Raw genomic sequence first — 72089 nt, 5'->3', positions numbered from 1 at the left:
CCTATTCTCTATCCTATCCAATCCCCTATCCTATCGTCTATCCGTTCCTATCCTTTATACTATCCTATCCTCTATCCTATAGTATCATCTATCCTATCCAATCCTCTATCCTATCCTCAATCCTATCCTATACTCCATCCTACCCTTTCCGCTATCCTATCCTATCCTCAATCCTATCCAATCCCCTATCCTATCCTCTATCCGATCCTATCCTCTATCCTATCCTATCCTCTATAATATTGTATCCTCTATCCTATCCTATCCTCTATCCTATACTATCCTCTATCCGATCCTATCCTCTATCCTACCCTATCCTCAATCCTATCCTATCCTCTACCCTATCCTATCCTCTATCCTATACTATCCTATCCTCTACACTATCCTATCCTCTATCCTATCCTATCCTCTATCCTATCCGATCCCCTATCCTATACTCTATCCTATCCAATCACATATCCTATCCTCTATAATATCCTATCCTCTATCCTATCCAATCCCCTATTATATCCTCTATCCGATCCTATCCTCTATCCTATCCTATCCTCTATAATATCGTATCCTCTATCCTATCTAATCCTCTATCGTATAATATCCTCTATCCTATCCTATCCTCTACCCTTGCCAATCCCCTATCCTATCCTCTATCCGATCCTATCCTCTATCCTCTATCCTATACTATTCTCTACCCTATCCTATCCTCTATCCTATCATATCCTCTATCCTATCCAATCCCCTATCCTATCCTGTATCCTATCCTATCATCTATCCTATCCTATCCTGTATCCTATAATATCCTCTATCCTATCCAATCCTCTATCCTATCCTCTACCCTATCCTATCCTCTATAATATCGTATCCTCTATCCTATCCTCTATCCTATACTACCATCGAAACTCTCCTATTCTCTATACAATCCTCTATCGTCAGTTCTATCCTATTCCATCCACTATCCTATCCTATCCTCAATCCTCTCCTATCCCCCCTCCTATCCTATCCTGTATCCTATCCTATCCTCTATCCTGTAATATCCTCTATCGTATCCAATACTCTTTCCTATCCCCTATCCTATCCTCTATCGTATCCTATCCTCTATCCGATCCTATCCTCTATACTATCCTATCCTCAATCCTATCCTATTCTCTATCCTATCCTCTACCCTATCCTATCCTCTATCCTATAATATCATCTATCATGTACTATTCTCTATCCTATCCTATCCTCTATCCTATACTATCCTCTATCGTATCCTATCCTCTATCCGATCCTGTCCTCTATCCTATCCTATCCTCTATCCTATCCTATCCTCTATTCTATCCTATCCTGTATCCTATCCTATATTCTATCCTATCCTGTGTCCTTTCCTCTTCCCTATCCTATTATCTATCCTATCCTATCCTCTATCCTATCCAATCCCCTATCCTATCCTCTATCCGATCCTATCCTCTATCCTATAATATCATCTATCCTATACTATTCTATACCCTATCCTATCCTCTATACTATACTATCCTCTATCGTCTCCTATCCTCACTCCTATCCAATCCCCTATCCTATCCTATCCTCTTTCCTATCCTATTCTCTATCCTATCCTCTACCCTATCCTATCCTCTATCCTATCCTATCCTGTATCCTATCCTATCCTATATCCTATAATATCCTCTATCCGATCCTATCCTTTATCCTATCCTATCCTCTATCCTATAGTATCATCTATCCTATACTATTCTCTATCCTATCCAATCTTCTATCCTATCCTCTATCGTATCCTCTATCCTATCCTCTATCCTATCCTCTATCCTATCCTCTATCCTATCCTATCCTGTGTCCTATCCTCTATCCTCTATCCGCTATCCTGTACTCTGTCCAATCCTATCCTATATCCTATCCTATCCACTATAATATCGTATCCTCTATCCTATAATATCCTCTATTCTATCCAATCCTCTATCCTATCCTCTATCCGATCCTATCCTTTATCCTATCCTATCCTCTATCCTATAGTATCATCTATCCTATACTATTCTCTATCCTATCCAATCTTCTATCCTATCCTCTATCGTATCCTCTATCCTATCCTCTATCCTATCCTATTCTCTATCCTATCCTCTACCCTATCCTATCCTCTATCCTATAATATCCTCTATCCTATCCAATCCTCTATCGTATCCTATTCTCTATCCTATCCTCTACCCTAATCCTATCCTCTATCCTATAATAACATCTATCCTATACTATTCTCTATCCTATCCAATCTTCTATCCTATCCTCTATCGTATCCTCTATCCTATCCTCTATCCTATCCTATTCTCTATCCTATCCTCTACCCTATCCTATCCTCTATCCTATAATATCCTCTATCCTATCCAATCCTCTATCGTATCCTATTCTCTATCCTATCCTCTACCCTAATCCTATCCTCTATCCTATAATAACATCTATCCTATACTATTCTCTATCCTATCCTATCCTCTATCCTATACTATCCTCTATCCTATCCTATCCTCAATCCTATCCTATTCTCTATCCTATCCTCTACCCTATCCTATCCTCTATCCTATAATATCATCTATTATGTACTATTCTCTATCCTATCCTATCCTCTATCCTATACTATCCTCTATCGTATCCTATCCTCTATCCGATCCTGTCCTCTATCCTATCCTATCCTCTATTCTATCCTATCCTGTATCCTATCCTCTATTCTATCCTATCCTGTGTCCTTTCCTCTTCCCTATCCTATTATCTATCCTATCCTATCCTCTATCCTATCCAATCCCCTATCCTATCCTCTATACTATACTATCCTCTATCGTCTCCTATCCTCACTCCTATCCAATCCCCTATCCTATCCTATCCTCTTTCCTATCCTATTCTCTATCCTATCCTCTACCCTATCCTATCCTCTATCCTATCCTATCCTCTATCGTCTCCTCTATTCTATCCTATCCTCTATCGTCTCCTCTATCCTATCCTATCCTCTATCCTATAATATCATCTACCCTATACTATTCTCTATCCTATCCTATTCTCTATCCTATCCTCTATCCTATCTTATCCTCTATCCTATCCTATTCTGTATCCTATACTCTACCCTATCCTATCCTCTATCCTATCCTATCCACTATCCTATCATATCCTCAATCCTATCCTATCATCTATCCAATCCAATCACCTATCCTATCCTCTATCCTATCCAATCCCCTATCCAATCCTCTATCCGATCCAATCCTCTATCCTATCCTATCCTCTATACTATCCTATTCTCTATCCTATCGTCTATCCGATCCTATCCTCTATCCTATCCTATCCTCAATCCTATCCTATCCTCTATCCTATCCAATCACCTGTCCAATCCTATATACGATCCTATCCTCTATCCTATCCTATCCTCTATCCGATCCTATCCTCTATCCGATCCACTACCCTATCCTATCCTCTATCCTATCCAATCCCCTATCCTATCCTCTATCCGATCCTATCCTCTACCCTATCCTATCCTCTATCCTATCCAATCCCCTATCCTATCCTCTATCCGATCCTATCCTCTACCCTATCCTATCCTCTATCCTATCCTATCCTATCCTATCCTCTACCCTATCCTATCCTCTATCCTCTATCCTATCCTATCCTCTTTCCTATCCTATCCTCTATCCTATCCAATCCCCTATCCTATCCTCTATCTGATCCTATCCTCTATCGTATCCTATCCTCTATCCTATCCTATCCTGAACCCTATCGTATCCTCAATCCTATCCTATACTCCATCCTATCCTATCCGCCATCCTATCCTATCCTCTATCCTATCCAATCTTCTATCCTATCCTCTATCCTATCCTCTATCCTATCCTCTATCCTATCCAATCTTCTATCCTATCCTCTATCCTATCCTCTATCCTATCCTCTATCCTATCCTCTATCCTATCCTCTATCCTATCCAATCCCCTATCCTATCCTCTATCCGATCCTATCCTCTATCCTATCCTATCCTCTATAATGTCGTATCCTCTATCCTATCCAATCCTCTATCCTATAATATCCTCTATCCTATCCTATCCTCTAACCTATCCAATCCCCTATCCTATCCTCTATCCGATCCTATCCTCTATCCTATCCTGTCGTCAATCCTATCCTATCCTCTACCCTATCCTATCCTCTATCCTATCCTATCCTATCCTCTACCCTATCCTATCTTCTATTCTATCATATCCTCTATCCTATCAAATCCCCTATCCTATCCTCTATCCTATGCTATCCTCTATCCTATCCTATCCTCTATCCTATCCGATCCTCTATCCTATCCTATCCTCTATCCTATGCTATCCTCTATACTATCCAATCCCCTATCCTATCCTCTATCCGATCCTATCCTCTATCCTATCCTATCCTCTATCCTGTCCTATTCTCTATCCTATCATCTACCCTATCCTATCATCTACCCTATCCTATACTCTATCCTATCCAATCACCTATCCTATCCTCTATACGATCCTAGCCTCTACCCTATCCTATCCTCTATCCTATCCTATCCTCTTTCCTATCCTCTATCCTATCCTATCCTCTATCCTATCCTATTCTCTATCCTATCATCTACCCTATCCTATCCTCTACCCTATCCTATCCTCTATCCTATCCTATCCTCTATCCTATCCAATCCCCTATCCTATCCACTATCCGATCCTATCCTCTATCCTATCCTATCCTCTATCCTATCCTATCCTATATCCTATCCTATCCTCTATCCTATCCGATCATTTATCCTATCCTATCCTCTATCCTATCCAATCACCTATCCTATCCTCTATACGATCCTATCCTCTATCCTATAATATCATCTATCATATACTATTCTCTATCCTATCCTATCCTATTCTGTATCCTATACTCTACTCTATCCTATCCTCTATCCTATCCTATCCTCTATCCTATCCTATCCTCTACCCTATCCTATCCTCTATCCTATCCAATCCCCTATCCTGTCCACTATCCGATCCTATCCTCTATCCTATCCTATCCTCTATCCTAACCTATTCTCTATCCTATCCTCTACCCTATCCTATCCTCTATCCTATCCTATCCTCTATCCTATCCTATTCTCTATCCTATCCTCAACCCTATCCTATCCTCTATTATATCCAATCACCTATCCTATCCTCTATCCTATCCTATCCTCTATCCTATCCAATCCTCTATCCTATCCTCTATCCTATCCTCTATCCTATCCTATCCTGTCTCCTATCCTATCCTCTATCCTATCCAATCCCCTATTATATCCTCTATCCGATCCTATCCTCTATCCTATCCTATCCTCTATAATATCGTATCCTCTATCCTATCCAATCCTCTATCCAATAATGTCCTCTATCCTATCCTATCCTCTACACTATCCAATCGCCTATCCTATCCTCTATCCAATCCTATCCTCTATCCTATAATATCATCTATACTATACGATTCTCTATCCTATCCTATCCTCTATCTTATACTATCCTCTATTATCTCCTATCCTCTACCCTATCCAATCGCCTATCCTATCCTCTATCCGATCCTATCCTCTATCCTATCCTATCCTCTATCCTATCCTATTCTCTATCCTATCATCTACCCTATCCTATCTTCTATCCTATCCAATCACCTATCCCATCCTCTATACGATCCTATCCTCTATCCTATCCTATCATCTATCCTATAATATCATCTATCCTATACTATTCTCTATCCTATCCTATCCTCTATCCTATACTATCCTCTATCGTATCCAATCCCCTATCCAATCCTCTATGTTATCCTATCCTCTATAATATCGTATCCTCTATCCTATCTTCTATCCTATACAATCATCTAACCTATCCTATTCTGTATCCTATCCTCTATCGTCTGTTCTATCCTATCCTATCCACTATCCTATCCTATCCTCAATCCTCTCATATCCTCCATCCTAACCTATCCTATCCTCTATCCTATACTATTCTCTATCCTATCCTCTACCCTATCCTATCCTCTATACTATCCTATCCTCAATACTACCCAATCCCCTATCCTATATTCTATCCGATTATAGCCTCTATCCTATCCAATCCTCTATCCTATCCTCTATCCTATCCAATCACCTATCCTATCCTCTATCCTATCCTATCCTCTATCCTATCCAATCCCCTATCCTATCCTGTATCCTATCCTATCATCTATCCTATCCTATCCTCTATCCTATCCTATCCTCTATCCTATCCAATCCTCTATCCTATCCTCTACCCTATCCTATCCTCTATAATATCGTATCCTCTATCCTATCCTCTATCCTATACTATCATCGAACCTCTCCTATTCTCTATCCAATCCTCTATCGTCAGTTCTATCCTATTCCATCCTCTATCCTATCCTATCCTCAATCCTCTCCTATCCTCTATCCTATCCTATCCTGTATCCTATCCTATCCTCTATCCTATAATATCCTCTATCCTATCCAATCCTCTATCGTATCCTATTCTCTATCCTATCCTCTACCCTATCCTATCCTCTATCCTATAATAACATCTATCCTATACTATTCTCTATCCTATCCTATCCTCTATCCTATACTATCCTCTATCGTATCCTATCCTCTATCCGATCCTATCCTTTATCCTATCCTATCCTCTATCCTATAATATCATCTATCCTATACTATTCTCTATCCTATCTTATCCTCTATCCTATACTATCCTCTATCCTATCCAATCCTGTACCCTATCCTCTATCCTATCCTATCCTCAATCCTATCCTATCCTCTATCCTATCCTATCCTCTATCCTATCCAATCCCCTATCCTATCCTCTATCCGATCGTATCCTCTATCCTATCCTATACCCTATCCTATCCTATTCTCTATCCTATCCTCTACCCTATCCTATCCTCCATCCTATACTATCATCTATCGTATCCTATTCTCTATCCTATCCTGTATCGTCTGCTCTATCCTATCCTATCCACTATCCTATTCTATCCTCAATCCTATCCTATCCTCTATCCTATACTATCATCTATCCTATCCTATCCTCTCCTCTATCCTATCCAATCCCCTATCCAATCCTCTATCCTATCCTATCCTCTATAATATCGTGTCCTCTATCCTATCCTCTATCCTACACTATCATCTAACCTATCCTATTCTCTATCCTATCCTCTATTGTCTGTTCTATCCTATCCTATCCACTATCCTATCCTATCCTCAATCCTCTCCTATCCTCTATTCTATCCTATCCTGTATCCTATCCTATCCTCTATCCTGTAATATCCTCTATCGTATCCAATACTCTTTCCTATCCCCTGTCCTATCCTCTATCGTATCCTATCCTCTATCCGATCCTATCCTCTATACTATCCTATCCTCAATCCTATCCTATTCTCTATCCTATCCTCTACCCTATCCTATCCTCTATCCTATAATATCATCTATCATGTACTATTCTCTATCCTATCCTATCCTCTATCCTATACTATCCTCTATCGTATCCTATCCTCTATCCTATACTATCCTCTATCGTATCCTATCCTCTATCCCATCCTATCCTCTATCGTATCCTATCCACTATCCGATCCTATCCTCTATCCTATCCTATCCTCTATCCTATCCTATCCTATATCCTATCCTATCCTCTATCCTATCCGATCATTTATCCTATCCTATCCTCTATCCTATCCAATCACCTATCCTATCCTCTATACGATCCTATCCTCTATCCTATAATATCATCTATCATATACTATTCTCTATCCTATCCTATCCTATTCTGTATCCTATACTCTACTCTATCCTATCCTCTATCCTATCCTATCCTCTATCCTATCCTATCCTCTACCCTATCCTATCCTCTATCCTATCCAATCCCCTATCCTATCCACTATCCGATCCTATCCTCTATCCTATCCTATCCTCTATCCTAACCTATTCTCTATCCTATCCTCTACCCTATCCTATCCTCTATCCTATCCTATCCTCTATCCTATCCTATTCTCTATCCTATCCTCAACCCTATCCTATCCTCTATTATATCCAATCACCTATCCTATCCTCTATCCTATCCTATCCTCTATCCTATCCAATCCTCTATCCTATCCTCTATCCTATCCTCTATCCTATCCTATCCTGTCTCCTATCCTATCCTCTATCCTATCCAATCCCCTATTATATCCTCTATCCGATCCTATCCTCTATCCTATCCTATCCTCTATAATATCGTATCCTCTATCCTATCCAATCCTCTATCCAATAATGTCCTCTATCCTATCCTATCCTCTACCCTATCCAATCGCCTATCCTATCCTCTATCCAATCCTATCCTCTATCCTATAATATCATCTATACTATACGATTCTCTATCCTATCCTATCCTCTATCTTATACTATCCTCTATTATCTCCTATCCTCTACCCTATCCAATCGCCTATCCTATCCTCTATCCGATCCTATCCTCTATCCTATCCTATCCTCTATCCTATCCTATTCTCTATCCTATCATCTACCCTATCCTATCTTCTATCCTATCCAATCACCTATCCCATCCTCTATACGATCCTATCCTCTATCCTATCCTATCATCTATCCTATAATATCATCTATCCTATACTATTCTCTATCCTATCCTATCCTCTATCCTATACTATCCTCTATCGTATCCAATCCCCTATCCAATCCTCTATGTTATCCTATCCTCTATAATATCGTATCCTCTATCCTATCTTCTATCCTATACAATCATCTAACCTATCCTATTCTGTATCCTATCCTCTATCGTCTGTTCTATCCTATCCTATCCACTATCCTATCCTATCCTCAATCCTCTCATATCCTCCATCCTAACCTATCCTATCCTCTATCCTATACTATTCTCTATCCTATCCTCTACCCTATCCTATCCTCTATACTATCCTATCCTCAATACTACCCAATCCCCTATCCTATATTCTATCCGATTATAGCCTCTATCCTATCCAATCCTCTATCCTATCCTCTATCCTATCCTCTATCCTATCCTATCCAGTGTCCTATCCTATCCTCTATCCTATCCAATCCCTTATCCTATCCTCTAAACGATCCTATCCTCTATCCTATCCTATCCTCTATAATGTCGTATCCTCTATCCTATCCAATCCTCTATCCTATAATATCCTCTATCCTATCCTATCCACTACCCTATCCAATCCCCTATCCTATCCTCTATCCGATCCTATCCACTATCCTATCCTATCCTCAATCCTGTCCTATCCTCTACCCTATCCTATCCTCTATCCTATCGTATCCGATCCTCTATCCTATCCTATCCTCTATCCTATCCTATCCTCTATACTATCCAATCCCCTATCGTATCCTCTATCCTATCCTATCCTCTACCCTATCCTATCTTCTATCCTATCATGTCCTCTATCCTATCCAATCCCGTATCCTATCCTCTATCCTATCCTATCCTCTATCCTATCCTATCCTCTATCCTATCCGATCCTCTATCCTATCCTATCCTCTATCCTATTAAATCCCCTATCCTATCCTCTATCCGATCCTATCCTTTATCCTATCCTATCCTCTATCCTATAGTATCATCTATCCTATACTATTCTGTATCCTATCCAATCTTCTATCCTATCCTCTATCCTATCCTCTATCCTATCCTATCCTGTGTCCTATCCTATCCTCTATCCTATCCAATCCCCTATTATATCCTCTATCCGATCCTATCCTCTATCCTATCCTATCCTCTATAATATCGTATCCTCTATCCTATCCAATCCTCTATCCTATAATATCCTCTATCCTATCCTATCCACTACCCTATCCAATCCCCTATCCTATCCTCTATCCGATCCTATCCACTATCCTATCCTATCCTCTATCCTATCCTATCCTTTATCCTATCCAATTCCCTATCCTATCCTCTATCCGATCCTATCCTCTATCCTATCCTGTCCTCTATAATATCGTATCCTCTATCCTATCCTATCCTCAATCCTATCCTATCCCCTACCCTATCCTATCCTCTATCCTATCCTATCCTCTATCCTATCCTATCCTCTATCCTATCCAATCCCCCATCCTATCCTCTATCCGATCCTATCCTCTATAATATCGTATCCTCTATCCTATCCTATCCTCTATCCTATACTATTCTCTATCATATCCTGTCCTCTATCCTATACTATCCTCTATCGTATCCTATCCTCTATCCGATCCTATCCTCTCTCCTATCCTATCCTCTATCCTATCCTATTCTGTATCCTATACTCTACACTATCCTATCCTCTATCCTATCCTATCCTCTACCCTATCCTATCTTCTATCCTATCATATCCTCTATCCTATCCAATCCTGTACCCTATCCTCTATCCTATCCTATCCTCTATCCGATCCTATCCTTTATCCTATCCTATCCTCTATCCTATCCTATCCTACCATCTACTCTATCCTATCCTCTATCCTATCCTATCCTCTATCCTATCCTATCCTATATCCTATCCAATTCCCTATCCTATCCTCTATCCGATCCTATCCTCTATCCTATCCTGTCCTCTATAATATCGTATCCTCTATCCTATCCTATCCTCAATCCTATCCTATCCCCTACCCTATCCTATCCTCTATCCTATCCTATCCTCTATCCTATCCTATCCTCTATCCTATCCAATCCCCCATCCTATCCTCTATCCGATCCTATCCTCTATAATATCGTATCCTCTATCCTATCCTATCCTCTATCCTATACTATTCTCTATCATATCCTGTCCTCTATCCTATACTATCCTGTATCGTATCCTATCCTCTATCCGATCCTATCCTCTCTCCTATCCTATCCTCTATCCTATCCTATTCTGTATCCTATACTCTACACTATCCTATTCTCTATCCTATCCTATCCTCTATCCTATCTTATCATCTATCCTATCCTATTCTCTATCCTATCCTCTACCCTATCCTATCCTCTATCCTATCGTATCCTCTATCCTAACCAATCCACTATCCTGACAACTATCCGATCCTATCCTCTATCCTATCCTATCCGCTATCCTATCCTATACTCTATCCTATCCAATCTTCTATCCTATCCTCTATCCTATCCTCTATCCTATCCTCTATCCTATCCTATCCTGTGTCCTGTCCTATCCTCTATCCTATTATATCCGCTATCCTATCCTATACTCTATCCTATCCAATCATCTATCCTATCCTCTATCCTATCCTCTATCCTATCCTCTATCCTATCCTCTATCCTATCCTATCCTGTGTCCTATCCTATCCTCTATCCTATCCAATCCCCTATCATATCCTCTATCCGATCCTATCCTCAATCCTATCCTATCCTCTACCCTATCCTATCCTCTATCCCATCCTATCCTACCCTCTACCCTATCCTATCCTCTATCCTATCCTATCCTCTATCCTATCCTATCCTCTATCCTATCCAATCCCCTATCCTACCCTCTATCCGATACTATCCTCTATCCTATCCTAGTCTCTATCCTAACCTCTACCCTATCCTATCCTTTATCCTATCCTATCCTCTATCCTATCCAATGCCCTATTATATCCTCTATCCGATCCTATCCTCTATCCTATCCTATCCTCTATAATATCGTATCCTCTATCCTATCTAATCCTCTATCGTATAATATCCTCTATCCTATCCTATCCTCTACCATAGCCAATCGCCTATCCTATCCTCTATCCGATCCTATCCTCTATCCTCTATCCTATCCTAATCTCTATCCTATCCTATGCTCTATAATATCCAATCCCACATCCTATCCTCTATCCGATCCTATCCTCTATCCTATAATATCATCTATCCTATACTATTCTCTACCCTATCCTATCCTCTATCCTATACTATCCTCTATCCTATCCTATCTTCTATCCTATCATATCCTCTATCCTATCCAATCCCCTATCCTATCCTGTATCCTATCCTATCATCTATCCTATCCTATCCTCTATCCTATAATATCCTCTATCCTATCCAATCCTCTATCCTATCCTCTACCCTATCCTATCCTCTATAATATCGTATCCTCTATCCTATCCTCTATCCTATACTATCATCGAACCTCTCCTATTCTCTATCCAATCCTCTATCGTCAGTTCTATCCTATTCCATCCACTATCCTATCCTATCCTCAATCCTCTCCTATCCTCTATCCTATCCTATCCTGTATCCTATCCTATCCTCTATCCTATAATATCCTCTATCCTATCCAATCCTCTATCGTATCCTATTCTCTATCCTATCCTCTACCCTAATCCTATCCTCTATCCTATAATAACATCTATCCTATACTATTCTCTATCCTATCCTATCCTCTATCCTATACTATCCTCTATCGTATCCTATCCTCTATCCTATCCTATCCTCTATCCTATCCAATCCTCTATCCTATCCTCTACCCTATCCTATCCTCTATAATATCGTATCCTCTATCCTATCCTCTATCCTATACTATCATCGAACCTCTCCTATTCTCTATCCAATCCTCTATCGTCAGTTCTATCCTATTCCATCCTCTATCCTATCCTATCCTCAATCCTATCCTATCCTGTATCCTATCCTATCCTCTATCCTATAATATCCTCTATCCTATCCAATCCTCTATCGTATCCTATTCTCTATCCTATCCTCTACCCTATCCTATCCTCTATCTTATAATAACATCTATCCTATACTATTCTCTATCCTATCCTATCCTCTATCCTATACTATCCTCTATCGTATCCTATCCTCTATCCGATCCTATCCTCTATCCTATCCTATCCCCTATCCTATCCAATCCCCTATCCTATCCTCTATCCGATCCTATCCTTTATCCTATCCTATCCTCTATCCTATAATATCATCTATCCTATACTATTCTCTATCCTATCTTATCCTCTATCCTATACTATCCTCTATCCTATCCAATCCTGTACCCTATCCTCTATCCTATCCTATCCTCAATCCTATCCTATCCTCTACCCTATCCTATCCTCTATCCTATTCTATCCTACCCTCTACCCTATCCTATCCTCTATCCTATCCTATCCTCTATCCTATCCAATCCCCTATCCTATCCTCTATCCGATCCTATCCTCTATCCTATCCTATACTCTATCCTATCCTATTCTCTATCCTATCCTCTACCCTATCCTATCCTCCATCCTATACTATCATCTATCGTATCCTATTCTCTATCCTATCCTGTATCGTCTGCTCTATCCTATCCTATCCACTATCCTATTCTATCCTCAATCCTATCCTATCCTCTATCCTATACTATCATCTATCCTATCCTATCCTCTCCTCTATCCTATCTAATCCCCTATCCAATCCTCTATCGTATCCTATCCTCTATAATATCGTTTCCTCTATCCTATCCTCTATCCTACACTATCATCTAACCTATCCTATTCTCTATCCTATCCTCTATTGTCTGTTCTATCCTATCCTATCCACTATCCTATCCTATCCTCAATCCTCTCCTATCCTCTATTCTATCCTATCCTGTATCCTATCCTATCCTCTATCCTGTAATATCCTCTATCGTATCCAATACTCTTTCCTATCCCCTATCCTATCCTCTATCGTATCCTATCCTCTATCCGATCCTATCCTCTATACTATCCTATCCTCAATCCTATCCTATTCTCTATCCTATCCTCTACCCTATCCTATCCTCTATCCTATAATATCATCTATCATGTACTATTCTCTATCCTATCCTATCCTCTATCCTATACTATCCTCTATCGTATCCTATCCTCTATCCGATCCGGTCCTCTATCCTATCCTATCCTCTATCCTATCCTATCCTCTATTCTATCCTATCCTGTATCCTATCCTCTATTCTATCCTATCCTGTGTCCTTTCCTCTTCCCTATCCTATTATCTATCCTATCCTATCCTCTATCCTATCCAATCCCCTATCCTATCCTCTATCCTATAATATCATCTATCCTATACTATTCTATACCCTATCCTATCCTCTATACTATACTATCCTCTATCGTCTCCTATCCTCACTCCTATCCAATCCCCTATCCTATCCTATCCTCTTTCCTATCCTATTCTCTATCCTATCCTCTACCCTATCCTATCCTCTATCCTATCCTATCCTCTATCGTCTCCTCTATCCTATCCTATCCTCTATCGTCTCCTCTATCCTATCCTATCCTCTATCGTCTCCTCTATCCTATCCTATCCTCTATCCTATAATATCATCTACCCTATACTATTCTCTATCCTATCCTATTCTCTATCCTATCCTCTATCCTATCTTATCCTCTATCCTATCCTATTCTGTATCCTATACTCTACCCTATCCTATCCTCTATCCTATCGTATCCACTATCCTATCCTATCCTCAATCCTATCCTATCATCTATCCAATCCAATCACCTATCCTATCCTCTATCCTATCCAATCCCCTATCCTATCCACTATCCGATCCTATCCTCTATCCTATCCTATCCTCTATCCTATCCTGTCCTCTATCCTATACTATCCTCTATCGTATCCTATCCTCTATCCGATCCTATCCTCAATCCTATCCTAGTCTCTATCCTATCCTCTACCCTATCCTATCCTTTATCCTATCCTATCCTCTATACTACCCAATCCCCTGTCCTATCCTCTATCCGATCCTATCCTCTATCCTATAATATCCTCTATCCTATCCAATCCTCTATCCTATCCTCTATCCTATCCTCTATCCTATACTAGAACTCAACCCTTTCCTATCCTCAATCCTATCCTATACTCCATCCTACCCTTTCCGCTATCCTATCCTATCCTCAATCCTATCCAATCCCCTATCCTATCCTCTATCCGATCCTATCCTCTATCCTATCCTATCCTCTATAATATCGTATCCTCTATCCTATCCTATCCTCTATCCTATACTATTCTCTATCCGATCGTATCCTCTATCCTATCCTATCCTATATCCTATCCTATTCTCCATCCTATCCTCTACCCTATCCTATCCTCTATCCTATAATATCCTCTATCCTATCCAATCCTCTATCCTATCCTCTATCCTATCCTCTATCCTATACTAGAACTCAACCCTTTCCTATCCTCAATCCTATCCTATACTCCATCCTACCCTTTCCGCTATCCTATCCTATCCTCAATCCTATCCAATCCCCTATCCTATCCTCTATCCGATCCTATCCTCTATCCTATCCTATCCTCTATAATATCGTATCCTCTATCCTATCCTATCCTCTATCCTATACTATTCTCTATCCGATCGTATCCTCTATCCTATCCTATCCTATATCCTATCCTATTCTCCATCCTATCCACTACCCTATCCAATCCCCTATCCTATCCTCTATCCGATCCTATCCACTATCCTATCCTATCCTCAATCCTGTCCTATCCTCTACCCTATCCTATCCTCTATCCTATCGTATCCGATCCTCTATCCTATCCTATCCTCTATCCTATCCTATCCTCTATACTATCCAATCCCCTATCGTATCCTCTATCCTATCCTATCCTCTACCCTATCCTATCTTCTATCCTATCATGTCCTCTATCCTATCCAATCCCGTATCCTATCCTCTATCCTATCCTATCCTCTATCCTATCCTATCCTCTATCCTATCCGATCCTCTATCCTATCCTATCCTCTATCCTATTAAATCCCCTATCCTATCCTCTATCCGATCCTATCCTTTATCCTATCCTATCCTCTATCCTATAGTATCATCTATCCTATACTATTCTGTATCCTATCCAATCTTCTATCCTATCCTCTATCCTATCCTCTATCCTATCCTATCCTGTGTCCTATCCTATCCTCTATCCTATCCAATCCCCTATTATATCCTCTATCCGATCCTATCCTCTATCCTATCCTATCCTCTATAATATCGTATCCTCTATCCTATCCAATCCTCTATCCTATAATATCCTCTATCCTATCCTATCCACTACCCTATCCAATCCCCTATCCTATCCTCTATCCGATCCTATCCACTATCCTATCCTATCCTCTATCCTATCCTATCCTTTATCCTATCCAATTCCCTATCCTATCCTCTATCCGATCCTATCCTCTATCCTATCCTGTCCTCTATAATATCGTATCCTCTATCCTATCCTATCCTCAATCCTATCCTATCCCCTACCCTATCCTATCCTCTATCCTATCCTATCCTCTATCCTATCCTATCCTCTATCCTATCCAATCCCCCATCCTATCCTCTATCCGATCCTATCCTCTATAATATCGTATCCTCTATCCTATCCTATCCTCTATCCTATACTATTCTCTATCATATCCTGTCCTCTATCCTATACTATCCTCTATCGTATCCTATCCTCTATCCGATCCTATCCTCTCTCCTATCCTATCCTCTATCCTATCCTATTCTGTATCCTATACTCTACACTATCCTATCCTCTATCCTATCCTATCCTCTACCCTATCCTATCTTCTATCCTATCATATCCTCTATCCTATCCAATCCTGTACCCTATCCTCTATCCTATCCTATCCTCTATCCGATCCTATCCTTTATCCTATCCTATCCTCTATCCTATCCTATCCTACCATCTACTCTATCCTATCCTCTATCCTATCCTATCCTCTATCCTATCCTATCCTTTATCCTATCCAATTCCCTATCCTATCCTCTATCCGATCCTATCCTCTATCCTATCCTGTCCTCTATAATATCGTATCCTCTATCCTATCCTATCCTCAATCCTATCCTATCCCCTACCCTATCCTATCCTCTATCCTATCCTATCCTCTATCCTATCCTATCCTCTATCCTATCCAATCCCCCATCCTATCCTCTATCCGATCCTATCCTCTATAATATCGTATCCTCTATCCTATCCTATCCTCTATCCTATACTATTCTCTATCATATCCTGTCCTCTATCCTATACTATCCTGTATCGTATCCTATCCTCTATCCGATCCTATCCTCTCTCCTATCCTATCCTCTATCCTATCCTATTCTGTATCCTATACTCTACACTATCCTATTCTCTATCCTATCCTATCCTCTATCCTATCTTATCATCTATCCTATCCTATTCTCTATCCTATCCTCTACCCTATCCTATCCTCTATCCTATCGTATCCTCTATCCTAACCAATCCACTATCCTGACAACTATCCGATCCTATCCTCTATCCTATCCTATCCGCTATCCTATCCTATACTCTATCCTATCCAATCTTCTATCCTATCCTCTATCCTATCCTCTATCCTATCCTCTATCCTATCCTATCCTGTGTCCTATCCTATCCTCTATCCTATTATATCCGCTATCCTATCCTATACTCTATCCTATCCAATCATCTATCCTATCCTCTATCCTATCCTCTATCCTATCCTCTATCCTATCCTCTATCCTATCCTATCCTGTGTCCTATCCTATCCTCTATCCTATCCAATCCCCTATCATATCCTCTATCCGATCCTATCCTCAATCCTATCCTATCCTCTACCCTATCCTATCCTCTATCCCATCCTATCCTACCCTCTACCCTATCCTATCCTCTATCCTATCCTATCCTCTATCCTATCCTATCCTCTATCCTATCCAATCCCCTATCCTACCCTCTATCCGATACTATCCTCTATCCTATCCTAGTCTCTATCCTAACCTCTACCCTATCCTATCCTTTATCCTATCCTATCCTCTATCCTATCCAATGCCCTATTATATCCTCTATCCGATCCTATCCTCTATCCTATCCTATCCTCTATAATATCGTATCCTCTATCCTATCTAATCCTCTATCGTATAATATCCTCTATCCTATCCTATCCTCTACCATAGCCAATCGCCTATCCTATCCTCTATCCGATCCTATCCTCTATCCTCTATCCTATCCTAATCTCTATCCTATCCTATGCTCTATAATATCCAATCCCACATCCTATCCTCTATCCGATCCTATCCTCTATCCTATAATATCATCTATCCTATACTATTCTCTACCCTATCCTATCCTCTATCCTATACTATCCTCTATCCTATCCTATCTTCTATCCTATCATATCCTCTATCCTATCCAATCCCCTATCCTATCCTGTATCCTATCCTATCATCTATCCTATCCTATCCTCTATCCTATAATATCCTCTATCCTATCCAATCCTCTATCCTATCCTCTACCCTATCCTATCCTCTATAATATCGTATCCTCTATCCTATCCTCTATCCTATACTATCATCGAACCTCTCCTATTCTCTATCCAATCCTCTATCGTCAGTTCTATCCTATTCCATCCACTATCCTATCCTATCCTCAATCCTCTCCTATCCTCTATCCTATCCTATCCTGTATCCTATCCTATCCTCTATCCTATAATATCCTCTATCCTATCCAATCCTCTATCGTATCCTATTCTCTATCCTATCCTCTACCCTAATCCTATCCTCTATCCTATAATAACATCTATCCTATACTATTCTCTATCCTATCCTATCCTCTATCCTATACTATCCTCTATCGTATCCTATCCTCTATCCTATCCTATCCTCTATCCTATCCAATCCTCTATCCTATCCTCTACCCTATCCTATCCTCTATAATATCGTATCCTCTATCCTATCCTCTATCCTATACTATCATCGAACCTCTCCTATTCTCTATCCAATCCTCTATCGTCAGTTCTATCCTATTCCATCCTCTATCCTATCCTATCCTCAATCCTATCCTATCCTGTATCCTATCCTATCCTCTATCCTATAATATCCTCTATCCTATCCAATCCTCTATCGTATCCTATTCTCTATCCTATCCTCTACCCTATCCTATCCTCTATCTTATAATAACATCTATCCTATACTATTCTCTATCCTATCCTATCCTCTATCCTATACTATCCTCTATCGTATCCTATCCTCTATCCGATCCTATCCTCTATCCTATCCTATCCCCTATCCTATCCAATCCCCTATCCTATCCTCTATCCGATCCTATCCTTTATCCTATCCTATCCTCTATCCTATAATATCATCTATCCTATACTATTCTCTATCCTATCTTATCCTCTATCCTATACTATCCTCTATCCTATCCAATCCTGTACCCTATCCTCTATCCTATCCTATCCTCAATCCTATCCTATCCTCTACCCTATCCTATCCTCTATCCTATTCTATCCTACCCTCTACCCTATCCTATCCTCTATCCTATCCTATCCTCTATCCTATCCAATCCCCTATCCTATCCTCTATCCGATCCTATCCTCTATCCTATCCTATACTCTATCCTATCCTATTCTCTATCCTATCCTCTACCCTATCCTATCCTCCATCCTATACTATCATCTATCGTATCCTATTCTCTATCCTATCCTGTATCGTCTGCTCTATCCTATCCTATCCACTATCCTATTCTATCCTCAATCCTATCCTATCCTCTATCCTATACTATCATCTATCCTATCCTATCCTCTCCTCTATCCTATCTAATCCCCTATCCAATCCTCTATCGTATCCTATCCTCTATAATATCGTTTCCTCTATCCTATCCTCTATCCTACACTATCATCTAACCTATCCTATTCTCTATCCTATCCTCTATTGTCTGTTCTATCCTATCCTATCCACTATCCTATCCTATCCTCAATCCTCTCCTATCCTCTATTCTATCCTATCCTGTATCCTATCCTATCCTCTATCCTGTAATATCCTCTATCGTATCCAATACTCTTTCCTATCCCCTATCCTATCCTCTATCGTATCCTATCCTCTATCCGATCCTATCCTCTATACTATCCTATCCTCAATCCTATCCTATTCTCTATCCTATCCTCTACCCTATCCTATCCTCTATCCTATAATATCATCTATCATGTACTATTCTCTATCCTATCCTATCCTCTATCCTATACTATCCTCTATCGTATCCTATCCTCTATCCGATCCGGTCCTCTATCCTATCCTATCCTCTATCCTATCCTATCCTCTATTCTATCCTATCCTGTATCCTATCCTCTATTCTATCCTATCCTGTGTCCTTTCCTCTTCCCTATCCTATTATCTATCCTATCCTATCCTCTATCCTATCCAATCCCCTATCCTATCCTCTATCCTATAATATCATCTATCCTATACTATTCTATACCCTATCCTATCCTCTATACTATACTATCCTCTATCGTCTCCTATCCTCACTCCTATCCAATCCCCTATCCTATCCTATCCTCTTTCCTATCCTATTCTCTATCCTATCCTCTACCCTATCCTATCCTCTATCCTATCCTATCCTCTATCGTCTCCTCTATCCTATCCTATCCTCTATCGTCTCCTCTATCCTATCCTATCCTCTATCGTCTCCTCTATCCTATCCTATCCTCTATCCTATAATATCATCTACCCTATACTATTCTCTATCCTATCCTATTCTCTATCCTATCCTCTATCCTATCTTATCCTCTATCCTATCCTATTCTGTATCCTATACTCTACCCTATCCTATCCTCTATCCTATCGTATCCACTATCCTATCCTATCCTCAATCCTATCCTATCATCTATCCAATCCAATCACCTATCCTATCCTCTATCCTATCCAATCCCCTATCCTATCCACTATCCGATCCTATCCTCTATCCTATCCTATCCTCTATCCTATCCTGTCCTCTATCCTATACTATCCTCTATCGTATCCTATCCTCTATCCGATCCTATCCTCAATCCTATCCTAGTCTCTATCCTATCCTCTACCCTATCCTATCCTTTATCCTATCCTATCCTCTATACTACCCAATCCCCTGTCCTATCCTCTATCCGATCCTATCCTCTATCCTATAATATCCTCTATCCTATCCAATCCTCTATCCTATCCTCTATCCTATCCTCTATCCTATACTAGAACTCAACCCTTTCCTATCCTCAATCCTATCCTATACTCCATCCTACCCTTTCCGCTATCCTATCCTATCCTCAATCCTATCCAATCCCCTATCCTATCCTCTATCCGATCCTATCCTCTATCCTATCCTATCCTCTATAATATCGTATCCTCTATCCTATCCTATCCTCTATCCTATACTATTCTCTATCCGATCGTATCCTCTATCCTATCCTATCCTATATCCTATCCTATTCTCCATCCTATCCTCTACCCTATCCTATCCTCTATCCTATAATATCCTCTATCCTATCCTATCCTCTACCCTATCCAATCCCCTATCCTATCCTCTATCCGATCCTATCCACTATCCTATCCTATCCTCAATCCTATCCTATCCTCTACCCTATCCTATCCTCTATCCCATCCTATCCTACCCTCTACCCTATCCTATCCTCTATCCTATCCTATCCTCTATCCTATCCAATCCCCTATCCAACCCCCTATCCTACCCTCTATCCGATCCTATCCTCTATCCTAACATCTACCCTATCCTATCCTTTATCCTATCCTATCCTCTATACTACCCAATCCCCTATCCTATCCTCTATCCGATCCTATCCTCTATCCTATAATATCCTCTATCCTATCCAATCCTCTATCCTATCCTCTATCCTATCCTCTATCCTATCCTAGAACTCAACCCTTTCCTATCCTCAATCCTATCCTATACTCCATCCTACCCTTTCCGCTATCCTATCCTATCCTCAATCCTATCCAATCGGCTATCCTATCCTCTATCCGATCCTATCCTCTATCCTATCCTATCCTCTATCCTATAATATCCTCTATCGTATCCAATACTCTTTCCTATCCCCTATCCTATCCTCTATCGTATCCTATCCTCTATCCGATCCTATCCTCTATACTATCCTATCCTCAATCCTATCCTATTCTCTATCCTATCCTCTACCCTATCCTATCCTCTATCCTATAATATCATCTATCATGTACTATTCTCTATCCTATCCTATCCTCTATCCTATACTATCCTCTATCGTATCCTATCCTCTATCCGATCCTGTCCTCTATCCTATCCTATCCTCTATCCTATCCTATCCTCTATTCTATCCTATCCTGTATCCTATCCTCTATTCTAACCTATCCTGTGTCCTGTCCTCTTCCCTATCCTATTATCTATCCTATCCTATCCTCTATCCTATCCAATCCCCTATCCTATACTGTATCCGATCCTATCCTCTATCCTATAATATCATCTATCCTATACTATACTATACCCTATCCTATCCTCTATACTATACTATCCTCTATCGTCTCCTATCCTCACTCCTATCCAATCCCCTATCCTATCCTATCCTCTTTCCTATCCTATTCTCTATCCTATCCTCTACCCTATCCTATCCTCTATCCTATCCTATCCTCTATCGTCTCCTCTATCCTATCCTATCCTCTATCGTCTCCTCTATCCTATCCTATCCTCTATCCTATAATATCATCTACCCTATACTATTCTCTATCCTATCCTATTCTCTATCCTATCCTCTATCCTATCTTATCCTCTATCCTATCCTATTCTGTATCCTATACTCTACCCTATCCTATCCTCTATCCTATCCTATCCACTATCCTATCCTATCCTCAATCCTATCCTATCATCTATCCAATCCAATCACCTATCCTATCCTCTATCCTATCCAATCCCCTATCCAATCCTCTATCCGATCCAATCCTCTATCCTATCCTATCCTCTATACTATCCTATTCTCTATCCTATCCTCTATCCGATCCTATCCTCTATCCTATCCTATCCTCAATCCTATCCTATCCTCTATCCTATCCAATCACCTGTCCAATCCTCTATACGATCCTATCCTCTATCCTATCCTATCCTCTATCCGATCCTATCCTCTATCCGATCCTATCCTCTATCCTATCCTATCCTCTATCCTATCCTATTCTCTATCCTATCCTCTACCCTATCCTATCCTCTATCCTATCCAATCACCTATCCTATCCTCTATACGATCCTATCCTCTATCCTATAATATCATCTATCCCATACTATTCTCTATCCTATCCTATTCTCTATCCTATCCTCTATCGTCTGCTCTATCCTATCCTATCCACTATACTATCCTATCCTCAATCCTATCCTATACTCTATCCTATACAATCACCTATCCTATCCTCTATACGATCCTATCCTCTATCGTATCCTATCCTCTATCCGATCGTATCCTCTATCCTATCCTATCCTATATCCTATCCTATTCTCTATCCTATCCTCTACCCTATCCTATCCTCTATCCTATAATATCATCTATCATATACTATTCTCTATCCTATCCTATCCTATTCTGAATCCTATACTCTACTCTATCCTATCCTCTATCCTATCCTATCCTCTATCCTATCCTATCCTCTACCCTATCCTATCCTCTATCCTATCCAATCCCCTATCCTATCCACTATCCGATCCTATCCTCTATCCTATCCTATCCTCTATCCTATCCTATTCTCTATCCTATCCTCTACCCTATCCTATCCTCTATCCTATCCTATCCTCTACCCTATCCTATCCTCTATCCCATCCTATCCTACCCTCTACCCTATCCTATCCTCTATCCGATCCTATCCTCTATCCTATCCTATCCTCTATAATATCGTATCCTCTATCCTATCCTATCCTCTATCCTATACTATTCTCTATCATATCCTATCCTCTATTCTATACTATCCTCTATCGTATCCTATCGTCTATCCGATCCTATCCTCTATCCTACCCTATCCTCAATCCTATCCTATCCTCTACCCTATCCTATCCTCTGTCTTATCCTAACCTACCCTCTACCCTATCCTATTCTCTATCCTATCCTATCCTCTACCCTATCCTATCCTCTATCCTATCCTATCCTACCCTCTACCCTATCCTATTCTCTATCCTATCCTCTACCCTATCCTATCCTCCATCCTATACTATCATCTATCGTATCCTATTCTCTATCCTATCCTGTATCGTCTGCTCTATCCTATCCTATCCACTATCCTATTCTATCCTCAATCCTATCCTATCCTCTATCCTATACTATCATCTATCCTATCCTATCCTCTCCTCTATCATATCCAATCCCCTATCCAATCCTCTATCCTATCCTATCCTCTATAATATCGTGTCCTCTATCCTATCCTCTATCCTACACTATCATCTAACCTATCCTATTCTCTATCCTATCCTCTATTGTCTGTTCTATCCTATCCTATCCACTATCCTATCCTATCCTCAATCCTCTCCTATCCTCTATTCTATCCTATCCTGTATCCTATCCTATCCTCTATCCTGTAATATCCTCTATCGTATCCAATACTCTTTCCTATCCCCTATCCTATCCTCTATCGTATCCTATCCTCTATCCGATCCTATCCTCTATACTATCCTATCCTCAATCCTATCCTATTCTCTATCCTATCCTCTACCCTATCCTATCCTCTATCCTATATCATCTATCATGTACTATTCTCTATCCTATCCTATCCTCTATCCTATACTATCCTCTATCGTATCCTATCCTCTATCCGATCCTGTCCTCTATCCTATCCTATCCTCTATCCTATCCTATCCTCTATTCTATCCTATCCTGTATCCTATCCTCTATTCTATCCTATCCTGTGTCCTTTCCTCTTCCCTATCCTATTATCTATCCTATCCTATCCTCTATCCTATCCAATCCCCTATCCTATCCTCTATCCGATCCTATCCTCTATCCTATAATATCATCTATCCTATACTATTCTATACCCTATCCTATCCTCTATACTATACTATCCTCTATCGTCTCCTATCCTCACACCTATCCAATCCCCTATCCTATCCTATCCTCTTTCCTATCCTATTCTCTATCCTATCCTCTACCCTATCCTATCCTCTATCCTATCCTATCCTCTATCGTCTCCTCTATCCTATCCTATCCTCTATCGTCTCCTCTATCCTATCCTATCCTCTATCCTATAATATCATCTACCCTATACTATTCTCTATCCTATCCTATTCTCTATCCTATCCTCTATCCTATCTTATCCTCTATCCTATCCTATTCTGTATCCTATCCTATCCTCTATCCTATCCTATCCACTATCCTATCCACTATCCTATCCTATCCTCAATCCTATACTATCATCTATCCAATCCAATCATCTATCCTATCCTCTATCCTATCCAATCCCCTATCCAATCCTCTATCCGATCCAATCCTCTATCCTATCCTATCCTCTATACTATCCTATTCTCTATCCTATCCTCTATCCGATCCTATCCTCTATCCTATCATATCCTCAATCCTATCCTATCCTCTATCCTATCCAATCACCTGTCCAATCCTCTATACGATCCTATCCTCTATCCTATCCTATCCTCTATCCGATCCTATCCTCTATCCGATCCTATCCTCTATCCTATCCTATCCTCTATCCTATCCTATTCTCTATCCTATCCTTTACCCTATCCTATCCTCTATCCTATCCAATCACCTATCCTATCCTCTATACGATCCTATCCTCTATCCTATAATATCATCTATCCCATACTATTCTCTATCCTATCCTATTCTCTATCCTATCCTCTATCGTCTGCTCTATCCTATCCTATCCACTATACTATCCTATCCTCAATCCTATCCTATACTCTATCCTATCCAATCACCTATCCTATCCTCTATACGATCCTATCCTCTATCGTATCCTATCCTCTATCCGATCGTATCCTCTATCCTATCCTATCCCATATCCTATCCTATTCTCTATCCTATCCTCTACCCTATCCTATCCTCTATCCTATAATATCATCTATCATATACTATTCTCTATCCTATCCTATCCTATTCTGTATCCTATACTCTACTCTATCCTATCCTCTATCCTATCCTATCCTCTATCCTATCCTATCCTCTACCCTATCCTATCCTCTATCCTATCCAATCCCCTATCCTATCCACTATCCGATCCTATCCTCTATCCTATCCTATCCTCTATCCTATCCTATTCTCTATCCTATCCTCTACCCTATCCTATCCTCTATCCTATCCTATCCTCTACCCTATCCTATCCTCTATCCCATCCTATCCTACCCTCTACCCTATCCTATCCTCTATCCGATCCTATCCTCTATCCTATCCTATCCTCTATAATATCGTATCCTCTATCCTATCCTATCCTCTATCCTATACTATTCTCTATCATATCCTATCCTCTATTCTATACTATCCTCTATCGTATCCTATCCTCTATCCGATCCTATCCTCTATCCTACCCTATCCTCAATCCTATCCTATCCTCTACCCTATCCTATCCTCTATCCTATCCTATCCTATCCTCTACCCTATCCTATCCTCTATCCTATCCTCTACCCTATCCTATCCTCCATCCTATACTATCATCTATCGTATCCTATTCTCTATCCTATCCTGTATCGTCTGCTCTATCGTATCCTATCCACTATCCTATTCTATCCTCAATCCTATCCTATCCTCTATCCTATACTATCATCTATCCTATCCTATCCTCTCCTCTATCCTATCCAATCCCCTATCCAATCCTCTATCCTATCCTATCCTCTATAATATCGTGTCCTCTATCCTATCCTCTATCCTACACTATCATCTAACCTATCCTATTCTCTATCCTATCCTCTATTGTCTGTTCTATCCTATCCTATCCACTATCCTATCCTATCCTCAATCCTCTCCTATCCTCTATTCTATCCTATCCTGTATCCTATCCTATCCTCTATCCTGTAATATCCTCTATCGTATCCAATACTCTTTCCTATCCCCTATCCTATCCTCTATCGTATCCTATCCTCTATCCGATCCTATCCTCTATACTATCCTATCCTCAATCCTATCCTATTCTCTATCCTATCCTCTACCCTATCCTATCCTCTATCCTATATCATCTATCATGTACTATTCTCTATCCTATCCTATCCTCTATCCTATACTATCCTCTATCGTATCCTATCCTCTATCCGATCCTGTCCTCTATCCTATCCTATCCTCTATCCTATCCTATCCTCTATTCTATCCTATCCTGTATCCTATCCTCTATTCTATCCTATCCTGTGTCCTTTCCTCTTCCCTATCCTATTATCTATCCTATCCTATCCTCTATCCTATCCAATCCCCTATCCTATCCTCTATCCGATCCTATCCTCTATCCTATAATATCATCTATCCTATACTATTCTATACCCTATCCTATCCTCTATACTATACTATCCTCTATCGTCTCCTATCCTCACACCTATCCAATCCCCTATCCTATCCTATCCTCTTTCCTATCCTATTCTCTATCCTATCCTCTACCCTATCCTATCCTCTATCCTATCCTATCCTCTATCGTCTCCTCTATCCTATCCTATCCTCTATCGTCTCCTCTGTCCTATCCTATCCTCTATCCTATAATATCATCTACCCTATACTATTCTCTATCCTATCCTATTCTCTATCCTATCCTCTATCCTATCTTATCCTCTATCCTATCCTATTCTGTATCCTATCCTATCCTCTATCCTATCCTATCCACTATCCTATCCACTATCCTATCCTATCCTCAATCCTATACTATCATCTATCCAATCCAATCATCTATCCTATCCTCTATCCTATCCAATCCCCTATCCAATCCTCTATCCGATCCAATCCTCTATCCTATCCTATCCTCTATACTATCCTATTCTCTATCCTATCCTCTATCCGATCCTATCCTCTATCCTATCCTATCCTCAATCCTATCCTATCCTCTATCCTATCCAATCACCTGTCCAATCCTCTATACGATCCTATCCTCTATCCTATCCTATCCTCTATCCGATCCTATCCTCTATCCGATCCTATCCTCTATCCTATCCTATCCTCTATCCTATCCTATTCTCTATCCTATCCTCTACCCTATCCTATCCTCTATCCTATCCAATCACCTATCCTATCCTCTATACGATCCTATCCTCTATCCTATAATATCATCTATCCCATACTATTCTCTATCCTATCCTATTCTCTATCCTATCCTCTATCGTCTGCTCTATCCTATCCTATCCACTATACTATCCTATCCTCAATCCTATCCTATACTCTATCCTATCCAATCACCTATCCTATCCTCTATACGATCCTATCCTCTATCGTATCCTATCCTCTATCCGATCGTATCCTCTATCCTATCCTATCCCATATCCTATCCTATTCTCTATCCTATCCTCTACCCTATCCTATCCTCTATCCTATAATATCATCTATCATATACTATTCTCTATCCTATCCTATCCTATTCTGTATCCTATACTCTACTCTATCCTATCCTCTATCCTATCCTATCCTCTACCCTATCCAATCGCCTATCCTATCCTCTATCCGATCCTATCCTCTATCCTATCTGTTTTCTCGTGCAGCGAGGTTGATTTGGATAGTGGAACTATCCTGTCAAGGATATACAGCGGTATACGGGATTTAAAGAGTTACCACTTGTTCGGTCACGAAAAAGAACCCTTTTTTATTTCACGATACCAGACGTTCACTACGGAGACGATAATCCCGCGATAGGCACGGTAGCGATAAGCGTCGAATCCGAAAGGTTTTGCGCGAGACGGTTACAAGAATGCGATAGGCGCGGAGATAATATACGTGTTGATCGTTCGCTGTCTGGATCAAGAAGACGAAGGACAACGGCAGGAACGTTTGTAATCGTAACGCGGCGCTATCGGTCGAAGCGCGCGATCGATATGTAAACTCGCACCCGCTTACCGGCAATTTTGAACGTTGGAGTCCTGAACACTATCCAATCCTCTATCCTAGCCTATTCTCTATCCTATCATCTACCCTATCCTATCCTCTATCCTATCCAATCACCTATCCCATCCTCTATCCTATCCTATCCTCTATAATATCGTATCCTCTATCCTATCCTCTATCCTATACTATCATCGAACCTATCCTGTTCTCTATCCAATCCTCTATCGTCAGTTCTATCCTATTCCATCCACTATCCTATCCTATCCTCAATCCTCTCCTATCCTCTATCCTATCCTATCCTGTATCCTATCCTATCCTATATCCTATAATATCCTCTATCCTATTCAATCCTCTATCCTATCCTATCCCCTATCCTATCCTCTATCCGATCCTATCCTTTATCCTATCCTATCCTCTATCCTATAGTATCATCTATCCTATACTATTCTCTATCCTATCCAATCTTCTATCCTATCCTCTATCGTATCCTCTATCCTATCCTCTATCCTATCCTCTATCCTATCCTCTATCCTATCCTATCCTGTGTCCTATCCTCTATCCTCTATCCGCTATCCTGTACTCTGTCCAATCCTATCCTATATCCTATCCTATGCACTATAATATCGTATCCTCTATCCTATAATATCCTCTATTCTATCCAATCCTCTATCCTATCCTCTATCCGATCCTATCCTTTATCCTATCCTATCCTCTATCCTATAGTATCATCTATCCTATACTATTCTCTATCCTATCCAATCTTCTATCCTATCCTCTATCGTATCCTCTATCCTATCCTCTATCCTATCCTATTCTCTATCCTATCCTCTACCCTATCCTATCCTCTATCCTATAATATCCTCTATCCTATCCAATCCTCTATCGTATCCTATTCTCTATCCTATCCTCTACCCTAATCCTATCCTCTATCCTATAATAACATCTATCCTATACTATTCTCTATCCTATCCTATCCTCTATCCTATACTATCCTCTATCGTATCCTATCCTCTATCCTATCCAATCCCCTATCCAATACTCTATCCGATCCAATCCTCTATCCTATCCTATCCTCTATACTATCCTATTCTCTATCCTATCTTCTATCCGATCCTATCCTCTATCCTATCCTATCCTCAATCCTATCCTATCCTCTATCCTATCCAATCACCTGTCCAATCCTCTATACGATCCTATCCTCTATCCTATCCTATCCTCTAACCGATCCTATCCTCTATCCGATCCTATCCTCTATCCTATCCTATCCTCAATCCTATCCTATTCTCTATCCTATCCTCTACCCTATCCTATCCTCTATCCTATAATATCATCTATTATGTACTATTCTCTATCCTATCCTATCCTCTATCCTATACTATCCTCTATCGTATCCTATCCTCTATCCGATCCTGTCCTCTATCCTATCCTATCCTCTATCCTCTATCCTATCCTATCCTCTTTCCTATCCTATCCTCTATCCTATCCAATCCCCTATCCTCTCCTGTATCCTATCCTATCCTCTATCCTATCCAATCCCCTATCCTATCCTCTATCTGATCCTATCCTCTATCGTATCCTATCCTCTATCCTATCCTATCCTGAACCCTATCGTATCCTCAATCCTATCCTATACTCCATCCTATCCTATCCGCCATCCTATCCTATCCTCTATCCTATCCAATCTTCTATCCTATCCTCTATCCTATCCTCTATCCTATCCTCTATCCTATCCTCTATCCTATCCTCTATCCTATCCAATCCCCTATCCTATCCTCTATCCGATCCTATCCTCTATCCTATCCTATCCTCTATAATGTCGTATCCTCTATCCTATCCAATCCTCTATCCTATAATATCCTCTATCCTATCCTATCCTCTAACCTATCCAATCCCCTATCCTATGCTCTATCCGATCCTATCCTCTATCCTATCCTGTCGTCAATCCTATCCTATCCTCTACCCTATCCTATCCTCTATCCTATCCTATCGTATCCTCTACCCTATCCTATCTTCTATTCTATCATATCCTCTATCCTATCCAATCCCCTATCCTATCCTCTATCCTATGCTATCCTCTATCCTATCCTATCCTCTATCCTATCCGATCCTCTATCCTATCCTATCCTCTATCCTATGCTATCCTCTATACTATCCAATCCCCTATCCTATCCTCTATCCGATCCTATCCTCTATCCTATCCTATCCTCTATCCTGTCCTATTCTCTATCCTATCATCTACCCTATCCTATCATCTACCCTATCCTATCCTCTATCCTATCCAATCCCCTATCCTATCCTCTATCTGATCCTATCCTCTATCGTATCCTATCCTCTATCCTATCCTATCCTGAACCCTATCGTATCCTCAATCCTATCCTATACTCCATCCTATCCTATCCGCCATCCTATCCTATCCTCTATCCTATCCAATCTTCTATCCTATCCTCTATCCTATCCTCTATCCTATCCTCTATCCTATCCTCTATCCTATCCTCTATCCTATCCAATCCCCTATCCTATCCTCTATCCGATCCTATCCTCTATCCTATCCTATCCTCTATAATGTCGTATCCTCTATCCTATCCAATCCTCTATCCTATAATATCCTCTATCCTATCCTATCCTCTAACCTATCCAATCCCCTATCCTATGCTCTATCCGATCCTATCCTCTATCCTATCCTGTCGTCAATCCTATCCTATCCTCTACCCTATCCTATCCTCTATCCTATCCTATCGTATCCTCTACCCTATCCTATCTTCTATTCTATCATATCCTCTATCCTATCCAATCCCCTATCCTATCCTCTATCCTATGCTATCCTCTATCCTATCCTATCCTCTATCCTATCCGATCCTCTATCCTATCCTATCCTCTATCCTATGCTATCCTCTATACTATCCAATCCCCTATCCTATCCTCTATCCGATCCTATCCTCTATCCTATCCTATCCTCTATCCTGTCCTATTCTCTATCCTATCATCTACCCTATCCTATCATCTACCCTATCCTATACTCTATCCTATCCAATCACCTATCCTATCCTCTATACGATCCTAGCCTCTACCCTATCCTATCCTCTTTCCTATCCTCTATCCGATCCTATCCTTTATCCTATCCTATCCTCTATCCTATAGTATCATCTATCCTATACTATTCTCTATCCTATCCAATCTTCTATCCTATCCTCTATCCTATCCTCTATCCTATCCTCTATCCTATCCGATCCTCTATCCTATCCAATCACCTATCCTATCCTCTATCCTATATCATCTATCCCATACTATTCTCTATCCTATACTATCCTCTATCGTATCCTATCCTCTATCCCATCCTATCCTCTATCCTATCCTATCCTCTATCCTATCCTATTCTCTATCCTATCATCTACCCTATCCTATCCTCTACCCTATCCTATCCTCTATCCTATCCTATCCTCTATCCTATCCAATCCCCTATCCTATCCACTATCCGATCCTAACCTCTATCCTATCCTATCCTCTATCCTATCCTATCCTATATCCTATCCTATCCTCTATCCTATCCGATCACTTATCCTATCCTATCCTCTATCCTATCCAATCACCTATCCTATCCTCTATACGATCCTATCCTCTATCCTATAATATCATCTATCATATACTATTCTCTATCCTATCCTATCCTATTCTGTATCCTATACTCTACTCTATCCTATCCTCTATCCTATCCTATCCTCTATCCTATCCTATCCTCTACCCTATCCTATCCTCTATCCTATCCAATCCCCTATCCTATCCACTATCCGATCCTATCCTCTATCCTATCCTATCCTCTATCCTAACCTATTCTCTATCCTATCCTCTACCCTATCCTATCCTCTATCCTATCCTATCCTCTATCCTATCCTATCGTCTACCCTATCCTATCCTCTATCCTATCCTATCCTCTAACCTATCCAATCCAATATCCTATCCTCTATCCGTCCCTATCCTCTATCCTATCCTATCCTCTATCCTATCCTATTCTCTATCCTATCCTCAACCCTATCCTATCCTCTATCCTATCCAATCACCTATCCTATCCTCCATCCTATCCTATCCTCTATCCTATCCAATCCTCTATCCTATCCTCTATCCTATCCTCTATCCTATCCTAGAACTCAACCCTTTCCTATCCTCAATCCTATCCTATACTCCATCCTACCCTATCCGCTATCCTATCCTATCCTGTCCTCTACCCTATCCTATCCTCTATCCTCTCCTATCCACTATCCTATCCGATCCCCTATCCTATCCTCAATCCTATCCAATCCTCTATCCTATAATATCCTCTATCCTATCCTATACTCTACCCTATTCAATCCCCTATCCTATCCTGTATCCGATCCTGTCCTCTATCCTATCCTATCCTCTATCATATCCTATTCTCTATCCTATCATCTACCCTATCCTATCCTCTATCCTATCCAATCACATATCCTATCCTCTGTACGATCCTATCCTCTATCCTATCCTATCCTCTATCCTATCCTATCCTCTATCCTATCCGATCCTCTATCCTATCCTATCCTCTATCCTATCCAATCCTCTATCCTATAATATCTTCTATCCTATCCTATCCTCTACCCTATCCAATCGCCTATCCTATCCTCTATCCGATCCTATCCTCTATCCTATCCTATCCTCTATCCTGTCCTATCCTCTTTCCTATCATCTACCCTATCCTATCCTCTATGCTATCCAATCATCTATCCTATCCTCTATACGATCCTATCCTCTACCCTATCCTATCCTCTATCCTATCCTATCCTTTTTCCTATCCTATTCTCTATCCTATCATCTAGCCTATCCTATTCTCTATCCTATCCAATCCCCTATCCTATCGTCTATCCGTTCCTATCCTTTATACTATCCTATCCTCTATCCTATAGTATCATCTATCCTATCCAATCCTCTATCCTATCCTCTATCCTATCCTCTATCCTATCCTAGAACTCAACCCTTTCCTATCCGCAATCCTATCGTATACTCCATCCTACCCTTTCCGCTATCCTATCCTATCCTCAATCCTATCCAATCCCCTATCCTATCCTCTATCCGATCCTATCCTCTATCCTATCCTATCCTCTATAATATTGTATCCTCTATCCTATCCTATCCTCTATCCTATACTATTCTCTATCATATCCTATCCTCTATTCTATACTATCCTCTAACGTATCCTATCCTCTATCCGATCCTATCCTCTATCCTACCCTATCCTCAATCCTATCCTATCCTCTACCCTATCCTATCCTCTATCCTATCCTATCCAATCCTCTACACTATCCTATCCTCTATCCTATCCTATCCTCTATCCTATCCGATCCCCTATCCTACACTCTATCCTATCCAATCACATATCCTATCCTCTATAATATCCTATCCTCTATCCTATCCAATCCCCTATTATATCCTCTATCCGATCCTATCCTCTATCCTATCCTATCCTCTATAATATCGTATCCTCTATCCTATCTAATCCTCTATCGTATTATATCCTCTATCCTATCCTATCCTCTACCCTTGCCAATCGCCTATCCTATCCTCTATCCGATCCTATCCTCTATCCTCTATCCTATCCTAATCTCTATCCTATCCTATGCTCTATAATATCCAATCCCACATCCTATCCTCTATCCGATCCTATCCTCTATCCTATAATATCATCTATCCTATACTATTCTCTACCCTATCCTATCCTCTATCCTACCATATCCTCTATCCTATCCAATCCCCTATCCTATCCTGTATCCTATCCTATCATCTATCCTATCCTATCCTCTATCCTATAATATCCTCTATCCTATCCAATCCTCTATCCTATCCTATTCTCTATCCTATCCTCTACCCTATCCTATCCTCTATCCTATCCTATCCTCTACCCTATCCTATCCTCTATCCTATCCTATCCTACCCTCTACCCTATCCTATCCTCTATCCTATCCTATCCTCTATCCTATCCTATCCTCTATCCTATCCAATTCCCTATCCTATCCTCTATCCGATCCTATCCTCTATCCTATCCTATCCTCAATCCTATCCTATCCTCAACCCTATCCTATCCTCTATCCTATCCTATCCTCTATCCTATCCTATCCTGTATCCTATCCTATCCTCTATCCTATCCTATCCTCTATACGATCCTATCCTCTATCCTATCCTATCCTCTATCCTATAATATCATATATCCTATACTATTCTCTATCCTATCCTATCCTCTATCCTATACTATCCTCTATCGTATCCTACCCTCTATCCGACCCTATCCTCTATGCTATCCTATCCTCTATCCTCTACCCTATCCTATCCTCTATCCTATCCTATCCTCTTTCCTCTCCTATTCTCTATCCTAACATCTACCCTATCCTATCCTCTATCCTATCCAATCCCCTATCCTAACCTCTATCCTATCCTATCCTCTATCCTATCCTATCCTCTATCCGATCCTATCCTCTATCCTATCCTATCCTCTATCCTATCCTATTCTCTATCCTATCCTCTACCCTATCCTATCATCTATCCTATCCATTCACCTATCCTATCCTCTATACGATCCTATCCTCTATCCTATAATATCATCTATCCCATACTATTCTCTATCCTATCCTATCCTCTATCCTATACTATCCTCTATCCGATCCTCTCCTCTATCCGATCCTATCCTCTATCCTATCCTATCCTCTACCCTATCCTATCCTACCCTCTACCCTATCCTATCCTCTATCCTATCCTATCCTCTATCCTCTCCTATCCTCTATAATATCGTATCCTCTATCCTATCCTATCCTCAATCCTATCCTATCCTCTACCCTATCCTATCCTCTATCCTATCCTATCCTCTATCCTATCCAATCACCTATCCTATCCTCTATACGATCCTGTCCTCTATCCTATAATATCATCTATCCCATACTATTCTCTATCCTATCCTATCCTCTATCCTATACTATCCTCTATCCGATCCTCTCCTCTATCCGATCCTATCCTCTATCCTATCCTATCCTCTACCCTATCCTATCCTACCCTCTACCCTATCCTATCCTCTATCCTATCCTATCCTCTATCCTCTCCTATCCTCTATAATATCGTATCCTCTATCCTATCCTATCCTCAATCCTATCCTATCCTCTACCCTATCCTATCCTCTATCCTATCCTATCCTACCCTCTACCCTATCCTATCCCCTATCCTATCCTATCCTCTATCCTATCCTATCCTCTATCCTATCCAATCCCCTATCCTATCCTCTATCCGATCCTATCCTCTATCCTCTCCTATCCTCTATAATATCGTATCCTCTATTATATCCTATCCTCAATCCTATCCTATCCTCTACCCTATCCTATCCTCTATCGTATCCTATCCTACCCTCTACCCTATCCTATCCCCTATCCTATCCTATCCTCTATCCTATCCTATCCTCTATCCTATCCAATCCCCTATCCTAACCTCTATCCGATCCTATCCTCTATAATATCGTATCCTCTATCCTATCCTATCCTCTATCCTATCCTATTCTCTATCCTATCATCTACCCTATCCTATCCTCTATGTTATCCAATCACCTATCCCATCCTCTATACGATCCTATCCTCTATCCTATCTTATATTCTATCCTATAATATCATCTATGCTATACTATTCTCTATCCTATCCTATTCTCTATCCTATCCTCTACCCTATCCTATCCTCTATCCTATAATTTCATTTATCCTATACTATTCTCTATCCTATCTGTTTTGGGTCTTCGTTGGGTTCCGTAACGAGGAACCTTTAACTTACGATCCGAATGATTGAGAGAAATAAAATGTGATTTGTGGGAGAGCTAACTGATTTATTAGTGTTACCACTGCGATTCTCGGAAAAGAGAGCGAGGGCTCGACGGATTGCCGTGTATATTGACGCGGCTCTCTCCCCTCGCCGCGCACCCCGAACTACTCGGTCCGCCCGAAGTGTGCGGGGAGGGAGGGAGACGAACCGCGACGACGGCCGAGTCCTCGATACAAACAAGGTTCGACATTCGCTAATTTGCTGTGTGTGCGTGCGGACGCACATCGGCACCGAACAGCTGATTGTTCGAACATACCGCCCGCCTCGTTGTCGGGTCGGCAACGAAATAATACAGATATTACTACAGATATTTACAGTTATTTACAATTATTTGCAATATATACAGTGTGCGTCTAAGCACCGCCCGCCGTGAAAAGAGTCATGTTTCCTCGCCGGTGGAATGCTCTGAGGAAATGAGCGGTACAAGGCGTTGGATGGCTCTGGTGGTGGTACGGGTAGCGGTCTTCACGGCAGCCACACGTACTCGTCCGTCGGATCCCCGATGCACTTCGACGACTCGTCCGAGAGGCCATTTCGTAGGCGGCGCGAGATCGTCCTTCAGGAGCACGACCGCTCCGACAGCAAGATTCTCCCGTGCCCTTTGCCATTTCGGGAGAGTCTGCAGCTGGCTCAGGTATTCGGTACGCCACCGCTGCCAGAAACCTTCCAGAAGTCTGGATACAAGGTTCCATCTCCGTCGGCCTGCGTCGTACGTGATTTCGTCACCCGGTTCTGGAACTGCGCACAAAGAAGAAGCGTTAACCAGATGATTCGGCGTGAGGAAGGGAGGATCATTTGGATCGTCGGACAAGGCGGAGAGGGGTCGAGAGTTCATACAAGCTTCCACTTGGCACAGCAGGGTGGAAAGCTCCTCGAAGGTGAGCTGTTGTTCCCCTATTGTGCGTCGTAGATGCCTCTTCGCGGATTTCACGGCCGCTTCCCACAGACCGCCGAAATGAGGAGAATACGGCGGTATGAACCTCCATTCCGTTCCGTCGGCGGCCAGCAATTCCGCCGTTTCCTTGTAAAAGGTCGATGCAGCGTTGAACATGCGCTTCAGAAGCTGATCGGCACCTCTGAACGTCGTAGCGTTGTCACTCAGCATCTGGTGACATCTTCCGCGTCTGGCTACGAAGCGTTTGAAAGCGGCGATGAAGGAGGCTGAGGACAAATCGGACACGACATCTAAGTGGACCGCCTTCGTGCACAGGCACACGAAAACGACGATGTATCCTTTGGTGGTCCGTTGCCCTCTTGCTCTCGTCATGAGCATCGGAATCGGACCAGCATAATCGACTCCGCTGACCGAGAATGCCCTGGCTGGTTGCACTCGCTGGGCAGGCAGCATTCCCATTTGCTGGTTGCTGGTACGCCCTTGGAGTCGAGTGCAGGTAACGCAACCTTTTACGACCCGTTTCACCAGCGTCTTGTCTCGCGGAATCCAGTGGCGGAGCCTGAGCGTCGCCCGCGTCAAGTTCACTCCCCCATGGAGCGTCCGAAGATGAGCTGACCGGATCAACAATGATGCCAACGGAGACTGTCGGTCGACTATCACAGGATGTCTCTGGTCGAATGAAACTGCTGCGTGGTCCAGTCGTCCTCCCACTCGTAAGACACCTTGACGATCTATAATCGGCCGAAGAGAAACGAGGGTCGAGGTCGATTTGACTATCTTACCCTTCTCCATTTCCGCAAGTTCGTCGCCAAAGTCGTCAGCTTGACTCATTCGGTGGACGCTCACCCACGCCTCGTCGATTTCAGTGGCTGTCAGGAACCCGTGCTGCGGTGTACCGATGGAGCGAGCGTTGTTTGCGAAGCGTCGCATATACGCGGTCACTCGGACCAGCCTCAACGCTGACGAGAATCGGAGAGGGTCCCAGGGCGATTCGAAGACGGCTCGCAGACTGGGATGGTCGCCGGACTTCGTCTTACTTACCATCGTCGTCGTCACCGTCACTCTGCGCTCCGGAGCCTCGCTCTCGTCGACGTCACGTGCGCCAGGCCAATCCTCCTGAGGCCCTGACAACCACGAGGGACCGCTCCACCAGAGGTCATCGTCGACCAGTACCTGCGCTGAAATTCCACGCGTGGCAAGGTCCGCAGGATTTTCGTCTGTCCTCGCGTGTCGCCACTCAACGTCCGGTAGCAGGCGCTGGATCTCGGCCACCCTATGTGCCACAAACGGTTTCCACCTGGAAGCATGAGACCTCACCCAGGCTAGGACGACCGATGCATCGGTCCACGCATGCATAGTCACGCTGTGAGGCCGCATCGAATCTCCTACTGCTCTCAGCAATCGGGCCAGCAGTAGAGCGCCGCACAGCTCCAGCCTGGGAATGCTCTGTGGTTTCGTTGGAGCGACCTTGGTCTTCGCCATCAGTAGGTGCGTCTCGGCCCTTGCACCGGTAACTGGCACCCTTATGAAGACGGCTGCGGAGTATGCCCTTTCCGACGCGTCGCTGAATCCGTGCAGCTCTATACTGTCGCTGGTCGCCGCACGATAGCCAATCCATCTCGGAACTGTGATTCGATCGGTCCTCTCCATCTCGAATCGAAGTTGCTTCCATCGCTCGGAAAACAGCTCAGACAGTGGCTCGTCCCATGACAATCCAGACAACCAGAGGTCCTGCAGCAGGATCTTCGCGGCAATGCTGATCAGAGACAGCCACCCCAATGGATCGAAAAGCCTGGCCGTCTCAGACAAAACCGATCGTTTGGTCCATCGTTGACCTGATGTGGCAGTCCTGAGCTTCGGAGCCGCAAGAGACAGAGTGTCGTTCGCCGTGCTCCATTTGAGTCCCAGTGCTCCTGCCTCTTGGTGACCCTGCAACAACTGAACGAGACCGGAGCTCGACGACAAGTAGTTGGTCGCCCACTTATCCAGCGGGAATCCGCCCGCCGTCAGGGTGTCCGTGAGTTGACGTCGAGCCTCCTCGGTGTCGTCGATGTCATCTCCTCCGGCCAGAATGTCATCGACATACGAATTCGCTCGGAGGATCGCTGCACCCCGCGGAAATCGAGCCTTCTCGTCGTCGGCAAGTTGGAGCAGTACTCTCGAGGCGAGGTACGGAGCCGACGTCGTGCCGTAGGTCACCGTCGTCAAACGGAAGTCCCGTACTTCCTCGCTTGGATCGTTCCTCCAGACGATCCTCTGCCAGTCCCTGTCCTCTGGGTGCACCTTGATCTGGCGAAACATTTTTACAATGTCCGCCGAAAAGGCATGCCGATGGAATCGCCACCTCGTTATTACAGCCCAGAGGTCAGTTTGGAGCTTCGGTCCGGCAGCCAGGTAGTCGTTAATTAAACGTAAGAGCCATTAAACACTACTCTTATTTTCTTCCCGGATGGTTTTTCCCGCCACACGGCGTGATGCGGAAGGTAATTCTCCCCCCCCGCCAGTCGAGTGCCGCGAGACGAACTCCATGTGCCCGAGCCGTTCGTACTCCTCCAGGAATTCGGAGTATTTCTGTCGGAGCGTCTCGTCCCTTTCTCGTCTCCTTTCGGACGATAAGAGCAAGCGAACGGCAGCCGATCGCGGAACTCCGACATCGGTGCCTGGGGTGGCAACGAACGGTAAGCGCACAACGTAGCGTCCTTCCCGATCTCTGCGGTGCGTATCTTGGAAGTGCTTTTCGCATGCTTCGTCCTGAGGCGTGCTTATTGTACTCGTTGGCACTTCCTCCAGTTCCCAGAAACTCTGCCAATCGTCTCGGAGGTCTCGTGCAGGCTGAACTAGCAAGGATCGCACCCGAGGTCCAGCGCTGTCGTGGTTCGTGGATGAGGTTGTGCCCATCGGCGCCCAGCCGAAGGGCGTTCGAACAATTGGAGGAGTGCCCATTGGTCCGACTCGATTCTCGAGGAGGAGGTGACCACACGCATCTGCCCCGAGAAGTAATTCCACCCTGTTCGGAGAGCGGAAGTCCTCGTCGGCCAACGGAAGTCCGTGGAGGTGAGTCCACTTCTCGTCGTTAATTTCTACCGCTGGAGTCGGAGCGGTAATTTTTCGCGTCACCAGCGCGTTTAACGCGAGTCGGAACTTGGAGTCGCGACTAGACGCAAGTAACACGGACACTTCGTGGCGTACCGTGCCCACGTTTATCTCCTGGTATCCGGTCAAATGAACCTCCACGTTCCGGCGCGGAAGACGTAACGCTTGCACGACATCGTCCGTCACGAATGACATTTCGGACCCGGGATCGAGTAACGCGCGAGCGAAGACACTGCGACCGTTCGGGGACTTCAACTGGACGCGCGCGGTGGCCAGTAAAACAACGCGATTCGACCTGAACGTGTTCACCGAACTTGTGCTTGGTTGCGCGGGAGCTTCACTCTTCCGGAACGCCTCGTGAAGCGAAGTGTGGTGATGACCGCCGCACACCATGTACCGATAGGAAGACGTGCACGCCGCGAGCAAGTGGGTTCCCGAGAAGCACGAAACGCACAATTTGTTTCGATACACAAATTCCTTGCGTTCCGGCGCGCTAAGGGTTTTAAACTGGCTGCAGTGCCCTAGCTGGTGGTTGTCCGAGCACAGCGGGCACTTCCGTACGTTGCTGGCCTTCGCGGGTGGCCCCTTGGTCATCTGCACAGTCATGGCCGTCCTCTGTTCGGACTTTCGCGTCTCCTCTCGCTTGGTCGTTGTTGACGAACACATCGGCTCTTGGGTCGAGGCCAGGGCATGGATGCGTGATTCGAGGAAATCTCGAATTTCCACGAAAGACGGCATGATCGTCGGATCCGGGAACATTTTCTCCCAGTCCAGGCGCGTCGTCGAGTCCAGCTTCCTGACGAGGAGTGTTACGAACCAGTCGTCCCAAGTGTCGACTGATTTTTTTAGCGCGGCCAGAGCATCTCGAGCTTGACAGAACTCGTCGAGGACTCTGGTCAATTCCTCCGTCGACGCTCGTTTTACTGCCGGGCAGTCCAAAAGTCTTCCGAGGTGAGCGGTGGTTAGCACACGGATGCCTCCATAACGACGTTCGAGTGCCGCCCACGCCGTCGAATAGTTCGCATCTGTCAGGGATGTACGCGCGATAACCTTCGCAGCCGCACCGGTGAGGCTCGCCTTCAAATATTGTAGGCGTTGGACGTCCCGCAATCGTTTCGAGTTGTGAATCGTAGCGCGAAACGAATCGCGAAACTCCTCCCACCGTAGGAGATCGCCCGAAAACTTCTCGATGGTCAGGGTCTGTTCGAATTCTGTTCGAAGAATTCACTTCTGCTCCTTTCCTTTCAGGTGCTTCCTGATTGTCTGCGACGGAGCCTCGGAAGATGCTCGATGCACTCGCGGATCACTCGAGGAGACAACGGAAGCGCACAACAGAACTCGCGGTGATGCACAGAATTCTTCGTAATTCTGCGGTGGATCGAGTGGAATAGAGAAATCGGCACACTCTATTCCCGGGTTTCGGCACCAAATGTTTTGGGTCTTCGTTGGGTTCCGTAACGAGGAACCTTTAACTTACGATCCGAATGATTGAGAGAAATAAAATGTGATTTGTGGGAGAGCTAACTGATTTATTAGTGTTATCACTGCGATTCTCGGAAAAGAGAGCGAGGGCTCGACGGATTGCCGTGTATATTGACGCGGCTCTCTCCCCTCGCCGCGCACCCCGAACTACTCGGTCCGCCCGAAGTGTGCGGGGAGGGAGGGAGACGAACCGCGACGACGGCCGAGTCCTCGATACAAACAAGGTTCGACATTCGCTAATTTGCTGTGTGTGCGTGCGGACGCACATCGGCACCGAACAGCTGATTGTTCGAACACTATCCTATCCTCCATCCTATCTTATCCTCTATCCTATACTATTCTCTATCCTACCCTCTACCCTATCCTATCCTATTCTCCATCCTATCCCCTATCGTCTGCTCTATCCTATCCTATCCACTATCCCATCCTATCCTCAATCCTATCCTATCATCTATCCTATCCAATCACCTATCCTATCCTCTATACGATCCTATCCTCTATCCTACCCTATCCTCTATCCGATCCTATCCTCTATCCTATCCTATACTCTATCCTATCCAATTCTGTATCCTATACTCTACCCTATCCTATCCTCTATCCTATCCAATCCTCTATCGTATCCTATCCTCTATCCTATAATATCCTCTATCCTATCCAATCCTCTATCCTATCCTCTACCCTATCCTATCCTCCATAATATCGTATCCTCTATCCTATCCTCTATCCTATACTATCATCGAACCTATCCTATTCTCTATCCAATCCTCTATCGTCAGTTCTATCCTATTCCATCCACTATCCTATCCTATCCTCAATCCTCTCCTATCCTCCATCCTATACTATCATCTGTCGTATCCTATTCTCTATCCTATCCTCTATCGTCTGCTCTATCCTATCCTATCCATTATCCTATCCTATCCTCAATCCTATCCTATCCTCTATCCTATACTATCATCTATCCTATCCTATCCTATCCTCTATCCTATCCAATCCCCTATCCAATCCTCTATAATATCGTGTCCTCTATCCTATCCTCTATCCTACACTATCATCTAACCTATCCTATTCTCTATCCTATCCTCTATTGTCTGTTCTATCCTATCCTATCCACTATCCTATCCTATCCTCAATCCTCTCCTATCCTCTATCCTATCCTATCTTCTATCCTATCATATCCTCTATCCTATCCAATCCCCCATCCTATCCTCTATCCTATCCTATCATCTGTCCTATCCTATCCTCTATCCTATAATATCGTCTCTCCTATCCAATCCCCTATATAATCCTCCATGCTATACTATCCTCTATAATATCCTATCCTCTACCCTATCCTATCCTCTATCCTATCCTATCCTCTACCCTATCCTATCCTTTATCCTATCCTATCCTCTATACTACCCAATCCCATATCCTATCCTCTATCTGATCCTATCCTCTATCCTATCCAATCCTCTATCCTATACTATCATCTATCCTATTCTCTATCCTATCCTCTATCGTCTGTTCTATCCTATCCTATCCAGTATGCTATCCTATCCTCAATCCTCTCCTATCCTCTATCCAATCCTATCTTCTATCGTATAATATCATCTATCCCATACTATTCTCTATCCTATCCTATCCTCTATCCTATACTATCCTCTATCGTATCCTATCCTCTATCCCAACCTATCCTCTATCCTATCCTATCCTCTATCCTATCCAATCACCTATCCTATCCTCTATAAGATCCTAGGCTCTACCCTATCCTATCCTCTATCCTATCCTATCCTCTTTCCTATCCTCTATCCGATCCTATCCTTTATCCTATCCTGTCCTCTATCCTATAGTATCATCTATCCTATACTATTCTCTATCCTATCCAATCTTCTATCCTATCCTCTATCCTATCCTCTATCCTATCCTCTATCCTACCCTGTATCCTATCCTCTATCCTATCCTCTATCCTATCCTCTATCCTATCCTCTATCGTATCCTCTATCCTATCCAATCCCCTATTATATCCTCTATCCGATCCTATCCTCTATCCTATCCTATCCTCTATCCTATAATATCATCTATCCTATACTATTCTCTATCCTATCCTATCCTCTATCCTATACTATCCTCTATCGTATCCTACCCTCTATCCGATCCTATCCTCTATGCTATCCTATCCTCTATCCTCTACCCTATCCTATCCTCTATCCTATCCTATCCTCTTTTCTATCCTATTCTCTATCCTAACATCTACCCTATCCTATCCTCTATCCTATCCAATCCCCTATCCTAACCTCTATCCTATCCTATCCTCTATCCTATCCTATCCTCTATCCGATCCTATCCTCTATCCTATCCTATCCTCTATCCTATCCTATTCTCTATCCTATCCTCTACCCTATCCTATCCTCTATCCTATCCAATCACCTATCCTATCCTCTATACGATCCTATCCTATATCCTATAATATCATCTATCCCATACTATTCTCTATCCTATCCTATCCTCTATCCTATCCTCTATCCTATCCTCTATCCTATCCTCTATCCTATCCTCTATCCTATCCTCTATCCTACCCTCTATCCTATCCTCTATCCTATTCTCTATCCAATCCTCTATCGTCAGTTCTATCCTATTCCATCCACTATCCTATCCTATCCTCAATCCTCTCCTATCCTCCATCCTATACTATCATCTGTCGTATCCTATTCTCTATCCTATCCTCTATCGTCTGCTCTATCCTATCCTATCCATTATCCTATCCTATCCTCAATCCTATCCTATCCTCTATCCTATACTATCATCTATCCTATCCTATCCTATCCTCTATCCTATCCAATCCCCTATCCAATCCTCTATCCTATCCTATCCTCTATAATATCGTGTCCTCTATCCTATCCTCTATCCTACACTATCATCTAACCTATCCTATTCTCTATCCTATCCTCTATTGTCTGTTCTATCCTATCCTATCCACTATCCTATCCTATCCTCAATCCTCTCCTATCCTCTATCCTATCATATCTTCTATCCTATCATATCCTCTATCCTATCCAATCCCCCATCCTATCCTCTATCTGATCCTATCCTCTATCCTATCCAATCCTCTATCCTATACTATCATCTATCCTATTCTCTATCCTATCCTCTATCGTCTGTTCTATCCTATCCTATCCAGTATGCTATCCTATCCTCAATCCTCTCCTATCCTCTATCCAATCCTATCTTCTATCGTATAATATCATCTATCCCATACTATTCTCTATCCTATCCTATCCTCTATCCTATACTATCCTCTATCGTATCCTATCCTCTATCCCATCCTATCCTCTATCCTATCCTATCCTCTATCCTATCCTATTCTCTATCCTATCATCTACCCTATCCTATCCTCTATCCTATCCTATCCTCTATCCTATCCAATCCCCTATCCTATCCTGTATCCGAACCTATCCTTTATCCTCTCCTATCCTCTATCCTATAATATCACATATCCTGTACTTTTCTCTATACTATCTTAGCCTCTATCCTATACTATCCTCTATCGTCTCGTATCTTCTATCATATCCAATCCCCTATCCTATCCTCTACCCTATCCTATCCTCTATCCTATCGTATCCTCTATCCTATCCAATCCCCTATCCTATCAACTATCCAATCCTATCCTCTACCCTATCCTATCCTCTATCCTATCCTATCCTCTATCCTATCCAATCCCCTATCCTATCCTCTATCCGATCCTATCCTCTATCCTATCCTATCCTCTATAATGTCGTATCCTCTATCCTATCCAATCCTCTATCCTATAATATCCTCTATCCTATCCTATCCTCTAACCTATCCAATCCCCTATCCAATCCTCTAGCCTATGCTATCCTCTATCCTATCCTATCCTCTATCCTATCCGCTCCTCTATCCTATCCTATCCTCTATCCTATGCTATCCTCTATACTATCCAATCCCCTATCCTATCCTCTATCCGATCCTATCCTCTATCCTATCCTATCCTCTATCCTGTCCTATTCTCTATCCTATCATCTACCCTATCCTTCCATCTACCCTATCCTATCCTCTATCCTATCCAATCACCTATCCTATCCTCTATAAGATCCTAGGCTCTACCCTATCCTATCCTCTATCCTATCCTATCCTCTTTCCTATCCTCTATCCGATCCTATCCTTTATCCTATCCTGTCCTCTATCCTATAGTATCATCTATCCTATACTATTCTCTATCCTATCCAATCTTCTATCCTATCCTCTATCCTATCCTCTATCCTATCCTCTATCCTATCCTCTATCCTATCCTCTATCCTATCCTCTATCCTATCCTCTATCCTATCCTCTATCCTATCCTCTATCCTATCCTCTATCGTATCCTCTATCCTATCCAATCCCCTATTATATCCTCTATCCGATCCTATCCTCTATCCTATCCTATCCTCTATCCTATAATATCATCTATCCTATACTATTCTCTATCCTATCCTATCCTCTATCCTATACTATCCTCTATCGTATCCTACCCTCTATCCGATCCTATCCTCTATGCTATCCTATCCTCTATCCTCTACCCTATCCTATCCTCTATCCTATCCTATCCTCTTTTCTATCCTATTCTCTATCCTAACATCTACCCTATCCTATCCTCTATCCTATCCAATCCCCTATCCTAACCTCTATCCTATCCTATCCTATCCTCTATCCGATCCTATCCTCTATCCTATCCTATCCTCTATCCTATCCTATTCTCTATCCTATCCTCTACCCTATCCTATCCTCTATCCTATCCAATCACCTATCCTATCCTCTATCCTATCCTATCCTCTATCCTATCCAATCCCCTATCCTAACCTCTATCCGATCCTATCCTCTATCCTATCCTATCCTCTATAATATCGTATCCTCTATCCTATCCTATCCTATATCCTATACTATCCTCTATCCGATCCTGTCCTCTATCCGATCCTATCCTCTATCCTATCCTATCCTCTATCCTATCCTATTCTCTAACCTATCATCTACCCTATCCTATCCTCTATCCTATCCAATCCCCTATCCTATCCACTATCCTATCCTATCCTCAATCCTATCCTATCCTCAACCCTATCCTATCCTCTATCCTATCCTATTCTATCCTCTATCCTATCCTATCCTCTATTCTATAATATCCTCTATCCTATCCTATCCTATCCTCTATCCTATCCTATCCTCTATCGTCTCCTCTATCCTATCCTATCCTGTATCCTATCCTATCCTCTATCCTATCCAATCCCCTATCCTGTACTCTGTCCAATCCTATCCTCTATCCTATCCTATCCTCTATCCTGTCCTATTCTCTATCCTATCATCTACCCTATCCTATCCCATCCTCTATCCTATCCTATCCTCTATCCTATCCTCTATCCTATCCTATCCTCTATCCTATCCTATCCTCTATCCTATCTTATCCTCTATACTATCCTCTTCTCTATCCTATCCTCTACCCTATCCTATCCTCTATCCTATCGTATCCTCTATCCTATCCAATCTACTATCCTATCAACTATCCGATCCTGTCCTCTATCCTATCCTATCCTCTATCCTATCCTATCCGCTATCCTATCCTATCCTCTATCCTATCCTATCCTCTATCCTATCCTATCCTCTATCGTCTCCTCTATCCTATCCTATCCTGTGTCCTATCCTATCCTCTATCCTATCCAATCCCCTATCCTATCCTCTATCCGATGCTATCCTCTATCCTATCCTATCCTCTATCCTATCCTATCCTCTATCGTCTGTTCTATCATATCCTATCCACTATCCTATCCTATCCTGAATCCTCTCCTAACCTCTATCCTATCCTATCTTCTATCCTATTATATCCTCTATCCTATCCAATCCCCTATCCTATCCTCTATCCTATCCTATCCTCCATCCTATCCTACCCTCTATACTATCCAATCCCCTATCCTATCCTCTGTCCGATCCTATCCTCTATACCATCCTATCCTCTATCCTGTCCTATTCTCTATCCTATCATCTGCCCTATCCTATCCTCTATAATATCCAATCATCTATCCTATCCTCTATCCTATCCTATCCTGTGTCCTATCCTATCCTCTATCTTATCCAATCCCCTATTATATCCTCTATCCGATCCTATCCTCTATCCTATCCTATCCTCTATCCTATAATATCATCTATCCTATCCTATCCTATCCTCTATCCTATGCAATCCCCTATCCTATCCACTATCCTATCCTATCCTCAATCCTATCCAATCCTCAACCCTATCCTATCCTCTATCCTATCCTCTCCTCTATCCTATCCTCTCCTCTATCCTATCATATCCTCTATCCCAGCCTATCCTCTATCCTATCCTATCCTTTATCCTATCCTATCCTCTATCCTATCCTATCCTCTATCCTATCCTATCCTCTATCCTATCCTATCCTCTATCCTATCCTATCCTGTATACTATCCAATCCCCTATCCTATCCTCTATCCGATCCTATCCTCTATCCTATCCTATCCTATTTCCTGTCCTATTCTCTATCCTATCATCTACCCTATCCTATCCTCTATCCTAACCTCTATCCGATCCTATCATCTATCATATCCTATCCTCTATAATATCGTATCCTCTATCCTATCCTATCCTCTATCCTATACTATTCTCTATCATATCCTATCCTCTATCCTATACTATCCTCTATCGTATCCTATCCTTTATCCGATCCTATCCTCTCCCCTATCCTATCCTCTATCCTATCCTATTCTGTATCCTATACTCTACCCTATCCTATCCTCTATCCTATCCTATCCGCTATCCTATCTTATCCTCTATACTATCCTATTCTCTATCCTATCCTCTACCCTATCCTATCCTCTATCCTATCGTATCCTCTATCCTATCCAATCCACTATCCTATCAACTATCCGATCCTGTCCTCTATCCTATCCTATCCTCTATCCTATCCTATCCGCTATCCTATCCTATCCTCTATCCTATCCTATCCTCTATCGTCTCCTCTATCCTATCCTATCCTGTATCCTATCCTATCCTCTATCCTATCCAATCCCCTATCCTGTACTCTGTCCAATCCTATCCTCTATCCTATCCTATCCTCTATCCTGTCCTATTCTCTATCCTATCATCTACCCTATCCTATCCTCTATCCTATCCAATCACCTATCCTATCCTCTATACGATCCTATCCTCTACCCTATCCTATCCTCTATCCTATCCTATCCTCTTTCCTATCCTATTCTCTATCCTATCATCTAGCCTATCCTATTCTCTATCCTATCCAAACTTCTATCCTATCCTCTATCCTATCCTCTATCCTATCCTCTATCCTATCCTATCCTCTATCCTATCTGATCCTCTATCCTGTCCTATCCTCTATCCTATCCAATCCTCTATCCTGTAATATCTTCTATCCTATCCTATCCTCTACCCTATCCAATCGCCTATCCTATCCTCTATCCGATCCTATCCTCTATCCCATCCTATCCTCTATCCTGTCCTATTCTCTATCCTATCATCTACCCTATCCTATCCTCTATCCTATCCAATCACCTATCCTATCCTGTATACGATCCTATCCTCTATCCTATACTATCCTCTATCGTATCCTATCCTCTATCCGATCCTATCCTCTCCCCTATCCTATCCTCTATCCTATCCTATTCTGTATCCTATACTCTACCCTATCCTATCCTCTATCCTATCCTATCCTCTATCCTATCTTATCCTCTATCCTATCCTATTCTCTATCCTATCCTCTACCCTATCCTATCCTCTATCCTATCGTATCCTCGATCCTATCCAATCCACTATCCTATCGACTATCCGATCCTGTCCTCTATCCTATCCTGTCCTCTATCCTATCCTATCCTCTATCCTATCCTATCCGCTATCCTATCCTATCCTCTATCCTATCCAATCCCCTATCCTATCCACTATCCTATCCTATCATCAATCCTATCCTATCTTCAACCCTATCCTATCCTCTATCCTATCCTATTCTATCCTCTATCCTATCCTATCCTCTATCCTATAATATCCTCTATCCTATCCTATCCTATCCTCTATCCTATCCTATCCTCTATCGTCTCCTCTATCCTATCCTATCCTGTATCCTATCCTATCCTCTATCCTATCCAATCCCCTATCCTGTACTCTGTCCAATCCTATCCTCTATCCTATCCTAACCTCTATAATATCGTATTCTCTATCCTATCCTCTATCCTATACTATCATCTAACCTATCCTATTTTCTATCCTATCCTCTATCGTCTGTTCTATCCTATCCTATCCCCTATCCTATCCTATCCTGAATCCTCTCCTATCCTCTATCCTATCCTATCATCTATCGTATCCTATTCTCTATCCTATCCTCTATCGTCTGCTCTGTCCTATCCTATCCACTATCCTATCCTATCCTCAATCCAATCCTATCCTCTATCCTATATTATCATCTATCCTATCCTATCCTATCCTCTATCCTATCCAATCCCCTATCCAATCCTCTATCCTATCCTATCCTCTATAATATCATGTCCTCTATCCTATCCTCTATCCTACACTATCATCTAACCTATCCTATTCTCTATCCTATCCTCTATCGTATCCTATCCTCTATCCGATCCTATCCTCTATACTATCCTATCCTCTATCCTATCCTATTCTCTATCCTATCCTCTATCGTCTGTTCTATCCTATCCTATCCACTATCCTATCCTATCCTGAATCCTCTCCTATCCTCTATCCTATCCTAACTTCTATCCTATCATATCCTCTATCCTATCCAATCCCCTATCCTATCCCCTATCCTATCCTATCATCTATCCTATCCTATCCTCTATCCTATAATATCCTCTATCCTATCCAATCCTCTATCCTATCCTCTGCCCTATCCTATCCTCTATAATATCGTATCCTCTATCCTATCGTCTATCCTATACTATCATCGAACCTATCGTATTCTCTATCCAATCCTCTATCCGATCCTATCCTCTATCCTCTCCTATCCTCTATCCTATCCTATTCTCTATCCTATCCACTTCCCTATCCTATCCTCTATCCTATCCTATGCTCTATAATATCCAATCCCACATCCTATCCTCTATCCCATCCTATCCTCTATCCTATAATATCATCTATCCTATACTATTCTCTACCCTATGATATCCTCTATCCTATACTATCCTCTATCGTCTCCTATCGTCTCTCCTATCCAATCCCCTATATAATCCTCTATGCTATCCTATCCTCTATAATATCGTATTCTCTATCCTATCCTCTATCCTATACTATCATCTAACCTATCCTATTCTCTATCCTATCCTCTATCCTATACTATCATCTAACCTATCCTATTCTCTATCCTATCCTCTATCGTCTGTTCTATCCTATAATATCATCTATCCTATACTATTCTCTATCCTATCCTATCCTCTATCCTATACGATCCTCTATCGTATCCTATCCTCTATCCGATCCTATCCTCTATCCTATCCTATCCTCTATCCTATCCTATTCTCTATCCTATCCTCTACCCTATCCTATCCTCTATCCTATCGTATCCTCTATCCTATTCAATCCCCTATCCTATCCTCTATCCGAGCCTATTCTCTATCCTATCCTATCCTCTATCCTATCCTATTCTCTATCCTATCCTCTATCCTATCCTATCCTCCATCCTATACTATCATCTATCGTATCCTATTCTCTATCCTCTCCTCTATCGTCTGCTCTGTCCTATCGTATCCACTATCCTATCCTATCCTCAATCCTATCCTATCCTCTATCCTATATTATCATCTATCCTATCCTATCCTATCCTCTATCCTATCCAATCCCCTATCCAATCCTCTATCCTATCCTATCTTCTATAATATCATGTCCTCTATCCTATCCTCTATCCTACACTATCATCTAACCTATCCTATTCTCTACCCTATCCTCTATCGTATCCTATCCTCTATCCGATCCTATCCTCTATACTATCCTATCCTCTATCCTATCCAATTCTGTATCCTATACTCTACCCTATCCTATCCTCTATCCTATCCTATCCTCTATCGTATCATTTCCTCTACCCTATCCTATCCTCTATCCTATCCGATCCTCTATTCTATCCAATCCCCTATCCTATCCTCTATCCGAACCTATCCTCTATCCTATCCTATCCTCTATCCTATAATATCATCTACCCTATACTATTCTCTATCCTATCCTATTCTCTATCCTATCCTCTATCCTATCTTATCCTCTATCCTATCCTATTCTGTATCCTATACTCTACCCTATCCTATCCTCTATCCTATCCTATCCACTATCCTATCCTATCCTCAATCCTATCCTATCATCTATCCTATCCAATCACCTATCCTATCCTCTATCCTATCCAATCCCCTATCCTATCCTCTATCCGATCCAATCCTCTATCCTATCCTATCCTCTATCCTATCCTATTCTCTATCCTATCCTCTACCCTATACTATCATCTATGCTATCCTATTCTCTATCCTATCCTCTATCGTCTGCTCTATCCTATCCTATCCACTATACTATCCTATCCTCAATCCTATCCTATCCTCTATCCTATCCAATCACCTATCCTATCCTCTATCGTATCCTATCCTGTATCCGATCGTACCCTCTATCCTATCATATCGTATATCGTATCCTCTTCTCTATCCTATCCTCTACCCTATCCTATCCTCCATCCTATCCAATCCTCTATCCTATCCTATCGTCTACCCTATCCTATCCTCTATCCTATCCTATCCTCTATCCTATCCAATCCCCTATCCTATCCTCTATCCGATCCTATCTTCTATCCTATCCTATCCTCTATCCTATCCTATCCTCCATCCTATAATATCATTTATCCTATACTATTCTCTATCCTATCCTATTCTCTATCCTATCTTTTCCTCTATCCTATCCTATTCTCTATACTATCCTCTACCCTATCCTATCCTATCCTCTATCCAATCCTGTATCGTCTGCGCTATCCTATCCTATCCACTATCCCATCCTATCCTCAATCCTATCCTATCATCTATCCTATCCAATCACCTATCCTATCGTCTATACGATCCTATCCTCTATCCTACCCTATCCTCTATCCGATCCTATCCTCTATCGGATCCTATCCTCTATCCTATCCTATCCTATTTCCTGTCCTATTCTCTATCCTATCATCTACCCTATCCTATCCTCTATCCTATCCAATCACCTATCCTATCCTCTATCCTATCCAATCACCTATCCTATCCTCTATACGATCCTATCCTCTACCCTATCCTATCCTCTATCCTATCCTATCCTCTTTCCTATCCTATTCTCTATCCTATCATCTAGCCTATCCTATTCTCTATCCTATCCAAACTTCTATCCTATCCTCTATCCTATCCTCTATCCTATCCTATCCTCTATCCTATCCGATCCTCTATCCTGTCCTATCCTCTATCCTATCCAATCCTCTATCCTGTAATATCTTCTATCCTATCCTATCCTCTACCCTATCCAATCGCCTATCCTATCCTCTATCCGATCCTATCCTCTATCCCATCCTATCCTCTATCCTGTCCTATTCTCTATCCTATCATCTACCCTATCCTATCCTCTATCCTATCCAATCACCTATCCTATCCTGTATACGATCCTATCCTCTATCCTATACTATCCTCTATCGTATCCTATCCTCTATCCGATCCTATCCTCTCCCCTATCCTATCCTCTATCCTATCCTATTCTGTATCCTATACTGTACCCTATCCTATCCTCTATCCTATCCTATCCTCTATCCTATCTTATCCTCTATCCTATCCTATTCTCTATCCTATCCTCTACCCTATCCTATCCTCTATCCTATCGTATCCTCTATCCTATCCAATCCACTATCCTATCGACTATCCGATCCTGTCCTCTATCATATCCTATCCTCTATCCTATCCTATCCGCTATCCTATCCTATCCTCTATCCTATCCAATCTTCTATCCTATCCTCTATCCTATCCTCTATCCTACCCTCTATCCTAACCTATCCTGTGTCCTATCCTATCCTCTATCCTATCCAATCCCCTATCCTATCCTCTATCCGATGCTATCCTCTATCCTATCCTATCCTCTATCCTATCCTATCCTCTATCGTCTGTTCTATCATATCCTATCCACTATCCTATCCTATCCTATCCTGAATCCTCTCCTAACCTCTATCCTATCCTATCTTCTATCCTATCATATCCTCTATCCTATCCAATCCCCTATCCTATCCTCTATCCTATCCTATCCTCCATCCTATCCTACCCTCTATACTATCCAATCCCCTATCCTATCCTCTATCCGATCCTATCCTCTATACCATCCTATCCTCTATCCTGTCCTATTCTCTATCCTATCATCTGCCCTATCCTATCCTCTATAATATCCAATCATCTACCCTATCCTCTATCCTATCCTATCCTGTGTCCTATCCTATCCTCTATCCTATCGAATCCCCTATTATATCCTCTATCCGATCCTATCCTTTATCCTATCCTATCCTCTATCCTATAATATCATCTATCCTATCCTATCCTATCCTCTATCCTATGCAATCCCCTATCCTATCCACTATCCTATCCTATCCTCAATCCTATCCAATCCTCAACCCTATCCTATCCTCTATCATATCCTCTCCTCTATCCTATCCTATCCTCTATCCTATCATATCCTCTATCCCAGCCTATCCTCTATCCTGTCCTATCCTTTATCCTATCCTATCCTGTATCCTATCCTATCCTCTATCCTATCCTATCCTCTATCCTATCCTATCCTCTATCCTATCCTATCCTGTATACTATCCAATCCCCTATCCTATCCTCTATCCGATCCTATCCTCTATCCTATCCTATCCTATTTCCTGTCCTATTCTCTATCCTATCATCTATCCGATCCTATCCTCTATCCTCTCCTATCCTCTATCCTATCCTATTCTCTATCCTATCCACTTCCCTATCCTATCCTCTATCCTATCCTATGCTCTATAATATCCAATCCCACATCCTATCCTCTATCCCATCCTATCCTCTATCCTATAATATCATCTATCCTATACTATTCTCTACCCTATGATATCCTCTATCCTATACTATCCTCTATCGTCTCCTATCGTCTCTCCTATCCAATCCCCTATATAATCCTCTATGCTATCCTATCCTCTATAATATCGTATTCTCTATCCTATCCTCTATCCTATACTATCATCTAACCTATCCTATTCTCTATCCTATCCTCTATCCTATACTATCATCTAACCTATCCTATTCTCTATCCTATCCTCTATCGTCTGTTCTATCCTATAATATCATCTATCCTATACTATTCTCTATCCTATCCTATCCTCTATCCTATACGATCCTCTATCGTATCCTATCCTCTATCCGATCCTATCCTCTATCCTATCCTATCCTCTATCCTATCCTATTCTCTATCCTATCCTCTACCCTATCCTATCCTCTATCCTATCGTATCCTCTATCCTATTCAATCCCCTATCCTATCCTCTATCCGAGCCTATTCTCTATCCTATCCTATCCTCTATCCTATCCTATTCTCTATCCTATCCTCTATCCTATCCTATCCTCCATCCTATACTATCATCTATCGTATCCTATTCTCTATCCTCTCCTCTATCGTCTGCTCTGTCCTATCGTATCCACTATCCTATCCTATCCTCAATCCTATCCTATCCTCTATCCTATATTATCATCTATCCTATCCTATCCTATCCTCTATCCTATCCAATCCCCTATCCAATCCTCTATCCTATCCTATCTTCTATAATATCATGTCCTCTATCCTATCCTCTATCCTACACTATCATCTAACCTATCCTATTCTCTACCCTATCCTCTATCGTATCCTATCCTCTATCCGATCCTATCCTCTATACTATCCTATCCTCTATCCTATCCAATTCTGTATCCTATACTCTACCCTATCCTATCCTCTATCCTATCCTATCCTCTATCGTATCATTTCCTCTACCCTATCCTATCCTCTATCCTATCCGATCCTCTATTCTATCCAATCCCCTATCCTATCCTCTATCCGAACCTATCCTCTATCCTATCCTATCCTCTATCCTATAATATCATCTACCCTATACTATTCTCTATCCTATCCTATTCTCTATCCTATCCTCTATCCTATCTTATCCTCTATCCTATCCTATTCTGTATCCTATACTCTACCCTATCCTATCCTCTATCCTATCCTATCCACTATCCTATCCTATCCTCAATCCTATCCTATCATCTATCCTATCCAATCACCTATCCTATCCTCTATCCTATCCAATCCCCTATCCTATCCTCTATCCGATCCAATCCTCTATCCTATCCTATCCTCTATCCTATCCTATTCTCTATCCTATCCTCTACCCTATACTATCATCTATGCTATCCTATTCTCTATCCTATCCTCTATCGTCTGCTCTATCCTATCCTATCCACTATACTATCCTATCCTCAATCCTATCCTATCCTCTATCCTATCCAATCACCTATCCTATCCTCTATACGATCCTATCCTCTATCGTATCCTATCCTGTATCCGATCGTACCCTCTATCCTATCATATCGTATATCGTATCCTCTTCTCTATCCTATCCTCTACCCTATCCTATCCTCCATCCTATCCAATCCTCTATCCTATCCTATCGTCTACCCTATCCTATCCTCTATCCTATCCTATCCTCTATCCTATCCAATCCCCTATCCTATCCTCTATCCGATCCTATCTTCTATCCTATCCTATCCTCTATCCTATCCTATCCTCCATCCTATAATATCATTTATCCTATACTATTCTCTATCCTATCCTATTCTCTATCCTATCTTTTCCTCTATCCTATCCTATTCTCTATACTATCCTCTACCCTATCCTATCCTATCCTCTATCCAATCCTGTATCGTCTGCGCTATCCTATCCTATCCACTATCCCATCCTATCCTCAATCCTATCCTATCATCTATCCTATCCAATCACCTATCCTATCGTCTATACGATCCTATCCTCTATCCTACCCTATCCTCTATCCGATCCTATCCTCTATCGGATCCTATCCTCTATCCTATCCTATCCTATTTCCTGTCCTATTCTCTATCCTATCATCTACCCTATCCTATCCTCTATCCTATCCAATCACCTATCCTATCCTCTATCCTATCCAATCACCTATCCTATCCTCTATACGATCCTATCCTCTACCCTATCCTATCCTCTATCCTATCCTATCCTCTTTCCTATCCTATTCTCTATCCTATCATCTAGCCTATCCTATTCTCTATCCTATCCAAACTTCTATCCTATCCTCTATCCTATCCTCTATCCTATCCTATCCTCTATCCTATCCGATCCTCTATCCTGTCCTATCCTCTATCCTATCCAATCCTCTATCCTGTAATATCTTCTATCCTATCCTATCCTCTACCCTATCCAATCGCCTATCCTATCCTCTATCCGATCCTATCCTCTATCCCATCCTATCCTCTATCCTGTCCTATTCTCTATCCTATCATCTACCCTATCCTATCCTCTATCCTATCCAATCACCTATCCTATCCTGTATACGATCCTATCCTCTATCCTATACTATCCTCTATCGTATCCTATCCTCTATCCGATCCTATCCTCTCCCCTATCCTATCCTCTATCCTATCCTATTCTGTATCCTATACTGTACCCTATCCTATCCTCTATCCTATCCTATCCTCTATCCTATCTTATCCTCTATCCTATCCTATTCTCTATCCTATCCTCTACCCTATCCTATCCTCTATCCTATCGTATCCTCTATCCTATCCAATCCACTATCCTATCGACTATCCGATCCTGTCCTCTATCATATCCTATCCTCTATCCTATCCTATCCGCTATCCTATCCTATCCTCTATCCTATCCAATCTTCTATCCTATCCTCTATCCTATCCTCTATCCTACCCTCTATCCTAACCTATCCTGTGTCCTATCCTATCCTCTATCCTATCCAATCCCCTATCCTATCCTCTATCCGATGCTATCCTCTATCCTATCCTATCCTCTATCCTATCCTATCCTCTATCGTCTGTTCTATCATATCCTATCCACTATCCTATCCTATCCTATCCTGAATCCTCTCCTAACCTCTATCCTATCCTATCTTCTATCCTATCATATCCTCTATCCTATCCAATCCCCTATCCTATCCTCTATCCTATCCTATCCTCCATCCTATCCTACCCTCTATACTATCCAATCCCCTATCCTATCCTCTATCCGATCCTATCCTCTATACCATCCTATCCTCTATCCTGTCCTATTCTCTATCCTATCATCTGCCCTATCCTATCCTCTATAATATCCAATCATCTACCCTATCCTCTATCCTATCCTATCCTGTGTCCTATCCTATCCTCTATCCTATCGAATCCCCTATTATATCCTCTATCCGATCCTATCCTTTATCCTATCCTATCCTCTATCCTATAATATCATCTATCCTATCCTATCCTATCCTCTATCCTATGCAATCCCCTATCCTATCCACTATCCTATCCTATCCTCAATCCTATCCAATCCTCAACCCTATCCTATCCTCTATCATATCCTCTCCTCTATCCTATCCTATCCTCTATCCTATCATATCCTCTATCCCAGCCTATCCTCTATCCTGTCCTATCCTTTATCCTATCCTATCCTGTATCCTATCCTATCCTCTATCCTATCCTATCCTCTATCCTATCCTATCCTCTATCCTATCCTATCCTGTATACTATCCAATCCCCTATCCTATCCTCTATCCGATCCTATCCTCTATCCTATCCTATCCTATTTCCTGTCCTATTCTCTATCCTATCATCTACCCTATCCTATCCTCTATCCTAACCTCTATCCGATCCTATCATCTATCCTATCCTATCCTCTATAATATCGTATCCTCTATCCTATCCTATCCTCTATCCTATACTATTCTCTATCATATCCTATCCTCTATCCTATACTATCCTCTATCGTATCCTATCCTTTATCCGATCCTATCCTCTCCCCTATCCTATCCTCTATCCTATCCTATTCTGTATCCTATACTCTACCCTATCCTATCCTCTATCCTATCCTATCATCTATCCTATCCTATCCGCTATCCTATCCTATCCTCTATCCTATCCTATCCTCTATCGTCTCCTCTATCCTATCCTATCCTGTATCCTATCCTATCCTCTATCCTATCCAATCCCCTATCCTGTACTCTGTCCAATCCTATCCTCTATCCTATCCTATCCTCTATCCTGTCCTATTCTCTATCCTATCATCTACCCTATCCTATCCTCTATCCTATCCTATCCTCTTTCCTATCCTATTCTCTATCCTATCATCTAGCCTATCCTATTCTCTATCCTATCCAAACTTCTATCCTATCCTCTATCCTATCCTCTATCCTATCCTCTATCCTATCCTATCCTCTATCCTATCTGATCCTCTATCCTGTCCTATCCTCTATCCTATCCAATCCTCTATCCTGTAATATCTTCTATCCTATCCTATCCTCTACCCTATCCAATCGCCTATCCTATCCTCTATCCGATCCTATCCTCTATCCCATCCTATCCTCTATCCTGTCCTATTCTCTATCCTATCATCTACCCTATCCTATCCTCTATCCTATCCTATCCTCTATCCTATCTTATCCTCTATCCTATCCTATTCTCTATCCTATCCTCTACCCTATCCTATCCTCTATCCTATCGTATCCTCTATCCTATCCAATCCACTATCCTATCGACTATCCGATCCTGTCCTCTATCCTATCCTATCCTCTATCCTATCATCTAGCCTATCCTATTCTCTATCCTATCCAAACTTCTATCCTATCCTCTATCCTATCCTCTATCCTATCCTCTATCCTATCCTATCCTCTATCCTATCTGATCCTCTATCCTGTCCTATCCTCTATCCTATCCAATCCTCTATCCTGTAATATCTTCTATCCTATCCTATCCTCTACCCTATCCAATCGCCTATCCTATCCTCTATCCGATCCTATCCTCTATCCCATCCTATCCTCTATCCTGTCCTATTCTCTATCCTATCATCTACCCTATCCTATCCTCTATCCTATCCAATCACCTATCCTATCCTGTATACGATCCTATCCTCTATCCTATACTATCCTCTATCGTATCCTATCCTCTATCCGATCCTATCCTCTCCCCTATCCTATCCTCTATCCTATCCTATTCTGTATCCTATACTCTACCCTATCCTATCCTCTATCCTATCCTATCCTCTATCCTATCTTATCCTCTATCCTATCCTATTCTCTATCCTATCCTCTACCCTATCCTATCCTCTATCCTATCGTATCCTCTATCCTATCCAATCCACTATCCTATCGACTATCCGATCCTGTCCTCTATCCTATCCTATCCTCTATCCTATCCTATCCGCTATCCTATCCAATCCTCTATCCTATCCAATCCCCTATCCTATCCACTATCCTATCCTATCATCAATCCTATCCTATCTTCAACCCTATCCTATCCTCTATCCTATCCTATTCTATCCTCTATCCTATCCTATCCTCTAGCCTATAATATCCTCTATCCTATCCTATCCTATCCTCTATCCTATCCTATCCTCTATCGTCTCCTCTATCCTATCCTATCCTGTATCCTATCCTATCCTCTATCCTATCCAATCCCCTATCCTGTACTCTGTCCAATCCTATCCTCTATCCTATCCTATCCTCTATCCTGTCCTATTCTCTATCCTATCATCTACCCTATCCTATCCTCTATCCTATCCAATCACCTATCCTATCCTCTATACGATCCTATCCTCTACCCTATCCTATCCTCTATCCTATCCTATCCTCTTTCCTATCCTATTCTCTATCCTATCATCTAGCCTATCCTATTCTCTATCCTATCCAAACTTCTATCCTATCCTCTATCCTATCCTCTATCCTATCCTCTATCCTATCCTATCCTCTATCCTATCTGATCCTCTATCCTGTCCTATCCTCTATCCTATCCAATCCTCTATCCTGTAATATCTTCTATCCTATCCTATCCTCTACCCTATCCAATCGCCTATCCTATCCTCTATCCGATCCTATCCTCTATCCCATCCTATCCTCTATCCTGTCCTATTCTCTATCCTATCATCTACCCTATCCTATCCTCTATCCTATCCAATCACCTATCCTATCCTGTATACGATCCTATCCTCTATCCTATACTATCCTCTATCGTATCCTATCCTCTATCCGATCCTATCCTCTCCCCTATCCTATCCTCTATTCTATCCTATTCTGTATCCTATACTCTACCCTATCCTATCCTCTATCCTATCCTATCCTCTATCCTATCTTATCCTCTATCCTATCCTATTCTCTATCCTATCCTCTACCCTATCCTATCCTCTATCCTATCGTATCCTCTATCCTATCCAATCCACTATCCTATCGACTATCCGATCCTGTCCTCTATCCTATCCTATCCTCTATCCTATCCTATCCGCTATCCTATCCTATCCTCTATCCTATCCAATCCCCTATCCTATCCACTATCCTATCCTATCATCAATCCTATCCTATCTTCAACCCTATCCTATCCTCTATCCTATCCTATTCTATCCTCTATCCTATCCTATCCTCTATCCTATAATATCCTCTATCCTATCCTATCCTATCCTCTATCCTATCCTATCCTCTATCGTCTCCTCTATCCTATCCTATCCTGTATCCTATCCTATCCTCTATCCTATCCAATCCCCTATCCTGTACTCTGTCCAATCCTATCCTCTATCCTATCCTAACCTCTATAATACCGTATTCTCTATCCTATCCTCTATCCTATACTATCATCTAACCTATCCTATTTTCTATCCTATCCTCTATCGTCTGTTCTATCCTATCCTATCCCCTATCCTATCCTATCCTGAATCCTCTCCTATCCTCTATCCTATCCTATCATCTATCGTATCCTATTCTCTATCCTATCCTCTATCGTCTGCTCTGTCCTATCCTATCCACTATCCTATCCTATCCTCAATCCAATCCTATCCTCTATCCTATATTATCATCTATCCTATCCTATCCTATCCTCTATCCTATCCAATCCCCTATCCAATCCTCTATCCTATCCTATCCTCTATAATATCATGTCCTCTATCCTATCCTCTATCCTACACTATCATCTAACCTATCCTATTCTCTATCCTATCCTCTATCGTATCCTATCCTCTATCCGATCCTATCCTCTATACTATCCTATCCTCTATCCTATCCTATTCTCTATCCTATCCTCTATCGTCTGTTCTATCCTATCCTATCCACTATCCTATCCTATCCTGAATCCTCTCCTATCCTCTATCCTATCCTATCTTCTATCCTATCATATCCTCTATCCTATCCAATCCCCTATCCTATCCCCTATCCTATCCTATCATCTATCCTATCCTATCCTCTATCCTATAATATCCTCTATCCTATCCAATCCTCTATCCTATCCTCTGCCCTATCCTATCCTCTATAATATCGTATCCTCTATCCTATCGTCTATCCTATACTATCATCGAACCTATCGTATTCTCTATCCAATCCTCTATCCGATCCTATCCTCTATCCTCTCCTATCCTCTATCCTATCCTATTCTCTATCCTATCCACTTCCCTATCCTATCCTCTATCCTATCCTATGCTCTATAATATCCAATCCCACATCCTATCCTCTATCCCATCCTATCCTCTATCCTATAATATCATCTATCCTATACTATTCTCTACCCTATGATATCCTCTATCCTATACTATCCTCTATCGTCTCCTATCGTCTCTCCTATCCAATCCCCTATATAATCCTCTATGCTATCCTATCCTCTATAATATCGTATTCTCTATCCTATCCTCTATCCTATACTATCATCTAACCTATCCTATTCTCTATCCTATCCTCTATCCTATACTATCATCTAACCTATCCTATTCTCTATCCTATCCTCTATCGTCTGTTCTATCCTATAATATCATCTATCCTATACTATTCTCTATCCTATCCTATCCTCTATCCTATACGATCCTCTATCGTATCCTATCCTCTATCCGATCCAATCCTGTATCCTATCCTATCCTCTATCCTATCCTATTCTCTATCCTATCCTCTACCCTATCCTATCCTCTATCCTATCGTATCCTCTATCCTATTCAATCCCCTATCCTATCCTCTATCCGAGCCTATTCTCTATCCTATCCTATCCTCTATACTATCCTATTCTCTATCCTATCCTCTATCCTATCCTATCCTCCATCCTATACTATCATCTATCGTATCCTATTCTCTATCCTATCCTCTATCGTCTGCTCTGTCCTATCCTATCCACTATCCTATCCTATCCTCAATCCTATCCTATCCTCTATCCTATATTATCATCTATCCTATCCTATCCTATCCTCTATCCTATCCAATCCCCTATCCAATCATCTATCCTATCCTATCCTCTATAATATCATGTCCTCTATCCTATCCTCTATCCTACACTATCATCTAACCTATCCTATTCTCTATCCTATCCTCTATCGTATCCTATCCTCTATCCGATCCTATCCTCTATACTATCCTATCCTCTATCCTATCCTATTCTCTATCCTATCCTCTATCGTCTGTTCTATCCTATCCTATCCACTATCCTATCCTATCCTGAATCCTCTCCTATCCTCTATCCTATCCTATCTTCTATCCTATCATATCCTCTATCCTATCCAATCCCCTATCCTATCCCCTATCCTATCCTATCATCTATCCTATCCTATCCTCTATCCTATAATATCCTCTATCCTATCCAATCCTCTATCCTATCCTCTGCCCTATCCTATCCTCTATAATATCGTATCCTCTATCCTATCCTCTATCCTATACTATCCTCTATCCCATCCTATCCTCTATCCTATAATATCATCTATCCTATACTATTCTCTACCCTATGATATCCTCTATCCTATACTATCCTCTATCGTCTCCTATCGTCTCTCCTATCCAATCCCCTATATAATCCTCTATGCTATCCTATCCTCTATAATATCGTATTCTCTATCCTATCCTCTATCCTATACTATCATCTAACCTATCCTATTCTCTATCCTATCCTCTATCCTATACTATCATCTAACCTATCCTATTCTCTATCCTATCCTCTAACGTCTGTTCTATCCTATAATATCATCTATCCTATACTATTCTCTATCCTATCCTATCCTCTATCCTATACGATCCTCTATCGTATCCTATCCTCTATCCGATCCTATCCTCTATCCTATCCTATCCTCTATCCTATCCTATTCTCTATCCTATCCTCTACCCTATCCTATCCTCTATCCTATCGTATCCTCTATCCTATTCAATCCCCTATCGTATCCTCTATCCTATCCTATCCTCAATCCTATCCTATCCTCTATCCTATATTATCATCTATCCTATCCTATCCTATCCTCTATCCTATCCAATCCCCTATCCAATCCTCTATCCTATCCTATCTTCTATAATATCATGTCCTCTATCCTATCCTCTATCCTACACTATCATCTAACCTATCCTATTCTCTACCCTATCCTCTATCGTATCCTATCCTCTATCCGATCCTATCCTCTATACTATCCTATCCTCTATCCTATCCTATTCTCTATCCTATCCTCTACCCTATCCTATCCTCTATCCTATCCTCTATCCTATCCTATCCTCCATCCTATAATATCATCTATCCCATACTATTCTCTATCCTATCCTATTCTCTATCCTATCCTCTACCCTATCCTATCCTCTATCCTATAATATCATTCATCCTATACTATTCTCTATCCTATCCTATCCTCTATCCTATCTTATCCTCTATCCTATCCTATTCTCTATCCTATCCTCTACCCTATCCTATCCTATTCTCTATCCTATCCCCTATCGTCTGCTCTATCCTATCCTATCCACTATCCCATCCTATCCTCAATCCTATCCTATCATCTATCCTATCCAATCACCTATCCTATCCTCTATACGATCCTATCCTCTATCCTAACCTATCCTCTATCCGATCCTATCCTCTATCCTATCCTATCCTCTATCGTATCCTATCCTCTACCCTATCCTATCCTCTATCCTATCCGATCCTCTATTCTATCCAATCCCCTATCCTATCCTCTATCCGAACCTATCCTCTATCCTATCCTATCCTGTATCCTATAATATCATCTACCCTATACTATTCTCTATCCTATCCTATTCTCTATCCTATCCTCTATCCTATCTTATCCTCTATCCTATCCTATTCTGTATCCTATACTCTACCCTATCCTATCCTCTATCCTATCCTATCCACTATCCTATCCTATCCTCAATCCTATCCTATCATCTATCCTATCCAATCACCTATCCTATCCTCTATCCTATCCAATCTCCTATCCTATCCTCTATAATATCGTATCCTCTATCCTATCCTATCCTCTATCCTATACTATTCTCTATCCTATCCTATCCTCTATCCTATACTATCCTCTATCGTATCCTATCCTGTATCCGATCCTATCCTCTATCCTACCCTATCCTCTATCCGATCCTATCCTCTATCCTATCCTATCCTATATCCTATCCTATTCTGTATCCTATACTCTATCCTATCCTATCCTCTATCCTATCCTATCCTCTACCCTATCCTATCCTCTATCCTATCCTATCTTCTATCCTATCCAATTCCTTATCCTATCCTCTATCCGTTCCTATCCTCTATCCTATCCTCTATCCTATCCTATCCTCCATCCTATAATATCATCTATCCCATACTATTCTCTATCCTATCCTATTCTCTATCCTATCCTCTACCCTATCCTATCCTCTATCCTATAATATCATTCATCCTATACTATTCTCTATCCTATCCTATCCTCTATCCTATCTTATCCTCTATCCTATTGTATTCTCTATCCTATCCTCTACCCTATCCTATCCTATTCTCTATCCTATCCCCTATCGTCTGCTCTATCCTATCCTATCCACTATCCCATCCTATCCTCAATCCTATCCTATCATCTATCCTATCCAATCACCTATCCTATCCTCTATACGATCCTATCCTCTATCCTAACCTATCCTCTATCCGATCCTATCCTCAGTCCTATCCTATCCTCTATCCTATCCAATTCTGTATCCTATACTCTACCCTATCCTATCCTCTATCCTATCCTATCCTCTATCGTATCCTATCCTCTACCCTATCCTATCCTCTATCCTATCCGATCCTCTATTCTATCCAATCCCCTATCCTATCCTCTATCCGAACCTATCCTCTATCCTATCCTATCCTCTATCCTATAATATCATCTACCCTATACTATTCTCTATCCTATCCTATTCTCTATCCTATCCTCTATCCTATCTTATCCTCTATCCTATCCTATTCTGTATCCTATACTCTACCCTATCCTATCCTCTATCCTATCCTATCCACTATCCTATCCTATCCTCAATCCTATCCTATCATCTATCCTATCCAATCACCTATCCTATCCTCTATCCTATCCAATCCCCTATCCTATCCTCTATCCGATCCAATCCTCTATCCTATCCTATCCTCTATCCTATCCTATTCTCTATCCTATCCTCTACCCTATACTATCATCTATGCTATCCTATTCTCTATCCTATCCTCTATCGTCTGCTCTATTCTATCCTATCCACTATACTATCCTATCCTCAATCCTATCCTATCCTCTATCCTATCCAATCACCTATCCTATCCTCTATACGATCCTATCCTCTATCGTATCCTATCCTGTATCCGATCGTACCCTCTATCCTATCCTATCGTATATCGTATCCTCTTCTCTATCCTATCCTCTACCCTATCCTATCCTCCATCCTATCCAATCCTCTATCCTATCCTATCGTCTACCGACGTTAACCGTACTTGCTCTGATGACCGTATCGCGAATCTCCCGAACGAACGTGAGCCGTCGTAGCATACGAGCACTCGTTGCTGACGCAGGAAGTGCCCGAATGACGACACGTACAAGGCGTCGGTCAGACACCCGACCCTGAGGATCGTCTCCGTCGTCACTAGTCAGTGGGTTCGGAGACTATCCGGTATCGGTGGAAAGACGTTAACCGTACTTACTCTGATGACCGTATCGCGAATCTCCCGAACGAACGTGAGCCGTCGTAGCACACGAGCACTCGTTGCTGACGCAGGAAGTGCCCGAATGACGACACGTACAAGGCGTCGGTCAGACACCCGACCCTGAGGATCGTCTCCGTCGTCACTAGTCAGTGGGTTCGGAGACTATCCGGTATCGGTGGAAAGACGTTAACCGTACTTACTTTGATACCGTATCGCGAATTTCCCGAACGAACGTGAGTCGTCGTAGCATACGAGCACTCGTTGCTGACGCAGGAAGTGCCCGAATGACGACACGTACAAGGCGTCGGTCAGACACCCGACCCTGAGGATCGTCTCCGTCGTCACTAGTCAGTGGGTTCGGAGACTATCCGGTATCGGTGGTAAGACGTCAACCGTACTTACTCTGTCTACCGTATCGTAACTTTCCCGAACGAACGTGAGAATCAACTTCCTTCGTGGAGAATACGACTCGAGACCGATGCAGTTTCCCTCGTCTCGCTGGAGTTATTCTTCGATTAATCGCTACGGCCGATGATTGCCGCTCGTAGAACTTTATAGACTCGTGTCGTGCGGTTTGCACGACACTTCCTCAGTTTGAGGATATCACGAGACGAAGGAACGCAGTCGGTTTGACTGTATCGCCCCTGAGTCGGTTTGACTCGCTCGCTGCGTACCGAACAGCCCGAAATTCCCGAACCCGAACAAGCTCGCGCCCAGACGTAGAGTGGCCTAATTCTGTCGCGCATCGACCTCATTCGATCCGTATCGCGTGGGGATCGATGCGCGCGCACGCTAATTAGTGGGGGATCCTGCGATCCTTCCTTAAGAGAAGGATGACGGGACGACCAGGGACGTCGTGGTGGGGGTCCGCGTTGCTCATGCGACACGTCGCCCGATCGATACATATCGACATGTAATCGATACGGTTACAATCCTATAGTATCATCTATCCTATACTCTTCTCTATCCTATCCAATCTTCTATCCTATCCTCTATCCTATCCTCTATCCTATCATCTATCCTATCCTCTATCCTATCCTATCCTCTATCCTTTCATATCCTCTATCCTATCCTATCCTCTATCCTATTCTATCCTCTATCCTATCCTATCCTCTATCCTATCCTATCCTCTATCCTATCCTATCCTCTATCCTATCCTATCCTCTATCCTAACCTATCCTCTATCCTATCCTATCCTCTATCCTATCCTATCCTCTATCCTATCCTATCCTGTATACTATCCAATCCCCTATCCTATCCTCTATCCTATCCTATCCTCTATCCTATCCAATCCCCTATCCTATCCTCTATCCGATCCTATCTTCTATCCTATCCTATCCTCTATCCTATCCTATACTCCATCCTATAATATAATTTATCCTATACTATTCTCTATCCTATCCTATTCTCTATCCTATCTTATCCTCTATCCTATCCTATTCTCTATCCTATCCTCTACCCTATCCTATCCTATCCTCTATCCAATCCTGTATCGTCTGCGCTATCCTATCCTATCCACTATCCCATCCTATCCTCAATCCAATCCTATCATCTATCCTATCCAATCACCTATCCTATCGTCTATACGATCCTATCCTCTATCCTACCCTATCCTCTATCCGATCCTATCCTCTATCCTATCCTATCCCCTATCCTATCCTATTCTGTATCCTATACTCTACCCTATCCTATCCTCTATCCTATCCTATCCTCTATCGTATCCTATCCTCTACCCTATCCTATCCTCTATCCTATAATATCCTCTATCCTATCCAATCCTCTATCCTATCCTCTACCCTATCCTATCCTCTATAATATCGTGTCCTCTATCCTATCCTCTATCCTACACTATCATCTAACCTATCCTATTCTCTATCCTATCCTCTATTGTCTGTTCTATCCTATCCTATCCACTATCCTATCCTATCCTCAATCCTCTCCTATCCTCTATTCTATCCTATCCTGTATACTATCCTATCCTCTATCCTGTAATATCCTCTATCGTATCCTCTATCCGATGCTATCCTCTATCCTATCCTATCCTCTATCCTATCCTATTCTCTATCCTATCCTCTACCCTATCCTATCCTCTATCCTATCGTATCCTCTATCCTATTCAATCCCCTATCGTATCCTCTATCCTATCCTATCCTCAATCCTATCCTATCCTCTATCCTATATTATCATCTATCCTATCCTATCCTATCCTCTATCCTATCCAATCCCCTATCCAATCCTCTATCCTATCCTATCTTCTATAATATCATGTCCTCTATCCTATCCTCTATCCTACACTATCATCTAACCTATCCTATTATCTACCCTATCCTCTATCGTATCCTATCCTCTATCCGATCCTATCCTCTATACTATCCTGTCCTCTATCCTATCCTATTCTCTATCCTATCCTCTACCCTATCCTATCCTCTATCCTATCCTCTATCCTATCCTATCCTCCATCCTATAATATCATCTATCCCATACTATTCTCTATCCTATCCTATTCTCTATCCTATCCTCTACCCTATCCTATCCTCTATCCTATAATATCATTCATCCTATACTATTCTCTATCCTATCCTATCCTCTATCCTATCTTATCCTCTATCCTATCCTATTCTCTATCCTATCCTCTACCCTATCCTATCCTATTCTCTATCCTATCCCCTATCGTCTGCTCTATCCTATCCTATCCACTATCCCATCCTATCCTCAATCCTATCCAATTCCCTATCCTATCCTCTATCCGATCCTATCCTCTATCCTATCCTATCCTCTATAATATCGTATCCTCTATCCTATCCTATCCTCAATCCTATCCTATCCTCTATCGTATCCTATCCTGTATCCGATCCTATCCTCTATCCTACCCTATCCTCTATCCGATCCTATCCTCTATCCTATCCTATCCTATATCCTATCCTATCCTATATCCTATCCTATTCTGTATCCTATACTCTATCCTATCCTATCCTCTATCCTATCCTATCCTCTACCCTATCCTATCCTCTATCCGATCCTATCCTCTATACTATCCTATCCTCTATCCTATCCTATTCTCTATCCTATCCTCTATCGTCTGTTATATCCTATCCTATCCAGTATCCTATCCTATCCTGAATCCTCTCCTATCCTCTATCCTATCCTATCTTCTATCCTATCATATCCTCTATCCTATCCAATCCCCTATCCTATCCCCTATCCTATCCTATCATCTATCCTATCCTATCCTCTATCCTATAATATCCTCTATCCTATACTATCCTCTATCGTCTCCTATCGTCTCTCCTATCCAATCCCCTATATAATCCTCTATGCTATCCTATCCTCTATAATATCGTATTCTCTATCCTATCCTCTATCCTATACTATCATCTAACCTATCCTATTCTCTATCCTATCCTCTATCCTATACTATCATCTAACCTATCCTATTCTCTATCCTATCCTCTATCGTCTGTTCTATCCTATAATATCATCTATCCTATACTATTCTCTATCCTATCCTATCCTCTATCCTATACGATCCTCTATCGTATCCTATCCTCTATCCGATCCTATCCTCTATCCTATCCTATCCTCTATCCTATCCTATTCTCTATCCTATCCTCTACCCTATCCTATCCTCTATCCTATCGTATCCTCTATCCTATTCAATCCCCTATCCTATCCTCTATCCGAGCCTATTCTCTATCCTATCCTATCCTCTATCCTATCCTATTCTCTATCCTATCCTCTATCCTATCCTATCCTCCATCCTATACTATCATCTATCGTATCCTATTCTCTATCCTCTCCTCTATCGTCTGCTCTGTCCTATCGTATCCACTATCCTATCCTATCCTCAATCCTATCCTATCCTCTATCCTATATTATCATCTATCCTATCCTATCCTATCCTCTATCCTATCCAATCCCCTATCCAATCCTCTATCCTATCCTATCTTCTATAATATCATGTCCTCTATCCTATCCTCTATCCTACACTATCATCTATCCTATCCTATTCTCTATCCTATCCTCTACCCTATCCTATCCTATCCTCTATCCAATCCTGTATCGTCTGCGCTATCCTATCCTATCCACTATCCCATCCTATCCTCAATCCTATCCTATCATCTATCCTATCCAATCACCTATCCTATCGTCTATACGATCCTATCCTCTATCCTACCCTATCCTCTATCCGATCCTATCCTCTATCCTATCCTATCCCCTATCCTATCCTATTCTGTATCCTATACTCTACCCTATCCTATCCTCTATCCTATCCTATCCTCTATCGTATCCTATCCTCTACCCTATCCTATCCTCTATCCTATAATATCCTCTATCCTATCCAATCCTCTATCCTATCCTCTACCCTATCCTATCCTCTATAATATCGTGTCCTCTATCCTATCCTCTATCCTACACTATCATCTAACCTATCCTATTCTCTATCCTATCCTCTATTGTCTGTTCTGTCCTATCCTATCCACTATCCTATCCTATCCTCAATCCTCTCCTATCCTCTATTCTATCCTATCCTGTATACTATCCTATCCTCTATCCTGTAATATCCTCTATCGTATCCTCTATCCGATCCAATCCTCTATCCTATCCTATCCTCTATCCTATCCTATTCTCTATCCTATCCTCTACCCTATACTATCATCTATCATATCCTATTCTCTATCCTATCCTCTATCGTCTGCTCTATCCTATCCTATCCACTATACTATCCTATCCTCTACCCTATCCTCTATTATATCCAATCCCCTATCCTATCCACTATCCGATCCTATCCTCTATCCTATCCTATCCTCTATAATATCGTATCCTCTATCCTATCCTATCCTCTATCCTATACTATTCTCTATCCTATCCTATCCTCTATCCTATACTATCCTCTATCGTATCCTATCCTGTATCCGATCCTATCCTCTATCCTACCCTATCCTCTATCCGATCCTATCCTCTATCCTATCCTA

This window comes from Halictus rubicundus, unplaced genomic scaffold (assembly GCF_050948215.1).
Source record: "Halictus rubicundus isolate RS-2024b unplaced genomic scaffold, iyHalRubi1_principal scaffold0031, whole genome shotgun sequence".
Taxonomy (NCBI): Eukaryota; Metazoa; Arthropoda; class Insecta; order Hymenoptera; family Halictidae; genus Halictus; species Halictus rubicundus.
Note: the sequence above shows the minus strand (reverse complement) of the source record.